The sequence below is a fragment of the Marmota flaviventris genome, chromosome 7 (genome assembly GCF_047511675.1).
Source record: "Marmota flaviventris isolate mMarFla1 chromosome 7, mMarFla1.hap1, whole genome shotgun sequence".
NCBI lineage: Eukaryota > Metazoa > Chordata > Mammalia > Rodentia > Sciuridae > Marmota > Marmota flaviventris.
The window spans coordinates 55,580,832-55,652,920 of record NC_092504.1 but is presented as its reverse complement, the minus strand read 5'-3'; the positions used below and the strand labels follow the sequence as shown (position 1 = coordinate 55,652,920).

The following is a 72,089-nucleotide window of genomic DNA, read 5'->3' as shown; positions in this document are numbered from 1 at the left end:
GATATTCTTAACTCTTTAAATATCTGTTAATTGATCCAAATCCAGAAAATAAGAAATTTTCTTTGTTTATTCTGTAACATCAGACTTCTCTGTCTGATATTTAGCTTATATAATATATTTTGATACTCAAGAGTTAAGGACCTTTTTAATGGTCATTTGTGTATTAATTCATTAATTCATTTTTTCCTGTAGACTGCCATATTACACAGCATGGCTAGTACCTCATAATATTTTCTAAGTTATTTTTTCAAATGTATAGAATATTCATATTATAGAATATTTTCTTTAATATCATAATATCAGAATATTTTCTATCCTTGAAAATAATTTATACAAGAAATACTAATATAGCCCTTATGTATTTGATTTGACTTAATCATTGTTTCATGATAATCTGATTATTATTGTAAACAGAATATATTAGTTTAGGAAAATTATGGTGGAGAATATTTAAAAGTTTTAGGAAATAAGGTTATCTTAGGAGAAAACATGCCTGTTCTTACCTGTAATGCAATTTAAGCAAAAAACAACCAAATAAAAAAAAGAAAACTTTTTTTTTTTTTTTAAATAATGAAGACTGAGTTTTTATTTTTTTAAATGTTCTTCTGAGGCTCAAATCTTGTGCTTCACACATGCTGGGCATTGGTTCTACCACTGAGTTACAACCCCAGCCCCCAAACTATTTTTTTTTGAGTTGAGGAAGGAAGGGTAAGGATATGTTTATTTTTTTAGGATGTGATATTTTAAATAAGGTTCAAAAGGCAAATGCTATTTTTGTTTACATTGAATGAATTACTTTGGGGAAAAATCTAGATTTTTGTTTGTTTGTTTGTTTGTTTTTTTTGTAACTATTAGCCCTGATTTTTATAAGGCTGTGTCATTCAAAGACCTGTGCTTCTATTAGAAGCATTACATGAAAACTGGAATTCTTTCAGTTCAGGTTCTCATAGATTGGTCTAAGGATAAAAGAGAAAATTCCCTTTAGAGTACATTTGGATTTCTTTCACTGTGATGTGAGATTCCACTTAACTATTTTATTGTTTTGGTACTGCGGATTGACCCCATGGGTGCTTGACCACAAAGCCACATCCCCGGACCTTTTTATTTTGACACAGGGTCTCTCTAAGTTGCTTATGGTCTCACTAAGTTGCTGAGGCTGGCTTTGAACTTGCAATCCTCCTGCCTCACTGAGATCCACTGAGTCACTGGGATTATAGGATTACCACACCTAGCTTCAATTTAGCTGTTTAAGATTAGGAAAGACAGCAAGTAGAAAATGCTGGGATTGATTAACAATAAAGTTAATTTTTTTGCAGGCAAGAAATATAAATGAACTCAATAGAAGCTATATATACAGACTTTTGTTTTCCATTTTTCTGACAATGTATTTACCTTTCAAGCCCAAGATGAAGAAGAGAGGACTGTTCTTGCTGACAACAAATGTAAATGTGCCCGTGTTACTACCAGGATCATCCGTTCTGCTGAAGATCCTAATGAGGACATTGTGGAGAGAAATATTCGAATTATGTACGTGACACTCCATATTTGCTTTTTTCTCTGTTGTACACAGAGATACTTTATGTTACTAAGCATTATTTAGATGAATATCTATATCTTTACTTCTTCTTTGACTTGTAATACCTTACATGAGGTCGAATCATGTTAGTGAGCTTAAGGCAGTTTTGTAGAAGCTGAGGGCAGGAACAAAGTGTTCCAGACAATCAAAAAAACAGTTAGATCAAATTCTAGCCAAAGGTTCTGATCTAGTCATTAACATACTCTGTATTTCAGTTTAAATCAGAACTTTGAATTGTCTTTGATCAGTTCAAACTGAAACTTAAGATTAAAAGCCCTATTTATACCATATATAGGCAGCTGGATATTTTACATTTATTCAGATGTCTGTATTAAGATGAACAGAGTGGTCAAATTATCTAATTTGATTCAGTCTTCAATTGTAGAGTGGACTTTAGGTATTCATTTCACCTTACACATACTGCAGAGTTATATGTTATGTAGCTTGTATTCAATATCAAGAATACTAAAAATGTTTGAGAAATGAGATTCCTATTAGATCCAATCAGTAGTAAGTTTTCCTTATTAAACACTCCTTAACAGTCTCCCCACCTCCACATCAAATACCTATGATAGAAAAAGAACACAGTGTTCAATCCCATTCAATTCATGGGAAAAGTATACAGTGTTAAATTTTTTTTTCCAAGTGCTGGCTGGGTCATGTAATAACTGCATGCTTTTATAAACAAGCTGCTTGTCCACTCTAAGCTTTAGTGTTCTCATTTTTAAATAGGGGGAAATAGTGCTTACTTCATAGTGTTATCGTAAAATAAATTGAGAAGTTTTTTCCTTTTAGAGCTTATATAGTTCCTGGCATACACTAAAAAATATTTGCTATTATTCATTTATCTAACCCATGTGTCAGTTATCATTGCCACTATCCTGCTCAAAACCCTTTTGATGGTTTCTCCATTATTATTATTAGGGCACATTTCAAATTCCTATGCTTAATCTCATAACTTAGCATAACTCTCAAGATCATTCATTGCCATTTTTACTTTATGTTAAAAAATCTAGCAGTTCTTCAGTGTCTCTATTTCCTCACATTCATAGAGCTTTTTTACTCTTGTTTTTTTTATACTTTACTGGTTCCTCTGTTTGAAAAACTCTTTCTACCCTCCCTTTCAGTCTGGTTAACTCTTCTTTACACTGTTTATCTTAGTTTAGCTATCACTTCTCTCTCTCTTTTTTCGGTACCAGAGATTAAACCCAGGGATGCTTAATCACTGAGCCACATCCTCGGTTCTTTTTGTATTTTATTTAGAAACAGGGTCTTGCTGAGTTGCTTAGGACCTCACTAAATTGCTAAGGCTGGTTTTGAACTCCTGATCTTTCTGCCTCAGCCTCCCAAGTTGCTGGGATTACAGACACCTACCACCATGTCTGGCCTAGCCATTACCTCTTATACCAGGTTTTCTTTGATCACTTAGATCCCTCTCATTATTCTGTTAGGGATGGAACAATTGCAGAGGCTTGTAACTGAAAGGAATGGCATCCATGACATTGACATTTAAACCATGTTAAAGAAGAGTATTAATCTTATGTGTAAGGAAAAGAAGATTTATCTATCTATCTATCTATCTATTTATTTATTTATTTTGCCATACTAGGGCTCTATCACTGAACTATGTCAGCCCTTTTTATTTTTTATTTTGAGAGAGATTCTTGCTAAGTTGTGCAGGCTGACCTCAAAATTGTGATCCTGCTTCTTTAGCCTTCCAAGTAGTTGGGATTGGAGGGTGCCACCACACCCATCAGAGACATTTTTCAAATAACTCTCCATGATTCTCTAATTCATCATTTTTTATAACATTATTCTTTTTATCATATTTTTCACTGAAATCAGGTAATTCAGTTACTTCATGCATCTTTGCCTGAGGTATATTGATTTTCCCTAATCTTATTTCTGAAAGTATATTACCATTGATGTATAAATATGGCATTATTCCTAACTCCATCACTTACTACAATAATGTGACTTTGGGGGAAGTAACTTAACTAATTTGAGCCTATTTCTTAAATTGTAAAATAATTATGTATGTATATTTATACACATACATGTATGTGTATATATTATTTATATATACATTTATCCTGTTTTGCAGTTTAGGAACAGGCTCAAATTAGTTATACATATATATAGAATTCTGAGGATTAAATATAATAATTTGTAAAAGGACAGTGTTCAACTCAGAGTAGACCCTCATAATATTTATACCATGCTTTTCTCATTATTAAAATCATAAGAGTCTCTATAATCTAATAAAGAACAGATACATTCATTCATTCAACAAATAATTATTTCATGAATGCCAAATAATATGGGTTGGTGCTGGGGTTACAACAATCTATATAAAACTAATCCATTCTATCAAATAATTTGCAGTCTAATGGGAAACCTTAAATAAATGATTTAAACAGGCAATTACAGCCAGGCGTGGTGGCCCATGCCAGTAATCCCAGCATCTCTGGAGACTGAGACAGGAGGATTGTGAGTGCAAAGCCAGCCTCAGCAACTGTGAGGCTCTAAGCAACTCAGTGAGATAGTGTCTCTAGATAAAATACAATAGGAATAGGGATGTGGCTTAGTGGTTTAGTGCCTCTGAGTTCAGTCCCTTGGTTACTTGCCCCGCCCCCCCCCCCCAAAGGCAATTACAACACACTATTGTAAATGCTATGAAAGGAATAGGCATATGATGTTATAGGAGCCCTGTAGAAAGGCGTTCAGTCCACTTTGGCAGGAGGAAGCTACAGTGGGAGGCAGAAGAATGTGTTGGTAGTAAGTGGTGGGATGGTTGATGGTTATTAGCTGAATGGTAGTTGACTGATTAAATACATATGAGGAATGAGAGGGTTGATAGTTGGGGCAAAACATTCCAGGAAAAGGAAACAGATTGCTTTGAGAATTATATGAGATTATCATGTAATATGTTTAGTATAGTACCAGGTACACTGTAAGTACTTAGTGTTTGTTTCTTGCTTAACTGGTTAAGATTTGGAGATGAGAAAGCCATATTAAGTTTGTGGAATTGCAAGCAGTTGTTTATAGATGATGGCATGTAGAGGGACATGGTGGCATTGAGAGAGATAAAGCTGGAGAGTTAGGGGCATATTTTGAAATGCCTTCTATGCTATGTTAATGATACCCTGTTATCCGTGGAGATGATATTATTGGTTAGGCGGAGAAGAAAATTGGGCTTCTATTTTAGAAAGACCATTTGGGCAATAATGTGACTAGTGTATTGGGAGGGTCAAGACAAAAGGGTGTCACTACAATGTAGGACAATGGTGGTATCCTGAACAAAGGCAGTAATAATGAGAAAAGAGACAAGTGGATGGATTTCACGTAAGCAAAAAAATTAGATTCAACTGGACTGTGAGATTGATTAGATATAGTCTGTGATAGGAAGGAGGATTTGGGGACGGTATCTAGGTTTTTGACTTGGATATCTATGTGGATGGTATTGCTAAATATTGAGTTAGGAAACACATTTTTTGTTTCTTTTGGTACCCCTCATATGGGATACATATGAGGAGGAATGATGTAGGTGAAACATTTTAAAGTTAATGAAATGGTTCCGCCCGCATCTTGCTTCCTGAGCGGTGGCGCGAGGCAGTGACAGTCCCTGAGCTCGCGGCAGGATGGAGGTGCCCGGGTCGGCGCGGGCCAGGGACCCGCAGGCCTGGACCAATGGGCTGCGGAAGCACTCGTACTGGCTGGACCTCTGGCTCTTCGTGCTCCTGGACGTGATGCTCTTCCGCTTCATGTACCTCTTGCCCTGATGGGTTTGCTGACATCCCAAGATCACTGGATTCTGGAGTGAATTCTGAAAATGAACTACAGTCTTCTTGAACAAAGAAGATGGGATTGTGCTACTGCAGAATTTCAAGTCTCCAAGGGACCTTCCTTTCTTTTTACACATTCTTCTAACTCATTTGGGGAACTACTAAATGAATAGTGATCTCATTCATAGCCAAGTTCCTAAAACTAAATGCAGTGTTTCACATTTAAACTCTTTTCAAACACCGAATGTCTTTATAGGGGCTGGTGTAGAAGTAAAATTTGTACTTCAAAGCTTAGCATATTCACCGTGAAGACAGTAATGTCTTTGCTGTTGTAAGGGTTGGTCTGGGTTTAATTCAGTCACATAATGGGGTGTGTAACTAGGTGAGGTGAGGTAGTTGTAAATTCCAAAGTTATTCAGAAGAGAGAAAAGGACTGGTGTTCTGAGATTGTGTAGAGGCTGTCACTAACACAATAGAGTCCACAATCTATTGGCTCTACACATGCTTAGATTTTACATGGTCTTTTCATGACCTTTGAAATGCAGGTCGAGGGTCACAAAGGAGGTGGCATTAGATAGTGGAAAGCCCGCCTGCATGCCCTCTTGAGCACCCTCAAATAGGAATGTTTCAAGTCTGTTTTTTTTTTTTTTTAATTATTGTATTAGGTATGCTTGTGTCGAAAACATTTGCTTTCATAATGCTTGTAACTTATTTGAATACCTCCGCTGGCAGTGTGATATTTACTCATCCTACAGAGCCCTCATCTTTGGCCTGCAGCATTTTAAACATAGCTGTAGGCCAGACAGAAATTCTTTCCTTTGTAGAGATTGTTCTATCTTTGCTGTTCTTTTTAAAAATCTAATTGGTATTAAACTCAAATCTAATTGTTATTTTAAAAAAATAAAGTTAATGAAATAATGTGAACTAGTTGATAATCTAAGTTTTTTTTTGGCACAGCATCATGGAAAAGTTTCAGTTTTGCTACGTTATTTGGTTAGGTTACTAACCCCTCTCATTTACAATTTTCACATCTTTAAAAAGTGGATAATAATATCTGCCTATTCATTTAACAAGTATTGAACATATTCCACACGTCAGATATCAAGTTAGGCACTAGGATTACAAAAGTGTTTTTGCCTTAAGAACTTAAACAGCCTAGGAAAGCAACTATAGACAAGTGACTATATGTCATTTGTTATAATAAATGTATAGGCGCTTTAATGAGACTACAAGGAATGAAGTGTATTGAGGGGAAATAGATCAAAATAAAATTTGAGCTTAGTTTTAAAGGAAAAGCAGGATTTTGCCAAGTAAGCAAAGAGAGTTGACAGAAGAATTGCTTTGAGGCTTATTTTAAGTGGGAAATATTTAAAATACAGCAAATTATTGTCAAAACCTGAGTGATAGTATTACCATACAGTGGTTAAAAGTCATGATAAGTATTGTTCTAGCATTATACCTATTACCATAAATAGCAATATTGGTGTTCCATTATTTTGATTTGTTTTCTTTCCTTTATTTTTTTAGTGTTCCTTTCAACAACAGGGAGAATATCTCTGATCCTACCTCACCGTTGAGAACCAAATTTGTGTACCATTTGTCTGATCTGTAAGAGATTTTCCTTCATAATTAATAACTTTTAATTTACCTTGTTAATATGTTTCTGAAAATCTGAACTTTTGAATACATTAATTCATGTGTTAATTATTAGATATTATAACTTCATAAAATTTTGTCACATATAAAAAGTAACTACAAATTTATTCTAAAGAAGAAATTATTTCCATTTATATAGGAATGTCCAGTGTAACCTAATAGTTCAAGAAGTGAATTTCAGCTTATTAACATGCAGATGTTTCTTTGGAAATGATAGAATCCAATATCAAACAGTTTTTAAAAAATATTCTTGTCACTCTTAATAATTCATCTAAATAAATATATAATTGGGAATAAGTTTAACATAGTAAAAATTGCTGTATGGTGTATATATAACTAAATGTATTGTTTATTTTCAACTAATTTTTGTATACCAAGGTTGAAAAATCTCATACTATTCTGTATTGTAGAGCTGATTAGATCTGAAAAAAAGTCATCCTTTATTAGAAGTCAGAGCTGCAACAACTAATTGATTTGAGATAAATCTGCATAGTCATACATATTTTGAGATAGCATTTAATGGGGACTTCTATTTGTTTTTCAGCTGTAAAAAATGTGATCCCACAGAAGTGGAGCTGGATAATCAGGTGGTTACTGCCTCTCAGAGCAATATCTGTGAAGAAGACAGTGCTACAGAGACCTGCTACACTTATGATAGAAACAAGTGCTATACAGCTATGGTCCCACTTACATATGGTGGTAAGACCAAAATGGTACAAACAGCTTTGACTCCAGATTCCTGTTATCCTGACTAATTTAAGTCATTGTTGACTGCACAACTTTTCTTGAGAGGCTCTCCATTTTGATCCAGAAATTTAGTATATTTACTGGCAATAAATTTGATTTTTTTTGGTGATGTAAACCAATTTTCCCTCAAAATAACTGAAATAATAACATTGTTATTTTATTAGGTAATTACTTCTCAACTCTAAGTATTAAAAGCAGTCAATTATCATGATTTTTCTGAAAGGATAAAAAATAGATGAAGGGAGAAAATAAAACTCGAAGACTAAAAATAAAAAATCAAGAGGCATAAATTAAATGCCTTTCATTGTTTTTGTTTTATTTTGTTTTGTTTTTGCTTTGCCTTGGAGAGTCAGAGCTTTTGCACATCCTATTCTCTTTTTTAAAAGTTTCACTGTGTAGAGAAAATACATGTGTAAACAGAGGTCATTTATATTGCCTTCAGTAGAAAAATAATTGGAAAACCAATTATTTAGAACCAGTTATAAAATAATATAAAATGCTATCTCTAAGATTGCTAAAAGTGATATAATTAAATGCATCGTTGAAAAATATATTTTGAGGGCTGGGGATGAGACTCAGTGGCAGACTGCTTGCCTGTCATGCATGAGGTCCTCAGTACCACCTCAGTCCCACCAAAAAAGAAAAGAAAAATGTGTTCTGATATGACACATAGACTTTGCAAGAGGTAAAACAATTTTTCTTTTGTTGATAAGAAAATTTTTTTGACAATCCGACTAGTGTAAGAAATTCCCATTAGAAATCATCTGTGTTGCAACTGAATTTAATGAAATATGTATTCCAAAATATGTATTCTCTAGTACAGTTTGAACAATTAAATAGATTCGTAAGCATGTACCTGTGTGAAATAATTTATTTGGAAAACATTTAGGGGCTGGGATTGTGGCTCAGCGGTAGAGCGCTCGCCTAGCACGGGTGGGACCCAGGTTCGATCCTCAGCACCACATAAAAATAAAGGCATTGTGTTGTGTCCATCTACACCTAAAAAATAAATATTTAAAAAAATTTATTTGTGTTAACTTTCTTATGTGAATTAAATACAACTTGATGAACAATTAGTGTGTAAGTACAATGTAATGATGCATTAATCATTGAATTCATATTTGTACATATTTGAGGTGGCTTTGTGATTTTACACCTACAATTAATAAAAAGGCAAGGTCTTCATGGCACATAAAACTTTATGGCAAGAACTAGGGCCAAATGTTATACCTATCTAAGGGTTCGGTGGAAAGTAAATGTTGAGTCTTTATTTAAAGTAGTGGATGGGTGATTAGTAAAAGTCAATTTCTCTAAGAGGCAGTCTTCTGTTTCCTTTTTTTAGTTGTCCATGGATCTTAATTAATTAATTTATTTATATGTGGTGCTGAGAATTGAACCCAGTGCCTCCATGCTAGGCAAGCACTCTACCACTGAGCCACAACCCAAGCCCTATTTCCTTTTAAAAAATAATGATAGTTGTTTTGGTAACCTCTATTGTGATTATATTGATATTTAGCTTTTCTTTAGGGATAAGGATGGGACGGACTATGGTTTGTCAGTAGGAATAATAGTTTTCATATACTAAAGATACATTCATTATTTATTGATCTAAAATGTGGTTGCAACTAAGTTTTTGGATTTCATTTAATTAGTAAACATTTTTGACTATTAACCTATTGCACAAAAATGTTCTATGGTGATTAAGCTTAAGAGAGTCACCATTATTGCTCACTCCCTAGATTTCTGCTCAGTTCACTGTGAGAGCCACCCTATTTAAAAAATTAAAATTTTAATTAGGAAAAACCTCTCATTCTTTTATTTTGATTTATTATTCCCATATATTTATAACCTTCAAGCAGACTTATATAGTTTACCTATTTATCATGTTTCTGGTCTGTTTCCCCCTATTAGAGTGTAATCTCCACAAGGGCAGGCAGTTTAATGTTGCCCATTTTTATGTTCCTAGCATCTAGAACTTTGTCTGGTACATAGGGGCTCTAAATATGTATTTGTTGAATGAATGAAGAACATGTGTTGAGACAGTATATGTACATAAAGAATTATAATTATTTGGTAGAAGGTGATAAAGTCAAAGAAATAGACTCCAAAATGTTATGAGAATTTATGGAATACTGCTTTTAAGAAGTTCTTCTACTCTCTCTTCATCTTTGCTGTAGTTACTCTGTGTACACAATAGGATATTATTTTGCTATTACATTGTCAATTCTTGTATAAATGATCCTATTCTAGCATTTTTACCTTATTAAATGCTAGATGGAAATGGATGGCAAATTTATAATCCTGCAAGTCTTCTTTCTTTCAGAAGTTCAGATAAATTAAAAAAAAATTTTTTAGTTGTTGATAGACCTTTATTTTATTTATTTATATGCAGTGCTGAGAGTACTTCACACATGCCCGGAAAGTGCACTACCGCTGAGCCCCAGCCCCAGCCCCAGGAGTTCAGTTAAATTCTAAGATCACCAAGTTAATAACAATTTAGCATTAAGTGTCAGTCTAAGTTCCTTATAAATATTTACTCATTCAATAAAAATCCAGAGTAGCTGATGACTCCTAAATGAGGGTTAATGCTGCCTCCCCATTTTCCCTGACAGATATTTTCCTAAAAGATCTCTTATACCTTTAAATTTATCTCACAATTGATATCTGCAGGGTTTGAATTAACATAATACCTAATTATGATCTATCTGATTTAATGATGATATTGAACATTGCATTCTTCACATGCCAAATAATTTATATATGTCATCTCATTTAATCCTTATAATAAGTTTTGGGGTATTACTTTCATATTGTAAAGGAGAAAGCTAACTCAGTGGGTAAGTAGCAGTTTGACTTGTTCACTTGTCTAGTAAATGATAATGATAATTCTCAATCACTCTCCTATACTTTATTTTTTTACTCACCTATATTTTAACAAACATCAGCTGAGGTTCTTAGTCATGTTTTCTGTAACATTTTCATGCAACTCATGTGGCATTTTGAGGTTCATGCACCCAATTCACTTACTTGTCCTTAAGTCTATCATCATTTGTGTACTTTTTGTGATTGATTGATTTTGCATTTACTGGGGATTGCACCCAGGGGCACTCTACCACCGAGCTACATTCTCTGCACCCCACCTTTCAAAAAAAATATTTAAAATTTTGAGAAAGGGTCTTTCTGAGTTGCCAGGCTGGCCTCGAATTTGTGATGCTCCTGCCTCAGCCTCCTGAGTAGCTGGGATTACATGCATGCACCCCATGCCCAGCTTCTATATGCTCTTTTAAAATTTGAATTAAATGGATGATATTTTTAAAAGACAGGCAAAAGTAGGTACCTTTGGTAAGAATTTTTTTTTTTTCCCATCTGCATAGGTCTTTATAAGTAAGCCGTTTGTCCAATGAGCATTCTCAACACCAGCCAGATTAAAAAAAAAAATGAATTAGCAATTAGAGTAATGCTTCTTTGTGCCAAGTCAAACACCCAGTTTTCAGTTTAAGACTGTTGTTATTTTTTAAAAAAATTAGTTATCGATAGAACTTTATTTCTTTATATGTAGTGCTGAGAATTGAATCCAGGGCCTCACAAGTGCTAGGCAAATGCTTTATCACTGAGCCACAAACCCAGCCCTACTATTGTCATTTTTAATGGTGTTATGTGACTTGATATTAAAAATGAACATTAGTTTCAATTGTACAATCACAAATATACAGATGTATGCACCTCATAAGTAGACGTGCACATACTTCTTGACCTGAGAACAGTGAGATAGAATAATTTCTCTTTAATGGATTAGAATAATTTCTCTTTAATGGACCTTCCAGGTCTTTGTTTTGGAGTAGCAGTGTATTATACAGTCTAGTGGGTAAATCCATGGCCTAAATTGGAATACAGACTAAATGACATTGGGCATATTAATTCAATTGAAGGTTGTTTCCTCATTTAAACAATGGAAATAAAAATAATATCTTGCGGATTTTTACAAATATTAGGATATACCCCATATGTATGTATGTATGTTTGTATGTGTGTATGTTTGTATGTGATAGTACAGCTGTTAATAGCAGTCAACAATACTCTGTAAATTGCAGTTGTTACTATATTTCAGTTGTTTTTTGTCTCTGCCAAAGCAACAAACCAATGAAAAATGTAGATATGTGTTAGATCAGTGGTCCTCAAGCTTTAAAGTGCATGAGAATAACTTGGAGGACTCATTAAAGCCGATTATTGAATCCTACCCCCAGACATGGTGATTAAATTGTTCTGTGGTGCAGCTGGAGAAATTGCTTCTGCTGCAGTAGGGAGTTGCTTGGCTTTGGAATTATAATCTTCCACTTCCACCTAGTGGCTAATTTATGAAGTACAGTGTATACGCACTTTTAACTAATGTTTACTGCCCTATGAAAAATTCACTATCTTCATTTTACAAATGATAAAACTGAAATGTGAAGAGAACTAACTTGCTTAAAGTTTTTCAAGTAGTATAGGGGGAACTGATGATTGGATTCAAGACTATAAAAGTTGGTGCTCTCAATTATCCTTTCTGAACACATTTTTAGACCATTTCCCCTAGTAATTATGGGGAAATAACCAGAATTACTGACAAAGAGGTAAAGAGATATTTATCATGACATTATTTATGACAGCAAAAGTTTATAAGTAGCTTTAATGTTATCATAAGGGAATGATAATATAGATATACTTGAGAATATTTTACAGACAATAAAAATGAAATTAAAAAAATTTTAATCTTATAGAAATTGCTTATACAATGCAAAGAGAAAAATTAGGATATTACATAAAAGAATGACTTTAGGAGCAACCCCTTACACATACATAAGAAATGACTTGAGGGAAATAGGCCAAAATGTTATTTTGTTTCCCTTTACTTCTTAGTATTTTCTAGATGTTCTACAGACAGTGTATATTTTAAATTGTAAAAATGTTAGTGATTATTAATTTTAGTATTTAAATTATTAATTTGGGGGAAATTATAAAATTTTATTTATTTACCTATGTATTTAAAGAGAAGGTGAAGTTTACTTAACCTCTACTCTGTGCCCAGCACAGTGCCGGTAGCTATGAGTGATACATAAGATAAATAAGAACTGACCTCCCTTTTTAGAAATTATCCTACTACTTCTATAGGCAAAACTAACAGGAATAAATGAGCACATGATATAGTACAAATGTAATTAAATATAAACATGATGTACTGTGAACTTTCAGGGAAACCTAGGATATTAGGGTTGGGATAATCTTGGAAAATATTTTAACTGAATAGGATTTTCACAGATGAGAGTAGAAAATTCTAGAACTATATGATCTAGGCAAAGAGCCAGGAGGAAGTATAACATAGATGTAGGAATATAGAGAGGGTCACCCTGTTCTTTCTTTTTGTTATCTATTAGATTTCTCACTTATATGCTTCATTTATACACTTCCTCTCAAACTGATGCTATTTAGTTTTTTTAGTGATCAAGACCTTTCTGTCTCTTCCCTGGTAAATGGGCTGTTATTACGTACTTAAGGGAAACTGCCTAGCACTTTGCGACGCCGAGTTTTATCTACTAATAGGTTAAGCCATCATCACCAGGGAGCATGTTAATACTACAGAACAGTGGACCCTGTTCCAGATTTCCTGAATTAAAATCTGCATTTTACCAAGATTCATGTGCACATTAAAACATGAGAAATGCTGGTATGGCAAGCATCACTGTCAGAAAACAGCCTAAATCCTAGTTAAAGGAGGCAGTTGCCACTTTGTTTTAATAACTAAGGTACTGACAAGGTCCTCTACCAACAAAAATTTCTGTAATTATCATTCACTAAATACATTATGATTAGACACACTCTTTAAGGGAATAGTGGATGATATGGGAATACTACATACTAGTCAACACTTGAGAAAAATCTTTTTACCAGATTTAGCTACAGCAAATACATGTGTCATACAGTGCAGAAAGAAAGGAGATATGGTTATTTGGATAAGTTTGGAGGTAATTAATATATAGGCTCTGATGAAATGCAGAAATGGGAGGGTGCTAGTTGCTCAGGCAGATGAAAGGGGACATTTTAAGAGCAGGGAACCTTGGTTGGGGTGGTGACCAGTCACCTTGATCTATTTACAGTTTTTGTCTGTATCAAATTATAGTTTGGCTTCCTCCTTGCTTCTTCATTTGAAGAGTTCCCTGCTGCTAGAATTGGAATTTTCATTGTTACCTGCTGAATTGTGTTTCTAAATTGCATTAACTATAAATTCAAAGAGAAAAAAAGGTCCAGTGACTGTTATTGGAATGGAGTGATTTGAAGAGGCAAAGAAGAACAGGTGGGTATAACCAAATACTATATTCTTTAGTGAAATGGTGATATTCTATTTTCCATCAGGTGCAGTTTTCTTTTGAGTTTTAATTAGCTGTTGGCTTGAGTCACCCTGAACCTTTATAGTTTTGTGGAGGAGGGACAGGCCTGTTGATTTTAAGTATATTATTTCTGGTTCTTAGAAATGAAGTTTGGTTTCTAAAGGGCAAGATGGGTCTTTTTTAGGTTTGTTATGGTCATGACTGAAGGAGACAGGAGTAAGTGAGGAAAGAAGAAACAGATGGGTAGAGATTTGCAAGTAAGTAATAAATAATTCAAAGTTCTTAAAGTTGTGGAAAGTTAAGACCGCTGTGAATGAACAAAGTAAAACCTGTTATCTGCATCCCTAGGTGCTTCAAAAAGCCAAAGAAAGAATCTCCATGAAAGTGATTTCTAGGCTAAATTTCAGAGGTTTTGTGGAACTCTACATTTCATCATCCTACCTCTCACATAGAGTGACAGAGAGAAAGATTTCTTCATCATCAGGACCAATGCCTCTAGAAAAGTCCATCACAGACTGTGTGACAGAAACATTATGAGGCAAGGTGTATATTAGTCTTGCTGTATTATCTTCTGTGTTTGTAATCCTCTGATGTTATCTTCTTCTTTTTATTTACTTTATCGACTAAAGGTTATAACCAGTCATTTTAAAATCAGCAGGTGATGACTGCTAGACGTAGGAACTCACTATTATAGTGGGGCTGTAGTGGCGGGATGGGGATGCTTGAGCAAGGGGATTGTTTTCAGAGCCTTCCATCTTTACTGTGTGCACCCTAACTTAGGGCACACAGTGATTAATTTTTTTAAAAATGTAAATAACTCAGTTCTGGTATTGAGGCTTGCAGAAACATAACTACTCATGAGATAAAGTCATTTTCTACAGGAACACTTCCCCTTCTTTTTACAGTATATTCTCAAATTCAGTAGATATTTTTAGTCACACAGTGCTTTTCCATTTTTGCCTTACAGACATCTCAGATGATAACTTAAGCAGTAGTACTTTACAGATGTAGATGTGTCAACTTATTTGCCAAAATAACTATGTGACTCAGGTTTTGATGAAATATATTTCACAGTGAAAGTATTCACATTGAGATAAAAATTGTTTTAAAAAAAGTGGTGAAATGTTTTGAGAGTGTAATTCTCAAAAGACAGTTTTATACAGATTAAGTTAATGACTTTTTAATATCTGATAGTGTAAAACTAGTGACATGGGGAGGAATTAGCAACTAGTGGATGGCATACATAATCTGTAATTCTATAAAGCAAATATTGCTGAATGTATAAAGCTACAGAATGTGGTATCCTTATTCAGCATCCCGTACATTTCACCTGCAGGAAAAGTAGACTATAGTGTTTTCATGCAAGTGTTGAAAAACCAATAAAAAAATCAGTCAATGGAAAAATCTTTACTGGGTACCTTCTACAGTCAAGACACTGTGCTAGGTACTTCAAGGGCAAAGTTTCTTTTCTTAGGAAATTTTAACATTGTTTTTCCCTAATTTTCTGAGATCTTATGAAATATATTCTGGGAATTTTTTCCCCCAAGAAACTCCTTAGGGTTAGAAGTTAATTTTCTAGGTAATTTTGAGAATTTTATTCCTCCACACAAGCACCATCCAGATAATAGGCCAAAATGCCTTTAGTAAAATTAAAATATATGTATAATAATAATTTAAAAACTCAGATGTATTCTAAGCAAGGCAATATAGAAATAACTACTTTACAAAATAATTTACACTATTTAATCAAAACACCAAGAAACTGTGCCTGTGAATAATTCTACAAGGACATGGAGAATAAGCATGTTAGTGGTAGTATATGCTGGTGTAACCACTTATACTGCACTAGTAAAGAAAACTAAACATTTAGTGTCTTATCTGCATAAGATAGTGTTTCTGAAATATCCTATATAGATCCTGCAGATTCCAAATTGGTGATAGGTGTGTGGCAAATCCTACTCTATTTTTCTGGATGCATAGTCCCAGAGTGACAATTTTTTCATTCTTCATTCTCTACTTTTCTAACCCTTTCCCCTAGGCTGCTAGTTCTGGTAACTAACCTGTCTTCCCTTCTCCTGGAATATGTTTCTCTAACTGAGCTGTCTACCTTATAGAGATCATAAAAAGTTAAAAACATAAGTAGGTATCAGTGTCTGCGATTTCCTAAATATACCCTACACTGACAGTTTGGCTGAGCCAAGAAAAAATTAGAGTAGAATTTAGATACAAAAAGTGGGGAAGTGACATTCAGTCTTAAGATACAAAAATGGCATAGCAGGAAAAAGAGAAATTGAGGGGAAGAAAGGAGTCAGAGAACAGTGATTAATTGGCAAGTGATACATTGGGAGACAGGATAGGAAAGTGAAGAGAAAGGAACATATAATGGAGGAGGTGAACATAAAGAAGAAGCTAATGATGGTTAAAGATAGCCTTCTTAGAATGTTAGAAGTGATAGAGAAAAAGATGGAGAAGAAAAATTAGAAAGGTAAATATAGAATGGTTGAGGGAGAAAGAAAAGAATAAAGGTAAGAAAGTAAATGATAAAGGTAAAGAGAGAGGCATTGGAATTTAAAAAATGCCAAGAATATTAACTAGGAAAAACCCCGACAAAAACCAACACACACAAAAGAAATATAGAGTGCATCACAACTAAACTGATATTTAGATCTCCATATATAAAATGAAAAGTTCATCTGCCTTTCAGACATGCAAAACGAGACAATTTTGTAAGGAGGGAGAAAAAAGAATCATCAAAAAAAAAAAAAAAAAGGAACAAATCTAGAGAAGTGGTTTCCAAGTTTCAGGGCAGGGGTGGTCATGACCTTCATGCTCTTTCTTATGTCTGCACTTAATATGTGAAAGTGCTGGATCCAACTATCCCCAGAGGCCCAATCTCATTAACTTCACCTGAGCCACTATTCCTACTGATGGGGGAAACTTAAGGATCACCAAGAGGGTCATATAATTAAGTCTTGGGTGGGGAGGAAGTTTGTGAACCATTGGTATAGAATATTAGTTATTTTCCTTCCCCAAGAACATTTGATTAAAATAATTCCTAGACCTGAAGTAATAAGCAGTCTTGTATATGGTCCTGTGGATTGGTCCCTCTTTGAAAGGATTCAAATGGAATGTGTTCATCTGCATTAAGTTGGTCTACATTTATATTCTTAAATGGTTCCTCAGTAGCTAACCCAACCAATGTATTAGGATTTTCAGTAGGTATAATTAGATCCCCATCAAATTGGCCTTGCCTTCCATTGCTAGATGGAGTTCCAGTGCTGGAAGAGTGAAGCTTTGCTAATTTGGAGCCAAAGCATGGTAAGTGCAGGATGCTAGGTGGTCTTTGTTGCTGTCTTTCACCCTCATTTTCTTGGACTTCATTTTGAATGCCTTCAGGCTTGGAGCCTTCATCAATGGTACCAATAACAAGTTGCTCAGGAGTAAGGGCAACAGATCTTTCATTAAGCTGGTTTCCTTCAAAAATTTGTTCTAGAATATTGTTCCCATCTCCTCCAAGATCATTCTTGAGACACGGTATATTTTTTGATTGAGGAGAGCTGGTCTCAGAAGAGGACATCATTCCTGTTTGGTCCAGTTGATTCTTTACAGAACATGGTGTATTCCTTCTCAGAGTAGACACATCATCTCTAAAAGGACTTGTGTTTTGGCTTTCCCCAGGCAGTTTCTTCTCTGAGCTGTTTCTTTGACCAGGGAGAATGCTTGTTGGGGAGACAATAGGTCTTGTATGCTTGGTAAGCCTACTTTCTGTGTACATAGGGTTGGTGGCTTGGTTCTCCCCTGGTGCAAGATCATAGGATGAAGTGTAATCTTGAAGAGCCAGTGGATTGTCCTTGTGTCCCGTGGAGCCACTAACACAGCAAGAACCTCTTGGGCTGTGGTGAAATAAATGTGCTTCTTTTTGTCCTGATGGGTAGCTTTGAGGAATGAAGTCTGGGAAAGCCAAATGTTGTCTCTCTGGTGAATTTAAACTAGTAATTTGCATGTCATAGTTCAAATTCTGACCTTCCTGCCATGTTGGATTTTTCTGAAGCCCGGCTGGGGTATTACCGGAATAGGGATTGTTCTCTTTCTGGTCTGGTAGACTAGCTTTCTGTGAATTTGTTGCCTGATCCCAGAAATTTCTGTTGAAATATGACTCTCTTTCTTTCTGTCCTTGGGGTTGAATCCTGTGGTCCCAGGAATTCCATGAAGGAAAGAAAGTGCTTTCTTCTTCTCCAATAGCGTTATTACCATAATAGCCCCTGTTCTCCACAGGTGGTGATATAGTGGGACCTGGATTATATGATGGAAAAGTCTCTTCTGGGCTCCAGGGATAAAATTCACTATAAGGAAAGTCTTCCCTGGGTTTTGATGGATTATCTAAGGAATAGGGAGGATACTGCTTTGGTTGATTTGAAGCATATTGCTCGCCTTCATAGAGCCTCACTGTTGGACTTCCTTTAAAGCTCAACTCTTCCTCACCCCATTTACTTCGTGCTGGAAAAGATTCATCTCCAGTTGGATCTGTTGGGTCCTCTTCATTGTAATGGACTGTCTCTTTCTGGACTAGAGTATTCATAGAGTACCGTGGATTTTCTGGTTGCCTTATAGTATTGGGAGAATCAATTCTCTCATCCCAGATATTGCTTCTAATGTATGGTAAATTTTCCCTGGGATAATAGGGGTTATATTCATGGTAGAAAACACTTCCTCTAGAGCCTTGGGATGGCTGTGGCAAATGTTCTTCCTGCCTCCCAGGATCTTCCTTAAAGTATGGAGGAATTTCTTTGTTGCTCCAAGTATTTCTTCCAGTAGGAAAATGTTCTCTTGTAGTAGAGGGAATTTCCTCAGGGTATACAGGCTGTTGTGTACTGTGCTTTAATTCAGGCTGATTAGTTTCTGATTCATATGGGATTCTTCTTGGTTCTAAAGCAATACCTTTGGGCAAATTCTGACTTTGGGTTTGTACATCAGAACTTGGTGCTTTTCTGGAATCTCCTCTTGGAAAATAAGAATTTTCATGTTGATTAATAGAATTAAAATTTGGACCTAGCATATTGTCCTCGGGGCGAGGTGATTTATAATTTGGTTTATTAACTCCATGATGTTGAGAGGTTTTCCAAACACCAGCTGTATCCTTTGTAGGACTGATTATTCTATCTTGTTGGCCTAATGATTTTTCTTGTGGATTTTGAATTTTTTCATTGCGGCCAACAGTAGCCTGTTTGGGGCCCAAGGGTACGACATTGGTTCCCATAAGGTGTTTATTTGGCGCCTGAGGCTTTCTTCTGAAATTTGCTGGATTTCCTGCATAATTGGGGTAATTGACTCTTGAAGTGGGAGGATAAGCTTTACGATAAGTTGGATTTCCTGGCCGAGTTGCTTGTTTGCCTTCCCAAGCTAAGGAATTCCACCGAGGACCCCTTTGAACTTGTTGATTTCGGTATAAAGGCCCATACTGTCTGTGTCCCATGGCAGTACCAGTGGGATGCCATTGTCTTCCAGTAGGAGGATTTCGGATGTTAGGATTTGGGTAAATTTCATGAATATTTGGCTGACTTGGTCTCCATGGGATTTGACTTCTGGGCCCTCCCTGGCCTGAAACATTAACTGAAGGGGGTGGGAAGACACCATTTTGAGCTGTAGGGTTGCTCCCAGTGTTGGGTACTGGGGCATTATTTCCTATTGAGTAGGTGTCATTTCCACCTTGACTTCTTCCAGGATTTGGCTGGGTAGAATTAGTCTCAGTAACTGTTGAATTAGCTGAGGGTTCTGCGGGTGGGCTCTCAGTTTTAGGAGGATCTTTTTCTTTGGGTTTTTCAATATCATCAAACATCTCTTCTGAATAATAAGGGGGGTGACCTCCAAAGCCATGATATCCAAAATATCCAAAATAAGGATTCTGTAGGAAAGGAAATGGAAATCAATAATTATTCTTTGTTTCCTACCATGGTGTTGCTTGGAAATTTATAGTGTAATAGGGAAATCTTATCAGCCACATTCTTAATTTAATTGGCTGTGTTTTATTTCTTGAAATTTGATTCTTCTTTTTCCATGACCCTGTCTGTACATTTTTGGTTTTCTCTCCTGGTATTCTTTCTGACCATTAGGCCTAGATTTTAAATCTGAGGGTTAAAAAAAATTTTTTTTTTGTTCTATACTTTATCCTCCTTACTCTGCTGTTCTTGTTTTACACACATACCTGGAGCAGAGTGCATGCTAATACTTCCAGTAGGAATCCATACTGATAACCCCCAGAGGCCTACAATACTTTCTCTTGAGGGTAAGACAGCGAGGCTGCTTCACTAAAGATCTTGTGAGTACTTTTAATTGAATATACCTAGAACTGGAATCATTTCCTCTAAAACCTCCTTCAACATTCTATATTTAAGAAGTACAGTCAACCCAGTTCCCAGATTTCTGCTCTAACCCTTATTTCCCCAATTAACTACCAAGTCCTAGAAAATATAAACTTTCATATTGTCTCATCTTTATCCCTAGTACTACTGAACTGTTTTAATGATTTTCTTAATGCCTGCTCTGTATGTAATCTTACTTTCCTCTAATCTTGCCTCTTAATTGCTATCAGAGTAGTGAAGGCTAGGGATGGGCATGTGGAAATCCTTCCACTTTCCTCTTTTAATATAAATGTATTTAAAGTTCCTTACAGGATAAAACATAAACCCTTTAGCATAAAATAGAAAGCAGTACAGCTTAGTGCTAAAAAATGGGGCTCTAGACAAATGTGGGTTAACACCTGTATTCTACAAGTGTTAGTACTGTGACTCTTGACTTACCTCAGTTTATTCATTTGTATTGTGGAGATAGTAATAAAATAATATCAACTTTATAGCTTGTTATGAGGGTCAAACGAGACAACATGTATAAAGTTCTGTGCCTGGAACTTGGGAATTGATAATAAGTGTTATACATAAGATGATGATGGTGATAATAATAATAATAATAATAATAATAATAATAATAATTTTTAATGATTGTCTGAGCTATAAGTATTACATTCAGCTTCATTTCTTCCTCCTTGTACTTAATGCAATTGTAAATCACTATTACTATTAGTTTTCTGGGAACTCAATTCTCGTTATGAACATAAATATTTCATGCCTTTGCACATGGTTTCTTCATATCCAACCTTCTCCCACCTACACGTTTATCCTTTCTGGCAAACTTGACTCATCCTTCAGGACTCAACTTGACTGTCTGTCCTGACTTCCATGGGCAGAATTAGGCTCTACTGCCAGGTGTCCACAGCAATACCAATTTTTGTCTTATAATCATCCCACTGAATTTCAGTTGCTTATATTCCTAGGTTCTCCCACTTGATTTTTCCATGTGAAATTTTTGAATGAAAACATGTTTCTCATCTTAGTTTTCCAGTATCTAGCACAGTAGGAAGTGTGTAATAAATGGTCATTTAATGATTTAATCATCATAAACTCTGTAAATTTCTAGACATTTGTGAAGCATTTAGGTAACTTAGTTTTTGTTTTAAAACAAATTCAATTCCAAGAAAAAGTATTTTTATCCCCATTTGTGTATAGAGATGATGAGAAAGATGAAAAATAAGAAATCCCCATCATTCTGGCGATGGTGGCAGTGGCCCCAACTGGTAGAATATGGACTTAATGTCTATACTAATTGCCTGGATTATTATGTTTCATTTTCTCATGTTATATTTGTGAAAATCTGAAGTACCAATTTTTAGGTTAGATTGCATGTAATTATATGAATCATTTTTATTTTGGGTTTTTACAATATTTAAAGTACTTTATTTTTTTAAAAAATTTTTAGTTGGGGATGTAGCTTTATTTATTTATAAGAGGTGCTGAGAATCGAACCTAGTGTCTCACACATGCTAGACAAGCACTCTTCCATTGAGCTACAACCATAGCCCTAATATTGAAAGTACTTTATATCATCATTGATGTAGTAATCTTCACTATCAACTGGTTTAAGGACACTTTTTCTCTCTCCTCACCAAACTGTTCTGCATTTCACTAAGCACATATCATATATTTAGAGTAGGGAAAAAGAGGAAGTAAGCTCTAGGGGTGGGGTCTTATGCCATAACTGCTAAAATGACATTTTTGATGACATGGTGCTAGAATATTTTAAGAGTATATTGCCCTGTGACAGAGTGTGAGGTAGTAAAAAAAAGATTGGACTGGATATCAAAAGACTTAGATTCTGGGTCCAGTTCATCCACTAAGTAAGTAGACAAAACTAAATCGTGATTTATCTTGTCTGGACTTCAGTTTATTTATACAATGAGGGATCTAAATGATCATTAAATTCCATTCTGAAAATAACATTGTATGATGCTCTTAACTTCCTTCTCTGTATATCACTGTCTGAGCTTATTAGCTTTCTTAACAAGTGTGTGAGGGAGATCTTTCAATGCATGTAGAAGAGAAATGATGTGTCACTTTTTACTTAGGCTACTGACTTGATTTGTTTCACTTTTTTTTTTTTAAGTTTTGGGAACGTGAGCTATAGAAAGTTCATATGTTGGATCTGAGTTTTCTTACTAGATGTAGATTAAAAAATAGTACCTTAGGGCTGTGGTTATGGCTGGGGCTGTGGTTGTGGCTCAGTGGTGGAGCATTTGCCTCACATGCATGAGGCACTGGGTTCAATCCTCAGTACCACATAAAAATAAAATAAAGGTATTGTGTCCATCTACAACTAAAAAATATTAAAAAAAATAGTACCTAATAGACTGTAATTTCTAATAGAGAATGTAACTTACTCCTTCTTCATTGCTGAGTGGTAGACGTCCATAACGTGGTGGCGGTACCCTCTGAAAGGTGAAAAACACAGGGAATACAAGAGAAAACCCCCTTATGCTGCCATTTGTTTATAGGACTGAAGGTACGTTAAATTAGCTCAAGTCAGTATTGGATGTTCGTACTATGAACTTTTAGCTTGTGAGTCATTAGATCTCACTAACTATAAAGAGTTATCCTACTCAAAATACCTTGTATAGCCACATATGTTAGCCATCACTCCACCCTACTACTTCCAGCATTCCTAACCTCCACCCCCTCATCACACCTTGCCACACACCACTCCACACATGGGGGAGGGAGACTGTGGAGGGGAGGGAGGGAGAGAGATAGAGAGAGAGGGAGGGAGAAAAAAATAAAGGTATTGAAATTTTGAGATTTGAGTGATATTAAACATTCATATTTAAACATCTAGTAATAGAGATTGAATAATGTTATTTTTAGAATGTGTGCATCATATTTAGGGTCAATTTTCCTAATCAAATTTGGAGGATGAATTTCTGCTCAGTGATTTGCAAAGTGGGAGGGTTTAGAAAAGTAGTTTGGTTCCTATAGACTTTCTTTCTTTTTTTTTTTTCCAGACAGGGTCTTATTAAATTACTCAGGCTGGCCTTGAAGTTGTAATTCTCTTGCCTTAACCTCCCAAGTAGCTGGGACTACAGGCACATGCCATGTAGGGGGATAGATTTTCAAGAAGTTCTATGTAAAGGAGATTAATAGTTACTTTGGCATGAGAATGATGCTATTTTAAAAATCTTTACCTTGAATTGCTTTAATTTTTTTAGTTTATTATGGCCAGTAAAAGGAAGTTGCTTTTTTAAGGGGGAGGGAAAGGAACTCAGTTGGGTGTGGTGGCATGTCTGTAATCCTAGCAACTCAGGAGGTTGAGGCAGGAGGATCCCAAATTGAAGACCAGCCTGGACAATTTAGGGAGTTCCTGTCTCAAAATAAAAAAATAAAAAAGGATTGGGGATGTAGCTTAGTGATAGAGAACCTTTGGGTTCAATCTTAGTACTGCAAAAATCAAAAACAAAACAAAAAGTAGAACAAAACAACAAAAGAAAGGAACTCATACTCCTTGAAATGAATTGTTCTTGTTGATAAGCTCTTTCCATTAGAGTTGTGAACAACAACAACAAAAAATCCATGGTATAGCTGAATGTACAGTCACCAAGTATTTCTTGATGTTGTTTTAGGTTTTTTTTTTTTAAGATAACTAGTCTTTACTATTAACTTAATTCAAATAGTTTATTTTGCCATCCATATTTTTAATGCCTATGACATAATTTCAATATTTAAAAATTTTAAACTTTAATAATTCTTTGAGTGTTCTTATAAATATCATTTTGGAAGGTTCTGTATTATGATGTATCTGTGACTAGAAACACTAAGGTATGATGAAAAGATCTTGTAGTTTTAGTTGTAGATGGACACAATACCTTTATTTTATTTATTTATTTTTATGTGGTGCTGAGGATTGAGCACAGTGCCTCACACACACTAGGCAAATGCTCTACCACTGAGCAACAACCCACCCCCAAGATCTTAGCTTAATCATAGCTTACCCTATGTTTTTCAAACTCTGTTTACAGTCAATTTCCCCATTACATTAAATGAAGACAGTCATTGTGTTTTGTAATCTCATAGGGAAGTGGGGTCATAGCTGTTTGGTGATTTAGGCAGTGTTCATGCCATTAATTAGTCTGAACAAAAAAATTCATTCAAAAATTATCGCTTTCCTGCATGGTTACAGATGTGATAATTTTTGTTTCATATTCTATTGATTAGAATGTGGCATTCTATTACAGCATCTGAACTTGTATTAATTTAAGGTATAACTTGCTAATACTATTTTTGTTTCTAGTGTAAAGATAAAACATTTTTACCTGTGGAATTGGCCAGGGTGGTTGGCCATAGGGAAATAGTCCATTGCCAAATGGTGGGAATGCCTTGAGAGAAAGAAAGAATCAGAGTTATGTGGAAGTGAGAAAAATAAATTAAAAATGAATATTATTATTTGAATCTTGGGGGACATTTGAATCTTGGGGGACATTTGAATCTTGGGGGACTTTTATTTCCTTTTGCATTAAACTGTGTTTATTTTAGGGAAGAGATAATAATAATAATTACTATATTGAACCTTTATGTTTCAAGTACTGTGCTGAACATTATATATTGTTAAACTCATATAATGCTCAGATAACCATGGAAGATAGGTACTTCATTATTCCCATTTTATTTAAGAATCTGAGACTCATAGAAGGTAAGTCACTTGCCCAGATTCTCATGGCAGGGGAATGATTGAAACCAGGATTAAAATCCAGTGGTGTCTTTTTATTCAATTTTGCATTTCCTGTATTATAATTGTAAGTGATAATAAATGACCAAAAACCATTGATTGAGATTTTGAGAAACCATTTGCACATCTTCTTGTCTTATTTCAGGACTGCACTTATGTCATCTGAAATACTAGAAGAAGTATTTATTTTAGAGCAGTATTTTAGGTCATCTAAGTGTGGATCTAGAAAGGACTTAGAGACCATATAGTTTATTCATGGAGAAACAGTTGTCTAGAAAGGTGGAGTGACTTTCTCATGATCATAAACCAATAAAACTTGGGGGTAGAACTTAAACCTTTGTTTCTTGACTCTTACTCTCGCGGCCATTTTTGTTATACCATATTGACTCTGTATTTTAAAAGGATCTTCTTTAAGTCAATGTATTTGAATAATTTTGAACCAAACAAGGTTGGAGTTGACTCTTCAGACAGTTTTGGATAAATGTCACAACTCAATATCATATTACATATAACAGAACCTGTATTAAGTTTCAGAGGAAGTGTGTATTCAGGGATGATATGGACCTCCAAATACATTTTATGGCTTTTACTGACTTTGATTTGGGATTTTTTTTATGGGTGAGCCTTACCTGAGGAGGTTGGGTTTCTTCTTTGCCCTGAGTTGTGGCTTGTGGTGGCTGCTTTAAAGGCTGTTTTTGTGGTGGAGTTTTTGGCTGGGTTTGGTTGGGTTTCTGTGTCTCTTGGGTTTGATCAGTCTTGGTCTGGTGTTGGGGTTCTGGGGGATTCTGCCATGCATTGGGTGGTGGCTGAGGCCACATGGGCATCTGGTACTGTGGAAATGGCTGAGGGATTTGAAAACCATTTCCATAAAGGCCCATATGTGCCATCTGAAAGAGTAACAAAAAACAGTGAAACCACATTAGGGTTGATATTTAGACTCTCCCTACCCTCTAATATTAGTCTCCAAAACCCATCCTAGGAGCTTAAAAATTCTATGGAACTTGGCTCCACAATGGAAGCTTCAGACTCTTTAGCAGGAAGTTTTTTTACATAAATGAACTTCTCTATAAGATCAAACTAACCAAAGCTCAGAATTCAATGAGAAGTTTATTTCAGAATTTGATAATTTTCTAACTCTGAAATCCTGACTCAGGTAAGCAGTGTAAAGTTAGAGACACTTCTCAGAAGAAAATATACAATGGATCAACAAATATATGAAAAAATGTTCAACTTCTCTAGTAATTAGAGAAATGCAAATCAAAACTACTCTAAGATTTCATCTCACTCCAGTCAGAATGGCAGTTATCAAGAATACAAGCAATAATAAGTGTTGGCGAGGATGTGAAGAAAAAGGTACACACATATATTGTTGGTGGCACTGCAAATTCTTCCAACCACTATGGAAAGCAATATGGATATTCCTTAGGAAACTTGGAATGGAACTACCATTTGACCCAACTATTCCATTCCTTGGTCTATACTCAAAGGACTTAAAATCAGCATACTTTATAGTGACACAGCCATATCAATGTTCATAGCAGCTCAATTCACAGTAGCTAAACTGTGGAACCAACCTAGGTGCCCTTAAACAGATGAACAGATAAAGAAATTGTGGTACATATACACAATGGAATATTAGTTAGCATTAAAAGAGAATAAAATTGTGGTAAATAGATGGAGTTGAAGATTATCATGCTAAGCAAAGTAAGCCAATCCCCAAAACTAAAGGCCGAATGTTCTCTCTGATAAGTGGATGCTGATCCATAGTGGGGGTTGAGGGGTGGGCATGGGGGAGAATGGAGGAACTTTGGGCAAAGGGGAGGGAGGGAAGGATAGCAGGCATGGGGGCAGGAAAGTTGGTGGAATGAGATGAATGTTATAACCCTAGGTACATATATGACTGCACATGTAGAGTGTACATCTACATCGTGTACAACCAGAGAAATGAAAAGTTGTGCTCCATTTGTGTACAATGAATTGAAATGCATTCTGCTGTCATGTATAATTAATTAGAACAACAACAACAACAAAAAAGAAGTGTACAAGTTAGGTTCCAGGGAGTTTGATGTCAAACTCAAACCGAGTGTGACTTGTAATAAGGCAGAATAAAAAGAACAAAAAGGAAAAAGAAAATAAAGTAAGTGTGACTATAATGCAAAGTAGAAAAACAAGCAAAAAGGACAAAACAACAACAAGAACAAAAACTCCCAAACAGAAATAATTAAAATTCTGTGTAAACACCCTTATATGTTGCATATATTTCTTGATTACAGATGGAACCTCTTTAATGCTGCTTTTTTTCAGAATTTCCCCAGTTACAGGGTTGAACAGGAAAGCAAAAGTCATTATAATCTGAAAATGATTATTTATGAATTGATGTTAGTCTTGCAATATCAATCCCCATGATTTCCTCCCTGATTTAATGCCAGTCTCTATCTCCAGTCTTCATTAATTAGTCTCTTACTATCTGCTGGATGATTACATATGACAATGCATATGATACAATCAAACAAAGGTTATTGATGGAAGGCACTAAAACCAAGAATGAGGATGTGAAAATGTTGGACCAAAGAGAAATTGAGGGAGAGAATATTGAAAATGATTATGATTTTAGGCGAAGGTCTTCAAGAGAGAATGACTGGATAAGTTCATGCCCCCGCCTGCCATCAATGGCCATCATCATCATGCCACAAAAGTCAAAAGTGACACGTTGGGTTGTTTTGCAAGTTTGTTAGAAAATTACACCAAAATATACAACTGACACTTGATTCATGTACTAGTTTTTTCTAAGAATTAGCACAGTGATAAGAATAATCCACGTTTATTTCAATAAAATAAAAAAAACTCTTTCACAATTTTAGTGTTATCTGTCAAGACAATACAAATAAAATTTACTACCCCCCAAATATTTATTGTTATTTTTTATTATGCTATTTTTATTGTTGTTGTGAATATGTTATCTGTGATATTTTCCTAGAACAAATTTTTTATATGAAGAACCCTTGTAATTACTGGATGATTTTGATTTATGGGAGAATAATAGTAATGAAAAGGAGGAAAATTTACCAAGGAGGGACAAATGAAATGACTTTCCCCTTTGAAACTTTTATAGCAATTATATGGTAATTAAAATGTATGTAGCTATTAATGTCTCTATTAGCTGAGTAAAACCTTATAATGTAGTTATCTGGATTTAAACAAGAAATCCTCAGAAATGCTATAAAGAAGAACTTACATGTGGGGCGTTCATAAAGTTGAACTGACCAAAACGCATCATCTGCAATGAAAGGGATCCATTAATGTGGAAAAGGTTTTAGTTGGTTAATTCACAATTGATAAGCAAGTTGAATTTCTGATTTTTAAGGAACAGTAATTATAATGTCTTTTACTAGTTACACACAGATTTAAAATAAGTATATATAAAAACTTAGGGCATTTTATGTTAGAATTTTCAGAAGAATCAATATAGAATGATAGATAAAAACATCTGGTCTACTTTGTTGTTTTAAAATGTTCTGTTCTCTTCATTTGAAGTTCAGAATTTGAGAACAAGATAATTCTATGATAAGATGATGCTTCTTTCTGATGTGCATTGAATTTGGTTAGTGATCCCTGTATGAGTATATAAAAGATATTTATATGCTTAAGCATCTACTGTCTAACAACCTTTGGTACAAGTGACTACTTTTTCTAGCTAACAAAATTATCCAAAAAGCTGATATGAACTAAATTTTAACATAAATCCACCTTTAACTTAAAAAGAAATATTGAAGCAACCAGATAGGATCATGCTGGAGGGAATTAGCCATGATTTGAGAGTTTAATACTTGCAATGCTTCCTCCCTTTACCTTTTTCATTAGAAATTTTAATAAGAATTTCATAATTCATGAGAAATTTTGCTAGTATTCTAATTTTTTTGAACTTAAGAGGATAAGGCCCTGGGAAACTTTTCCCCTCATACTGAGCATACATACCTCTTCACTTTTACTGCTAAATCCAGGCATTCGGGGCATATGCATCTGGAACTGAGAGAATATCAGTGACAAATGCAGAACCTTAGTTGAAATAAGCCCAACAGCTATTCCCAAGCTATGTAACAATAGAACACAAAGAAAAGGCCTAATATTTAAAAAAATACTCACTGGCATAGCAGCAGAATTACCAAGAAGACCTAGAAAGACCAGGAGAATCTTCATTTTTCCACTTGGTACCTAGAATACAAAACTGAATATTATTTTTGTACTGTGAAATATTGTGCTTAGGGCACTCTGCAGTTATTTAACTGCCAATCAACTTATCTGTCAAGGAAAGTACAGAAATACAAGGGGTCTCTGTTCTTTCTTATGTTAAGAAATCAGTATTACCTAGTACTGTTCCAAGTTGTCCAAAGTATCAGATTAGAAAGGAAAGATAGGAGAGAGCAAGAGTGAGAAAGAGAAAAAGAATAATGATGCTTGGGAAGATGGTTCATAACATTAAAATATGGAAATTAGAAATTAAGAAGTAACCTAAAAATAGGAATATTTATAGTTTTGAATTTCTAGTTCTAAATTGGATTAAAAAGGCATAATAATATCCAACTACATTCACTTTAAGAAATAATTTCAATTTCAATGAGTATCCATTAGGACTTTGTATTATTAAGATGTTATAAACAACATTCCATTATATAGAAGTTAATTAATATTCAAATGAAACTGGAATATTCCAAAATCCTATTTTTCTTCTTTCCTATATTTTTCATTTTATTATTTTTAAAATAATAAGTAATTTATTATTTATTATAATAAATCATTTCTGCTCAAGGGCTGGTCAGGAAAATAGGAAGAAATAGGCAGACATGCAAGCTTATCTCTTCGTTAGATAAGTAACAGTTGTGACTTGTGTTTAGTATAGGTTACAACAAGTGGATGCTTTCTAAATGTTTCTAAGATAATAAATCAAGATATGGGGAACCTTTGTTTAGTTTCTCTCTATCATACATTTCATCTGTGTAGTAGCTGTCACAACTATTTTTGCTAGTTCTGCACGCTCATGAAGGAAGATGTGGAATTTTATTTTACTAATATAAAATGCCACTTACTTTCTCTTTTGTAAAGTTGATGTATTATGTTAGATGATTCTTAATATCCGCATTACATCTAAAAGTGCAATAATTGGATGTAAGTCTATGATATTTTTTGAATTGAAAATGATAGTGGTTTATTTCTGTGAAGTACAATGACTGTGTAAGTTCTTCCATTTCGTTTGTGAACACAGATATGCTTTGGTTTTTCTGATGTACTTAAATAGTGTTTTGTGCTCTCAAATATACTTCTGGTAATGTCTAGTTTCATAAGATAGATATTAGGAAAAATAAGTGAAAATACTCACCAAGTTATATAACTTAGGAAAAGAGGCTCCATTCCTGCACTGAAGCAGCAACATTTTTCACCAAAATTTTCATAAGCTTTTGGAAAAATTAAAGATAAAGTATGAAAAGAAACTCAAATATAGAAGCGGAACAAAGAAACAAACAAATAGCAAAGCTTCACCTCTATGGAAGCACATGTCATGTTAACCCTTTTATCCAATCACAGCCTTATTAGAGGATCCTCAAAATCAAGCTTAATTGTCTGTTGTTTTAAGATTAAGATGAGAGCTCAATGAGAGAGAAAATGACATAGGTATTGTATTTTTGAGATTACTTGTAGTACATTGTTGACAAAGCTTGACTTCCTTATGGGGAAATGTATAAAGATACAATATTAAAGGAGTTCAAGTTAGGAAGAAAATGCATAGATAAACATACCAAATAAACCAAAGAGTTAAATTTTTTATCAGAAGATTAGTCTACAAATATGATGGTACAACCAACATAAATGCAATAAGGAAATCAGTTGACATCTATGAATTCAGTTCATTATTTGGTACTATAAATTTATGTTGACAATATCTAATACTCACCCAATGCCGGTTGGAAACTGCAATATATAAAAAAATAAGCGTTTACTTGAACTTTGTTTGCCTGTCTTTGAAATATATTCCTAATGATCTATAGTGGAAATTAAAATAAATTGCTGAAGCCAGGGAGATCCAAGGAGCAAGACAAATTTATTTTTAAATAATAAAACAAAAATTCTTCATGAATATGTCATGTTCAGTACCAAAAGGCTTAAAATAAAAAAGATTCCTCCTTCACAGAAAGCTTGGCATAGCAACATCACATTTAAGCACTGTTGTAGACATGTATAACCAATCAGCTTTGAGGAAAAAGGTTTTGCCATCACAAGAGTTTAAGTTAATACACACACACACACACACACACACACATACACACACACATCACACATGTTATTACAGGAGTTGTCAAATCAAGTCTCTTATTATATATAATTACAGTTCAGGGAAATGAGCTTACAGCAGTAAGATTTAGAAGATGCTTTCCTTGTGAATTTGGTTTTGAAGTATAGAAACATCATTTATACAAATATTTGGGGAACAAAGGTGAATATTAACTATTTACTATTGTCATCAATCACTGGCAATCACTAGAAGGCAGAACAATATATATATATATTATATATATATACACACACATATATATATTCAATTTAATATGTTTAATATATAATCAGGATGAACTGCAATGTTATATCCATTTATAACTCAATGACTTGACTTCATTTGTATTATGTTAAGACCATGAGGACCTAGTTTCTTTTTTAAAAAAACATTTTAAAATATGTTTTTTTAATTGTAGATGGACACAATACCTTTATTTTATTTATTATTTATTTTTATGTGGTGCTAGGCATTGAACTCAGTGCCTCATACGTGCTTGGCAAGCCCTCTAGCACTGAGTTACAACCCCAGGACCCTAGTTTCTTATTAAAGTCAAATATAGTTCAGTCAATGATTTAGAATTTTTAAAAAGCTGGTTAAAATGGCAAGTGAACTCTCAGCTATTCGTGACAGTACAACCCTATGAAAAGAGGAACAAAGAAATTCACTGAAGTGGTTATGTTATGGATTTTTTTCTGCATTCTGATTTTTCATGAGAAAGATTTCACTTCTAAATAAATCAAATTATACTTTCCATTGACAAAAGCAAACTTTGCTATCTTTATTGAACTTTGTTGTTTCCTTATAGTTCCATGAGATAAAATGTTTGTCATGTTGATGCTTGCTTAGTTTAATGCTGGTATTTTACAAATTGAGAATAATTGAATTTGATGCCAAAAGCTGGTTTCTACTTGGTATGGTTGTGTATGTGAGTTCATCCAGTTTTTGTATATGGTGCTATTCTTCCAAGACATGAGAAGTGCCATGTCTATTATTTTGGGCCAAATAACATTGCATTTCTTAGCAGTCCTGCTCCCAAAGTTTAGTACCACAAAGAATAAAATTGTGCTAGAATAATCACTTTTAAGCCAGAAATATTTAAGTTTGTATGTATTCAAGATATTCAAAGTGTTTCTGCTTCAAATATGTGGCTGCCTTTGTCTGGTTTTTTAGAAATGAGTAGCAATTATAATACTTTACATTGAGATGAATTTGCAAGTGGTAGGACACCTAGGAGACAGTATATTCTTAGAGATGAATGGGACTTTTGGTGCTAGATGACCCTACTATATGCCTGTACCATTCATGTAAATTGGATTTTTAATTTTGACTTTAGCATACATTAGGTTATTGGGAGTTGCTATTAAACCTCACTGTTACCTGCTTTTTCTATTTACTCTTGTTTCCATTGCCACAAGAGTTATTGGTTGTCATGAAATAATTCATATTTCTAAAATCCATGCTAATTAGTGAGTGAACTTTTCACTGTTGGATTGGATTCAGATAATAACCAAAGCTCTTTTTTCTTAAAAATGAAAACCCAAAACTAAAGAACTGTTTTGAAACAGTTCTTTGTGACTTCCCCCCTTTATTCCAACCATCACTTTTTATTTTATAAATTATTTTTGTCTCCAAACAATTTAAAACCATTGGTGAACATGTTTTTTAACTTAGCTTTAAAATTTTTAAAAATATACTCTTTGTTGTTTTTCATCTGTATTTCTTTTTTATGTAAATTTTTTATTTATATATGACAGCAGAATGCATTACAATTCTTATTACACATATAGAGCACAATTTTTCATATCTCTAATTGTATACATAATGTATTCACACGAATTCGTGTCTTCATACCTGTACTTTGGGTAGTAATGATTATCACATTCCACCACGATTAATTACCCTATGCCCTCTCTCTTCCCCTCCAATCTCTCTGCCCCATCTAGGTTCATCTGTTCCTCCCATGCTCCCTCTCCCTATCCCACTATGATCAACCTCCTTATATCAAAGAAAATATTCGACATTTGTTTTTTGGGGATTGGCTAACTTCACTTATCTTTATCTTCTCTAACTCCATCCATTTACCTGCAAATGCCATGATTTTGTTCTCTTTTATTGCTGAGTAATATTCCATTGTGTATATATGCCACTTTAAAAAAAAAATCCATTCATTTATTAAAGGGCATCTAGGTTGGTTCCACAGTTTAGCTATTGTGAATGGTGCTGCTATAAACATTGATGTGGCTGTGTCCCTGTAGTATGCTGTTTTTAAGTCCTTTGGGTATAGACCAAGAGGAGGGATAGCTGGGTTAAATGGTGGTTCTATTCCCAATTTTCCAAGAAATCTCCATACTGCTTTCCATATTGGCTGCACCAATTTGCAGTCCCACCAGCAGTGTATGAATGTACCTTTTTCCCCACATTTCGCCAACAAGAGTATCTTCTTCTCCATCTTGTTGTTTGTATGCATAATAGCTGCCAATTTGACTGGAGGGAGATAAAATCTTAGAGTGGTTTGATTTGCATTTCTCTAATTGCTAGTGATAATGAACATTTTTTTCATGTATTTGTTGATTGATTGTACATCATCTTCTGAGAAGTGTCTCTTCAGGTCCTTGGCCCATTTATTGATTGGGTTATTTGTTTTTTTTGGTGTTTAGCTTTTTGAGTTCTTTATATACCCTAGAGATTAGTGCTCTATCTGATGTGTGAGGGGTAAAGATTTGCTCCCAAGATGTAGGCTCTCTATTCAGCTCACAGATTATTTCTTTTGCTGAGAAGAAGCTTTTTAGTTTGAATCCATCCCATTTATTGATTCTTGATTTTAATTCTTGTGCCACAGGAGTCTTATTAAGGAAGTTGGGGTCTAATCCCACATTATGGAGATTAGGGCCTATTTAGGGCCTCTATTAGACGTAGGGTCTCTGGTTGTATTCTTAAGTCTTTGATTCATTTTGTGTTTTATCCATAAAACATGGCTTCTCAACCTGGGATCTGTCAACCCAAGAAATTTTGTATAAGAATTTGTCTGTTTATGTGTAAATGTACTGCATACCCGCTATGAAACAGAAAACATATCCCCAAGTGTCTATGATCTCTCCCCCTTTTTTTTTGTTCCTCTAATTGTTAGTATTACCTTGTTGATTTAGATTGTAAGCTACTAAGAACAGGAAAGTTTTTGGACTTTTTGGCTTTAGTTATGGTGGAAAGTGGTTTTTGAGTTACCAGACTTGAGTTTAAACTTTTCACAAATTATTCCAACTACCCACTTTCCTGTTCAGTAAAATGGGGTAACATTACCAAGACTCATACTAAATAAATGAAATAATATTGTAAAATGCCTTGAATCTAGTAGTAGATAAGTATCAGCATCTGACTGACCAATCTATGAAGGTACTTGTGGTTTTACATTATACCTTGTAATGATTACTAATGATTTATTAATGATTTAAAAGTAATAAATAAAGTCATGCTTCTCAGAGAAAATAGATCCTCTTCTAAGCACAAGTATTGATCAAAGTTCTGTGGCTTATTAGCAGAGCATTCTGCCACAGCAGGGTCACTCAGTGAAGGGCCTGAGACTAAGTAGTACTTAAGGCTTCCATTACTGGTGCCAAATAATGTCAAAGGGTCCACAACCTTGACTTCTCTCTGAAACCATTCAGTATATTTTCAGGACCTAAGTATGAGAAACTCTTCTAATAAACAGAAGAGGAAGAATAGTTTAATCTCTCATGGACTAAATGGCTAGTTATCATATTTTATACCATAGTTGCTGAGCAGCTACTTCACACAAACCCCTGGCTTAGGTGTCTGCCCACCCTGCACAGGATATTAGGGTAGGAAATTTTCTAAGTAGGGGCTTCAAATTCTGGTTTCTTCAACTTACTTATTTTAAAATCAGTTTCATCATCTGAAAATGGGGGATAATAACAAAATTCCTTTTATAGGTTTGTTGATAATTTAATGAGATACTTCACTTAAATGTCTTAGCACATAAAATGGGAGTAGTGGCACATGCCTGTAATCCCAGAAACTCAGGAGACTCAGGCAGAAGGATTGCCAGTTCAAGGCCAACCTCAGCAATTTAGAGAGGCCCTCAGCAACTTAGCAAGACTCTGTCTCATAATAAAAAGTAAAAAGAGGATATAAGTCAGTAGTAAAGCACCCCTGGGTTCAATCCCCAGTACCCTAACAAAAAGCAAACAATATCCCTCCAAAGTTCTTAGCACATAGTTCAAACGAATGTTATAGGTAAATAAATAGATAAGTAAATGTTACTTATTATTGTTCTTATTAGTGCTTCTCAATATTTGCTTTATTATTCATCACTGACAAGTTTTCTCATGATTTCTGAGGAGTGTTCTCCTCACTGTACTTATTTATTTATGAAAAAAGAATAAACAAAAAACCTTTAAAAGAACAACTAAATACCTACACAAACAGAACACAGGAAAAAGAAACTAGATCATAAAGTTTATCAGATTTTATTCAATTTGAATTCAGCATTTTGTCTACAAGTAGCAAAGTGACTCAGTGAAGTCAGTGAGTAACTGTTGGTGGGTGGTTATTTATTTGGACCACCCTCAGAGGTAGTATTTACTTCTTGGAGCTCTGAGCAATTAAAAAATCTCTTATATATGTTCAAGATCAGCCTTAAAATAATTCAGAATCAAACAAGAGTATCTTCTTCTCCATCTTCTCTTTTCACCTTGAGAAGAAAATGTTGGTAAGAACACAGGCCTTGAAGTAGGAAATACTGAGTGCTTACAATAGCACTTGACTCATAGGAAGTGTTTCATGGTTATGACACCTCATCATGGAAATAATATATTTTATCACTTTTTCATAACTTTGTTTCTTCCTTTGCTATAAAACAACCATGTGACATTCTGTGTTTCCCTATTACCCTTATTATTAGGAAACTCAGAGCTAAATTTGATGCTTAATTAACAGTGGATATAGGTTATATGAGGCCTAAACTAATAAAATTTTAGATGATCTCTTTAAGAAAAAGAATACAGTATTAAATAAGAAAGTAAATATTTGTTCTGATAAGGAATTGCAACAATTTTCAGATTTTCAAAAGGTGAAAAATAGTATAAATACCATGAAATCCAGAAAAACAATATTTTTGTAATTGCTTGATGCACCTTTATTCTGATTCTATGCCTCATTTCCCTCTAACCTTCCACATGTTTATAAGTGCCAGTTGTCAAGGACACATTCATATTGCAATATAACATCTGGTCCTACATCTTTGGGTCACATGCCAAGTGAATAGTTACTGAGAATAAAGAAGGAGAGAGGAAAATTCCTGAAAAGCATTCCTACATGAGATGTCTAGCAATATTTTAACCATATATAGAATTTGACTGAGAATAACATATATATATATATTCCACTATATCCAAACTATATATCTCCTCAGCTTCCTCAAAATGTCATGATTGTTCTAAGACCATTTGATTTTAGAAGTGTGATAAAAGGAACATTAGATAGAGGGAATCTTTTTTTTTTAATATTTTTTAGTGTTGATGGACCTTTATTTTATTCATTTATTTATATTGATGCTGAGAATTGAACCCAGTAACTTACACATGTGAGGCAAGCACTCTACCACTGAGCCACAACCCTAGCCCTAGAGGGAATCTTAATGAAGTTGAATAGCTTGCCCAAGGCTAAGTGATAAAATAGGAATTTGAGCTTAAATCTGCCTGCGAAGAGTCATTTCACTGCATAGAGATAGTAGAGCTATAGATGTTTTACTAGTCATGTCAGGATACCAGTATTCTACAAAGGTCTTCTCTGCAAAAATGAAGTGAGCTGTCCATAGGGGAAGCATTCCAACATATTGGCATAGGAGCTGCTTTCTCAATAAGATTTCTATTGCTCAGGAAATAATAGCAAGAATCAATAAATGAGATGGCCTCAAACTAAAAGCTTTTGGAGAGCAAAGGAAACAAGAGCATGAAGGAAAAATAACCCTACAGAATAGGAGAAATTCGTTGGTATTTTAACAACAAAAGATTAATATCTAGACTTTATAAAGAGCTTAAAAAACTTAACACCAAAACTAAAAAGAGTAACCCATTCAAAAACAGGCAAAAGTGAACTAAAAAGACACTTCTCAAAAAATAAAATATAAAAAATAGAAGTACAAATGGCCAACAATTACATGAAAAACATGTCAACATTTCTAACAGTCAGGGAAATAAAAATTAAAAACTGTGAGATTCTGTCTCACTCTGGTTAGAATGGCTGTCTGCAAGAATACAAATGATAATAAACTCTGGTGAGGATGCAAGGAAAAGGTTATCCTTATACAATATTGGTGGAAATGTAAATTAGTACAGCTACTATGGAAGTTACTATGAAGTTCCCTCAAAAAAACTAAAAATGGAAATAACATAAATTATACCAGTTATACCATTCCTTGGTATCTTTTCAAAAGAATTAAAGTCAGAATACTTTGGAGATACATGCAGTCCCATGTTTACAGCAATACAATTCCCAATAGCCAAATTGTGGAATCAGCCTAGGTGTCTGTCAACAGAAGAATGAATAAAGAAAATGTGGTATATATACACAATGGAGTTTCAGACATAAAACAGAAAGAAATAGTGTCATTTGCATAAATGGATGGAAATGGAGAACTTTATGTTGAGCAAAACAAACCAAACTCAGACAAGTGTCATATGTTTTCTCTCATACATGGAAACTAGAGAGAAAAAAGAACAAAACAAAACAAAAGTGGGGGATCTCATGAAAATAAAAGAGAAATAAGCCAAATTCATAAAGTCAAGGATCATATGTCTTCCCTCACATGTAGAAGCTAGAGAGGAAAAAGGAAATGAAAGGTAGAGGAAGTCTCATGAAAACCAAGAGGGAGATCAATTGAAGAGAGGAAAGGGACGAGGGGAAGGGAAGAGGTGAGTGACAGGGAAAATACTAGGGAATGATATTGGTCAAATTATATTGTTTTATTGTGTGCATATATGAACATGTAATAATGATTCCCACAATTATGTTTGATTATAATGCACAAACAAAATATTGATAAAAAAGAAAATAGAAGAGAGACCTTTAGGGTAGAGGAAGGGGATCAGGACTTGAAGAGGGGAGAGGTGCGTAAGGGGAAGTACTGGTGTGTGAAATCCATTAAATTATGTTATATGCATATATGAATATGCCACAATGAAATCTATTCTTTATCATTAATATAAACCAATAAGATTTTTTATAAAAAATGAAGTGGGATGTGAACTTAAATGAAATTGGTTTATAAAATTTCAGTTTCAAATACTGACATGAATTAAGATATTTTAAAAGTCCAATTGCATGGAAAGTGAAAAAATGAAAAGCTTTGCTTTCCTTGAAAAACAAACAAATAATCTCTTGGTATTGGAAATGGAGTACATTCTGGCAGAATAAACCAACTTTACATAAACAATTATGGCAGACTGGATAATTGAGTAAGTTGATGCTTATTGAGTCTATGACATCATTTCTGGCCAGACACTGTCTAATCACTTTTTCCAGAAGTGTTAGCACATACACTGACACATCTCCATTCAAATGATGCATGCAGTTCAGCCTGTTTTCCTAAACAGGCCCATATTCATGGGAAACAACCCTCTGTTTATGGCTTTTGTATTATGTGGGTTCTCCTTTCCACCATTTACCACCCAAATTCATAGGGAATGTCTCTCATAAGCCCACCCTTAGGATGTTAGTCTCCTGTGCCCTTGGACACCAACATTTCATACTACAGATGTGTTATCTTTTTTTTCCCAACTCTGAACAACAGGTATTTAACACATGTGGAAACTGGTTCTTCTGTCTTCCTCTCAGGACAAGATTGTTCTGAACCTACCAGCCTCATCTAAAGGAAATATGGAAACACAGCACAATTCAGCATTCAAAACATAAGTAACTGTAAAAGATTGAATTTTTTTTTAAATGGACATTTTTATTTCAGTATTTTATAAAAAGAATTTTACTATATTTTAAAGCTATCTGAAGAGAGAAAAGAATTTAAAAGAGGTAGTATATAATAACTTATTTCTAAATAAGTAAAACATTCCAAAATGAAGAAAGTGAAAAAGCTTCTACAAATCAGAAACTCAGAGTCAGAAAAGACCTTATGTGTCTCTGTTGTTCCAGTTCTGATCACCTAAAACCCTGGGGTCATCCTTAATTCCTCTCTTCTCTCATTCTCAGGCAAATTCTGTCAAGATAGATCCAGAATGAGGCCAACTTACAAATGGCCATCCACTGTGGTTCAATATTAACCGTCTTACTAGTACCACTGCCTCTTTTCCCTCTGTAGTTTATCCTCAAATCAGCAGTCAATAATACTTTAAAAACATAGTCAGACCATACCCTCCCCCACTGGCGCTCCTTATTGCCATCTATGTTAAAGCTTTGGGATCAGATCCAATCTTTCTGAGGCTCAGCCCTTACAATTCTCAATCTCTTCTCTACTCCAGCCACATAGGCCTCATTATTCTATCTGGATCATACCAAGCATGCTTCTTAGGATCTTTGGACTTGTCTCAATTTGTCTTCCAAAGTCTGTATGCCTCTTGTCTCCTTCAGGTCTTTCACCCAAATGCTACCTTCTCAGCAAGGCTGTACCTAATGAAAATGTAACCTTATCATTCTTCTTAATCCCCTTTCCTGCTTTATTTTTCTCTATCGTATTCATCCCCCATTCACAAATATTTTCTAATTTAAATTTTGTTGTCTATCTTTTCTACTACAATGTAAGTTCTATAAAGGCAGGAAAGTTCTGTTTGTTACTATATTCCTTGCACCTAGAATATAGGTGGTCAGAAAATATTTGTGGAATTAAATAAAATCTAGTTCAATTCTTTTATTGTAAAAAGAAGAGGAACTGAGCTCTAGAGAGATTGATTGATTTTCCATCATATCCACTGCTGGCTAGGGTCATAGTAGGGATGCTGACTTTTAATTTAATGTGCATTTCACCACATGATATCTTCTTTTGAGCAATTCCTTTCTTCTGGGTACTAGGGATTGAACTCAGGGACAATTGACCATTGAACCACATCCCCAGCCCTGTTTTGTATTTTATTTAGAGATAGGCTCTCACTGAGTTACTTAGTTGCTGAGGCTTGCTTTGAATTTGCGATCCTCCTGCCTCAGCATGTGCCTCCATGCCCAGCTTGAGCAATTCTAAACAATTGATGTTATATTAAATGTTGAAGACTCAGTATACCAAATACTGAGATAAGCAGAGACAACAAGAGAGGAAGAGTGATAATGAAAGTATCATATATACACAGAGTCAGGAAGATAGGCAGAGACTTAAAAAAAAAAAAAGAAGACAACAACAGAGATTGCTCTAACTATATTTATGCCTAACTACTTCTGATCCAGGTACAATCTTTAATCTTCCATGTTATTTCTGGGTTAATTTTCCCCAATTTATTCATGATTATATCACACCCTTGGAGTTTCCCTAGGAGCTATAGAACAAAAATGTATGATTCTTAGCTTGGCATACAAGTCACTTCTTCCTCCTGTTTTTCTCAACACAGCACCACATAATTTTCCCTGATATCTGACACTCATGTCATAGTGCTCCATTTCCCTTTCCAGATTCTTCAGATCTTTCTACATATTTGTCTGTCTACACATGTGTGGTTTACTGAACCTAAAATTTCTCTTCATTTCTTCTACATGAACACTTCTCCACATCATTTAAGAGCCAACTCAAAAATCCCCTTTATGAAACTTTCCCCTTCTCTCTCAGCAGTCAAGCTTTTCTGTCTTGGTGGTAACATTTACCACATAGTTTATGTTTCCAATTTTTGTGGCACCATTAGTGGCTAGCACAGTGCTAGGGCCTAGAAGTTTCCAAAATATGTTAGTTGAATGAATTAAGACCAATCACATAAACTTACTTGAATTGAATTCTTAGAATAAGTGGTTATGGGCAGGAAGTATGGGATCATGCACACTTTGCTGGTTATATAAAATAAAGTTAGGTTACTGCTTACCCAAACTTCTCCCCCCCCTTTTTTTTTGGTACCAGAAATTGAACCCAGGGTCACTTAACCAATGAGCAATATCCCAACCCTTTATTTATATATAAGGGTTGAGGATATTTTATAAAAAAACAAATATATATTATTTTGAGGCATCATCTTACTGAGTTGCTTAGGGCCTTGCTAAGTTGCTGAGGTTGGCTTTGAACTTGCGCCCAAGCCATTTTGATTACAGGTGTGCACTACTGCACCTGGCTCAAACTTCTGCCTTGTGACAACAAATATCAAGTTCTAGATTACAGCTTTAAGTCAGTGTCCAATGGTTGTTTTTAATAGTATACATTTTTTACCAGCTTTGTTTTCCTTTCCAATGATTTCAGAAATTATGCATTTTAAGTCATTAATAACTTAAAAAATATTGAGCATGCATTTTTGTCAGTACTGTAGGGCTTGGGGACACTAAGGTAAACAAGATAAATAATAGGGTAGCAAATCTTCAAAATATTACCGAACTTTTTTTTCTTTTTCTTTTTTTTTTTTACAATTGGGATAATAGGCAATAGTGTAAATGTAAGTAACTCTGAAAAAGCGCAGTAATACCTTCTATTTATTGAGGTATTTTTTTTGTGTGTGTATGTGTGTGTGTGTGTGTGTGTGCTGGGTATTGAACCCAAGGCCATATCCCAGCCTTTAATATTTTATTTAGAGATAGGGTCTTGCTGAGTTGCTTAGGGCCTCACTAAGATGCTGTGGCTGGCTTTGAACTCACAATCCTCCTGCCTCAGCCTCAGCCTCATAAACCACTGGGATTATAGACATGTGCCACAGTGCCTGACCTTATTGAGGTCTTCATATGTGTAAATCACTGGTATAAGTTCTTTGCATGTTTAGTTTATTACTTCTGTTTGCCCTGAGTATTGAGTTCTATTATTATTGTTTTGTTTTGGCATAGAAAAATTAAGTAACAGGGCCACGGGTTGGCGAGGGCAGAATTTGAATTTAAACTACTGTGCTTTATTTCTGTTTAGTGCTTATATAAGAGAGAATATTTTCAAGTTCTAATGAAATCAAGTATGGAGTCCAGGTCAATTAAAAAAGTTTTTTCCCCACCAGAAAACACTAAAACCAAGAAGGTACTTCAGTATGTGGCAAATGTTAGCCCAGAAACCAGACTGAAAATGCTTTAGTCAGGAAGGCATCAGGCTGACTTCTAATTATGAGCCGTGTTATCCTCTCTGGACCACCGTAAGAAAGTTATTTAGCAATTGGGTTTTGAAAAAATGTATGTGTTTGACTAACTGTTCTTTAAGGATATTTCAGTTTTGAAATCATTGCATTCAAATGTCACTTCCTCAGGGAGATCTCCCTGACCAGTCCACATCTCTTTGTCTTCTCTCTTCTCTCACTGTGCTTTTTAGTTTTCGCCACAGAATTTATCATAACCTCACATTGTATTATAGATTTGATTTTTTTTTTTAAAAAACTACTGTTTATATAATGCCTAGAATAGTGCTTAGTATGTAGCATTTACTTGGATTTTTCCTGAGCAAATATGTCTTCCAGGAGAGTGAGATAGGTAACAACCCTCAGAACCCACATGGGATCTTTCACAAAAATATATGCTTGGAACTAATAATCCCCAAACTGTAGAAAAGTATGCAAAACATTTTTTTTTAGAATCTTCCATCAAAGGGAAAACTACATTTTGTGAACTTGGCTTGACAGAAGTTGACTTGGTATATTTGGCCATTGGACAGATCTAAATGAAAGCCTTAGAGAACAAAACAGAAAGTCAGTCTCTGTCAGTGTTTCTTTCTTTCTTTCTTCCTTCAATTTTTCCCTATGAGTGGAGGAATAACAGTAGCCTGTCACAATAGAGGTGCTAAATTTCTGTCTTTTGGGGATCTGTCCTCCTTGTTTCGTGGAGGTTGCAAAGTCTTAGACAGTCATATAGGAATGATATCCAAAGTGTGCTAGACACATAACTCCAGGGTTGACCTTGTTTTAAATGCCAGTTTTCCCAAAACACATACTCAACACCCATACATTTCTAGTTTGTGAATAAATTAGAATGTAAATCCCCATCCACTCTAAAAAACTCACCTTCATTTCCTTTGTTGTGCCCACTGCAGCTTATCGTTAAGTCATTATCAAACTGGTTATTAGCTGGGTCTCTGGGTAGAAAGCTGCTGAACCTTAGGGGAAAGATGAAAGTACTGGGAGAGAACTGAAGCATCAGCAAAAGTTGTTTCGACAGACAGCTTGATAATGGTCATTTCTCAAAGCTAGAAGTTTTTGTTTCTAATGTCTGGCTTCTATGAAGTGTGGTTGCTGCTGTTTCTACTTTTTCTCCAAGTCTGTAATGTTTATGGAAAAAAGAAGTTGTCTAAACTTCTGGTTTGGGCTCCCCATTGTAAAATGCATCACTGCTGTCTGTTGATGTCATTTGACAGATAGCCACATGCTGTTTACCACAGTCAACTTTTTAGTGCTGAGCAGTTTTGGATAGAAGAGGAACACACTTAGAAACTCAAAGCTTTAATGTGTTTGAGACTTATTTTTCTGAATATAATATTTCAAGTTCTAATAAAATGTAGACAGTAAGTCTAGGTTAGTTTTAGTATTTGCTTCCTCTCATTTAATATCATATTAACACTAAATGGAGTTTGAAAACCATAGGGCAAGCTACAGTTAAGCTAAGATCTTTCCATTATATCTTACTGTTTTTAGTCACAGATGTATCATAATACAGAATCTTCCAAAATAATATTTATAAGAATGCTTAAAGAATTATTAAAGTCTTGGCATTGGTCTCCTCAATCATAAGTGAGAAGATTAAATTAAATTAGTGTTTTTCCCCAAGATTATTTATGTGTACAATCATAGTCATCTTTATGGTTATTGCCATATCCAGTTACAACCTAGATTATTTAATATTTTTCTTTCATAAAAACATTAAAAAACTTATTTCAAAAGGAACCTCTTCTTTAAATCTGTAAGTGGAAAACCAGTGTCATTTGTAAGTTAAAGAGGAGGTTGTGTATATGTTTCATAAAGATTATTTTCCTACTGGCTTAGTGATATACTCCTATAATCCCAGCTGCTTGGGAGCTTGAGGAAGGAGGACCACAAGATTGAGGCCAGCCTAGAAAACTTAGTAAGATCTTCTTTCAAAATAAAAAAAAATATTGAAAAAGGGCAGGGGAAGTAGCTCAGTGGTAGACCACCCCTGTATTCAATCCCTAGTACCTACTACCCACCCCCACAAAGATTATTCACACAGCTGATGGGTGTGCTACACTTGATATTCTGGTATCATGGAGATGTTGTGTTAATCAGTCCATATTTGCTCTTCACCCTTTCCTTTCCAGAAGAGCCCAGAAAATATTCCTTTGTCAAAACATTAAGAAACAAAAATCTTTGTGGTCAGGTATAGAAGGATTTTCTTTGGATTTTCAAAGTGGGGAATAGGTAAGGAAAAATAGAGGTCAGATAGTTGGGCTTATCTCTTAAGGACAAGGAGGATGTTAAGTACCATAAGAAGCCATAGGATGGAGTTTGTTTAACTGATGCAAAATATTTATTCCAGGTTAGTCATTTTATGCAGCAGTTTTCCCCCTCAATAGACTTATGCTAACCACATATTTTAAATTTATAGATAATGTTGTCAGAATAATATTTGAAATCTCACAGAAGTTTATATTTTACAATGCACCCTGATTATCAAGGCTGCAAGAATAACACAACATCTCCTATACCAAATATTTCACAGCTATACCCAAAAAAGGAAAAGGAAAAAAAAAACCAAACCACTATGCTTTGTAAGGACTAAAGTTACCCAAGCAGCCCAAAATAAAACAAAATATCCAAATTATTAGCATTAATTTAATACAGTTATAACTTCAATAGTCACTTTGTCTTTGACAATGATTGCTTGAGCACAGGGTTGAGTACTCTAAGGACTGGTTGTAGAAGCTGTTGCTGCAGTGTCTCCTCCTCTATATACACTGTGTGGGTGCATTGAAAAAATCTTTCCCATCACATAAACTCTAATGAAGAACAAAAACAAAAGCTAAACAAACCTACTGCTCTTTCTTTGGGACATGATTATTTTCCTTGTACATGAAGTATTAAACAACAAAAGAAAAAGTAAAGGAAAAGAACAATTTCTTTGTATATTCCCTAAACATACAAGACAAGTTTGCTGGGTCAGATTTACTGTGGCATTTACTCTGATACCCTCTAGACCAGGTGTCATATTTATCATTTTCATGGTTGTCATTTATGTTCATTTTTATTATGTCTACTTCCGGGCATTGTCATCTGATGTTTCATTTGTTTCTATGTCTGAGACATCAAACTCTGCTTTATAGGTACTTCTCCAGGGGGAGAGCAGGCTGAAACTGCAGCTTTGCAAGAAGCCATTCTTTGCAAACACATTCTCTGGGAGAGGAAAGCAATTCTCATCATTTTCAGGATATTCCTGCCATCCCATTGCTTTCAATAACATGTGCTCTGCTTTTAGAGAGTATGACAGAATACCCCTTCCATGATGGAGAGAAAGACAGTTCTGAAGACAGCCTTCTTGTCCATTTTCTTTTGGTTCAGATATGCTGTTGTCCTTTAAATCCTCCAGCTTGCCTCAGCCTCTTTTCTTTGAGAAGTCTCCATTCTGGTCATCCTTGAGTCTTCAGGCACTCACTCTTCCTATTGGTGGTCTTGTGGGTCAACGTGATCAGATGAGAGAGGCTGATCTTAATTGGAGGGGTGATATTGGAGGGAATCTCCTTGGAAAAGCTTAGAACTATGCCATCAGCTAGTACCACTGCTTTGGTAGCAGACTGGATTGGTAAATGCAGACTTTGGGCTAGAGGAAAGGGATTCTTATTTGGGTTCCAGTCTGTTAGATTTCCGTGCATCAGGCTTAGAAGGAGGTGGTACAGGCATAGACCCTTGGAATCATGGTTGATGATTTGTTCCCATTTGCATGGTGAGATCTTGGTGAGGTGAATGTAGCAGAGAAGGCAGCATCAGGATTCTCTTTAGAAACTTTTTTGAAAACTAATGTCTTGGAGGGTTGCTTTGCACTATGTGATTGTTTCCATACTCCAGAAGGGGTCCCAATAGGTCTGTATGATTGACTCTGTTTGCCAGCTTCTGTCTTCAAAGAAGGAAATTTTTCCTCTTTTAACTGCAACTTTTCCTCCTTGTCTTCTTTCTTTTCTTCCCTAATCTCTGTAGGTGGGGTTTTCCTGAAAGGCACAGCCTTTTCAGGAAAGGAATCTACCGTTCTAGTGTCAATGGTTCCCTGTGCCACCTCCACTATTCTGGCTCATTCCATCATGACTTTGGGAGGAACTGTGCCAACTAGAAAGGTTTCCTATGATTTCAGGATATGCTCCCTTAGAGATACCAGAGTCTACAGAATTATGGTGGAACAGGGAGGGCTGGTGCCAGGAATCTCCTGTAGGTCATAGTGACTCATTGTTAAAAAAAGCTATTAAAAAAAATTGTGTGGATAGCTCACTCCAAATACACCTTCTTTTAAAAAAATTTGTTCTAATTAGTTATACATGACAATAGAAAGCATTTTATCACTCATACATAAATGGAGTATAACTTCTCATTCTTCTGGTTGTACATGATATAGGATTATACAGGTTGTGTAATCATATATGCACATAGGGTCATAATGACCAATTCATTCTATTATCCTTCCTATTCCCATACCCTTTCCCCTCTCTTCACTCCTGTCTGTCTACCCAAAGTACCTCTATTGTTTCCTAGCCCCCTGCTCCCCGCGGCCCACTGCACCCCCACCTTATTGTGAATTAGCATCCACATATCAGAGAAAAACATTTGGCCTCTGGTTCTTTGGGATTGACTTTATTTTGCTTAGCATGATGTTCTTAAGTTCCATATATGTACCAGCAAATGCCATGATTTCATTCTTCTTTAAGCTGAGTAATATTCCACTGTGTATACTACAGTTTCTTTATCCATTCATCTGTTGAAGGGCACCTAGGATGGTTCCATAGTTCAGCTATTGTGAATTGAGTTTCTGTGAACATTGATGTGGCTGCATCATTGCCGAATGCTGATTTTAAGTCCTTTGGGTATAGACCAAGGAGTAGGATAGCTGGGTCAAATGGTGGTTCCATTCCAAGTTTTCTGAGGACTCTCCGTATGCTTATCATACTAGCAATGTATGAGTGTATCTTTTCCCCCACATCATCACCAACATTTATTGTTGCTTGTATTCTTGATAATTGCCATTCTGACTGGAGTGACATGAAATCTTAGAGTAGTTTTGATTAGTGTTTCTCTAATTGCTGAAGATGTTGAACATTTTTTCATATATTTGTTGATTGATTGTATTTCTTCTTTGAAGTGTCTGTTCAGTTCCTTAGCCTATTTATTTATTGGGTTATATTTTTTTTTGGTGTTAATTTTTTGAGTTCTTTATATATCCTGGAGATTAATCCTCTATCTGAGGTGCATATGGTACAGCAAATCTACCTTCTTTTTGGGGTGGGTGCTCTCCACATTTTTCAAAGGGGGCTGGAGGTGACTTAACTGGCTGGAGTATTGCAAAATTTAGCCAAACAGAAACAAAGTCATGCTATGACATTTAGGCCCATTGTCTGTTTTCAGCAAGGTGAGGCATCCAACCTCATGGACCAGATCCTAGAGTATAACCTCTGTTTTCTGAACTCCTTGAATCTACTACTTGGATATCCCATGACATTTTCATGTTTAAAAAGGTGCTGAAATAGTTTGGATGATAATATGCCTTGTGATGAAACACAAAGAAGCCCTGCTTTATGTGGTTCTCACTCTTAGTCCCCTCAATAGCTTACCCTAAACCACACACTTCCAAAAGGGGTGGGAAACATAAAAGTATTTGTCACATTTGAAAAGCGGATTCAGGGAAAAGAACTATGTCTATGTTCACCTCATTCAACTTCCTTGAATAATGGCACCATGATGCTGCCTAAATAGGTAATGCATGGACATTTGCACAGTGAGTGCAAACTATAACAAGGTAATAGCAAGAAAGACAGGTGGCCTCATGTATGGACAAGTAGTGCCATTCAAGTAATAGTTCAAAAATATAATATTAAAACTCTAGAAAAGATCTTCTGAATAGTAAACTCCAGTGGCAAAACAACCACTCAACAAAGCTCTTAAAACACCAATGCTGTTACTCTTACACAACATGTGCAGATATGTTCATATTTGTCTTAATCTTTAAAATATGAAGATATAAGAAATCTTGTTTTAGAAAAGAATCAGACAGAAACTTGATACTTTCACCCCCACAGAATAGCAGGTTTCAAGGCAATTTTTCAGTATAAAGCTCCTAAATGTGTGTTCTATTTCTTTGGTCTTCACTATTTATAAATTCAGAACAAAATTTGAACAAGTAGAAAGATAGGGGGTGAGGAGTAGTCAAGGAGAAAGATAGTTTCAAAGTGAGATTTTCTTATCTTCAGTTTTCTGTTTCACTTGTTTTACTTCTGTCCCAAACTGAATTCAGCTACTGGATGGTGGTATGAAAAATTTTCTATTGCTTGATAGAGAAGTCACTTTTAATTTTGGATCATTTTTTGACATTATTCAATTATTAAAAGATCACATGAATCTACCAATTGGGTGGTAGTGAGGCTATTGCCAAGGAAGAGATGTGGCATCTGAGGACATGTCCCCAACTTCTTGGCCCAGCAGAGGTGACTAGTCCCCATAAAGTAGTTCTTTCTGAACTAGGATGGAGTGATAATCAGGATATTTGACCAGTAGTGTTCTGTTTGGATCATTAGTTGGTCACAGGACTCTAGAAAAAAATGGATGAACAATCCGTTACAGTGCTGTTTGAGTTTAAAAAAATTCTAGGTTCACTGAACTTAATTCAAATTATCATAGTGGAATTCATAGTCTCTTATTCAATTTTCAGATCTGGAGTCCCTCAACTGGGGGATACCAGATCCCTATAAGGGAGGACCTTGTAATGTGGCCATATATGTGCATCACCAAATTTCCTGAAACTTTCTCTAGAGGGTCCTGAAAAAATTTACTAGGGATACAGTGTAGGGTGGGATGGGGAAGGAAAATACCCAGGCTTTCTGTGGGTTACTAGATAGTGGTTATGAATTTAAAAGCCTTTATAGTTTATTAATTAATGCTTATAGAAGTCATATTAGAGATGGAAATTTGGTTCTTATTCATCTAACAGTGGATCTTGTGGATCTATCATGTGGTAATTTCCCTAGTCCCAGAATGTATGGTAAGAATAGTTGTACCTACTAATTGGCAGGATTCCACAGTGATTCCTTCATCAGTTGAATGAAAGCTGTAGTGGGAAGGGACAAGTGGAAGGAGGCCCCTGGAACTATACTCCTTCTTCTTTGTTCCTAACAATGTAGTAAGTACTATGGGTGAAATGGGGAGATTAGTGTTAACATGGAAGACTTGAGAGATACAGTGAAATGTGTCCTAACACTTCCCCATTTAACTCATTATTTGGCTGGTAAAAAGCTAAATGGATTATGGGGTGTTAAATTGGAATATTTCAAACTCAATCAGGTAGTGTTGCCAGTTGCAGATGTATTTGCAGATGTAACCTTCTTGGAGCAAATAATGTAGCCCATGGCATTTGTATATATCTATTGATCTGGCAGATGCTTTTTTTTCCTAATTCCAATCCACAATAAAAATCAGAAGCAGTTTGATTGTAAAGTATACAAACAATACCAGTTTTTAATGTTTTGCTTTAGGATTATATCAACTATCCTGCCGTTTGTCCTAATATGGTCCTGAGGGTACTTGATCATTTTTATATTCCAGAGGACATTCATGACTGTCCAGGCATTGAAGACTTAATGCAACAGGATTTGATTAACATGGAGTAAAAAGTCATAGGGTGGAACATAAATACTGTAAAAGTCTGTGGACTGTGATGGCATTTCTAGGGGTAGTTTGAGGCATACTGGGAGAGTAGAAGTTGTTGGCAAGTTGTTGTTTCTTATGTTGTCCTATACAAAAAATGATGTGCAATGCTTCTTGGATTTCTCTGTGTTTTGAAAACAACATATATCACATACTATATAACTTGAAAGGCTGACAATTTTGAGTAGGACGTAAAGCATGAAAAAGATCCAGCCCAAGCTTTCCTATCACTTGAGCATTATGGCCCATAAGGCTCCAATTTGTTAGAAGTATCTGTAGCAGTATAGGATCTATGACAAACCATGAAAGGAGAATAACAACATAGAACTTTAAGGTTTTCTTTGTGAAAAGTAATTCTTGCTTTTTTTTTTTCTTATTAGACTCTAATAGAATAGAGACAATGGGAGGTCAAGTGATTTTTCCATCTGACATACCCATCTTGGACTAGTTGGTATATGATTCACTGAATCATAGTAAAAATGAACATAAATGACAACAGTGGAAATGATAAATATGACACCTGGTCTGTAGGGCATCATTAAATTGCAGAAGCAACTGTTCAGACTTCCACATTTTTTATTATTTATAATTTTGATGACTTTTCTTCAATCTACTCAGGTGTCACAGGAGTTTCATGAGACTAGAATAACCAGATAATAGGTTTGTCTTAGGTAGTACTAGTTTATACTTGTTGTCCAGCATAATCATTGATGACACTTCTTTTCATTGTCAAAAATGTCCCAGTAGAGAATAACTTATATGGCCACCCTTCCTGCAGCCAGTTTATGGAGAGGAAAGAGTGTGTTCCTGTCTCATGGATTTCTGCCTGGGTAGTGTGGAATCAGCTGTAAGTGCAAAGTCAATGTACTCAAGGGGCAGAACTTTAAATGGTGTATCTTGTTTTTTAATTTTGTGTGGAAAGAGAGATGATCTGAGGTACAGAATTATACTCAAGCAGGGTACTCCATATCAGTCACCAGGGATTTGGAAAGAATAAAATTGGAAGATTGGTGGTAAGGAGGGTCCAGAAAAAAGTCTATTTGTATAGGCCTCTCAGGATGGGACATTGTATGAGGATATTTTTTTTTCTCATGAAAATGTCTGCTAGAGGGAATGCTCAATAATTAAGATGTCTCTGATAGTGATATTTAGCCTCTTTCTCTGGCTACCTTGTTGTCTGTTCAATGTGCTAGTGTTTGAAATGACTGTGGTGTTGGGGAGAGAGATCATTCAAGGGCTCTATATGATACTACTCCTCACCAAAATTGATTTAGCTTTTACCATTGTTAGGCTCCCAGCCTACTAATAGCAGAAGCAAACTTTGGCCCTTGATATTACAACATTTGCCAGCATATGTGGTCTCACAAATGCATGATATGAATTATAAAGAAGGAACAAAAGGGCAATGTGTATAGTGTTCATGGAAAAACACAAATTCATTAGATTATGGGAATAATCCATTTTTGCTATGAAATGGATCAGCTGGAAAAGAAGGGCACTGTTATGATTCAGTAATTTCATCTGTGTACTTTATTTCATATTATTCTTACATTAACCCTGTGAGCCAGATAGTAGCCCCACTGTAGAAATCACTCTCTCTCTCTCTCTCTCTCTCTCTCTCTCTCTCTCTCACACACACACACACACACACACACAGATTAAGTTTCACATCTAAAGGCTCATCGATTTTCAGGTGTGATGTCTAGGTTTGAACACAGATCTGTCAGTATATCTTTTACCATGTTTTTTTTTGGACACTGTTTGGAAGTCTAAAATGGGTCTAAGTGAGTATCTGTTGGCTACTATGGAAGTCATTCTCCTGCTTTTTCACCTTTGCTGGAGTCACCAAGATAGGTAAATTGAGTTTTTGTCTTCTGCATCTCTCTTCTAGCTCTAGTCGTGGGGAGAGCAGAGCCCTGCCTAAAAAGAGGAAGGCAGTAAGTTGTGGCAACATGCTCCTGCTAGGGTTCCTGAAGTATGCCAGGTTGGGAAGCATCTCAGGGATCTTTTTCCTTGGTTGTATTCCTAAAGTCTTCATCAGGGAATGGAGGAGAGTCTGAGTTCCATGGAATCTAAGAATGGGTTGGGCAACTTAGTAGAAAGTGGAGAGAGTAGAATAGGAGGCTAATTTTCAGGGATAACCAAATCTGGATTTATAGTCTCTTAATTTAGGCATATTTTCCATACATACACATATCATACCTTTGTCACAAGCAAGGGTCACTTTCTATACCTCCTTTCCTATATTATATTTCATAGGATTGAACTCATTCCATGTCTTTTCTTGTTTTTCTTTCTCTTGGAGACTTTGTTCTGCAGTTTTTGATACTGTTCTGAGAATACTTGTCTGATTCCTCCTAGTCTTCCATGCCACTTATGCTGGATTAGGTGTCTCTTCTCTGTGATTCCAAAGAGCACTTTGTGCTTGGTCTTTTCATAGCAATTTTCATGTGTACTATAGGGTTGAGGGTATCTATTTTGCAATATTGATGTGAGAAAATATATGTAAAGTAGCTGATCTTGGCTTAGAGTGGTTGTTTTTTTAAATTAACATTGTGATTCTCTATCTACATTTCGATCATGCCCCTTGTTATCTTTGAAGGAAGGGACTGTATGCCTGATGCCTTGCACACTGTGTAGGTAGATATTCAGTAAACTTTGAAAAAAAATAAATGAATTGAATAAAATGAATTAATGACTAGCAAAGGTAAGGGATGAGTATGCTTTTCTTAACTACTCAAATATGTAAATAATAAGCATACAATTCCTCATATTTTCAATGAGAAAAAAATCTTTATTTAAAATAGGCTAATTGTTTTAGATTAAATAAAATACTCTAAAAATAAGAATTTAAAATCCAATGTATGAAACCCAGTAATACCAGGGAGAGGTTCTTTACGCATTCCAATTTAATCAAGTTTAAATGAAACAGCTTTGAATTCTGAGACTATGTGCTTCTTGCTTAGAAAAAAGAAAGCAGTGCTGCATTTCCTGGATATAATAGTGTCATGCTAGTAGGACAAATCCCATAATGCTGAAGAGAGTTAAGAAACAAGATTATCAAATGCTGAGACTCTTAGACTTGCTGTTAATAGTATTTCTAAATCACAGAGACAGTCAACACATTTTATTTCAATAAGAGAATGAAAGCAAGAAGGGAACCTACACTATTTCTAGCCACTTGTATTTATTAATACATGCTTAGCGTGTTTAATGCCTTTGCTGTAGAAGGTATTAAGTGTTTTAGCAAAAAGGTAAACTGTGGGGACAAAACTGGGAAGCTTGTGCATACAGAAAGTAGTTGATATCTCAAGGTTTTCAGGGCTCGTGGAAACGCCATGCATCATGTACCATCTGGGGTTGGTGGACTTTGTTTCCTGGCATTGATGTTTGCTGAGTGTCTGGGGTCATTGTGGTATCCATGGTTGCTTCTCCTGTATCCAGGGGTGTGGTAACATCAGCACCATAGGTTTCATAAACCTCAGCTAATTCAGGGGTCATCAGTGGGTCAGCAGCTGATGGAGTGACCCCAAGGGGTCCCTTTCTCTGCCCTGCAGGTCCCCTTGCCAGGTTGGGAATGTTGTCGTTAGGGAAAGCAAGGAGTCCTGCATGAGCACCAGGTGCTATCTGTGAAAGGAGCGCTGGGTTTTTTGGATTGGCTGGGTTGGCCTCCTGCACGGGGGAGGCTTGTGCCTCTCCTTCTCCCTTCTCAGGACCTTTTGTTCCCGCTGGGGAGTCAAATTCCAGAGTAAAATCTCCACCCATGGCTGGATTGGGAGACATTCTCCTAAGGCTGTGCCTCAGGCCTCCAAATCCTGGGAACATGGCTCCATAGCCCATGGGGCCTCCTCTTCCTCCCTGGAAAAACCAACATTTATCAAGGAAACCGTTAGTACATTCTATTAGCAATGTCACGCAATTATACCTGATCATATTCTCTGAGAATTTAGGAAAAAATTGATAGAGAACAGGGAACTGGCTGACAGCTTTGTGTAAACGTATTTCTCATTGAACTAGCTTTAAAATATAATAGAAAGGATTCTGCACACATCTAAGTGGGGGAAGGCAACTTCGGTGAAAGGTAGATAGAGTCTCCTTACCATGCTTGGCTGGAGGGTGAGGAGAGCAGCAGGCACAGGGCAGAAGAAAGAAAAAGTTAGTTTGAATTTAATTTTAAGAAAACAACAAACAGCTGAAATGGCTACAACCATCAGAAAACAAACAAAAACTGAAATCCATAACTGTTTGTTGAAGAATGTTTTGGAAGATCTTGTCAATGGCATTTCAAAGTATTCCCCAAATGAATGAAGCCCCATGTAAGAATTTTTCTTTCTTTTTCTCCTTTTCTTTCCTTCTCTCCTTTCCTCTAACCAGGTATAATTTTTAAAAAAGCTTGATTTGTCTGAAGAAACTAAAATAGAATTCCATAACTTATCATGTTTCTTTTCTACCTTTACTACAAGGTAATCTGGGATGTTTGTGGTGATCAGCAATGTGTGACTCATGTTTGTATTCTCATTTCCTTACAGTTTTGACTCACTTTAAATCCTACCTTCAATTTTCTTTGGCTATTTTTATTGTGTGTTTTTCATAAGCCACTACAAAATCTCTTGGGAATGAGTCAGAATATAAATAACTTGATTGATAGTATAAGATGGTAATTAGCACTTAATTTGAATTTTTAATTTGCAGCCAGTTGTGTTCATGTTATATAGATTCAACACTCTTTACTTCTGCCTTCTCTGACTCTGTTCTGAGTCTCAGCTCTTGGTGGGAATCCTTGGTCTGGGTTAGTTGTATTTCCTTTCTTCTTCTTTCTTTCCTTAATAAGACAGTGCTAGTTCCTTATCCTAGGAATTTCACATTATCTGCACTGTGCTTATTTTTTCTATTCATTCTGTAAAAGCAGGAATCTTATTTATCTTATTTATGGTATCTTTCTATGCATATAGCAAACAAAAGGCACTCAAAAATGTTGAGCTATGAGTTTTCTTTTAGTGATAGCATTTGTGTATATTTATTAATTTGATAGTATATATAGTTGACAATACCTTGTTAATTTAATAGAACTTTTGCTTTGTTATCTTTGTAAACATATGTAACAGGAATTTCTGAGAAAAAAAAGTTAAGATGTCTGGGTTTATTGATTTCAAATATTAAACTGTACTCTTCATATGTGGATGTGAATATAAGAATATACTATCCTTGACTTAGGCACTTTAAAGTTTATAATAATCAAATTTTAAACTTGGCTAATTTTCTTTTCCTTTTTGATCTTTTAATTTTGTGATCTGAATTATTTTTTGCTGCTATTGAATTGAGTGTTTAGGAGATTAAATGGTCCTAGAAAGAAAGGGATTGTGTATGAACTGCACATATCTTTTTTTTTTTTTTTTAAAGTGTTTGCAGTTCATTGCTGATGCCCTTTCAGGAGAGGTGTCTTTTCTGATCATACACAAAGAATGAGGCAGAACCCTATACTCAAGAATGGTTATCATTAAAAAATATAGGAATTCCTGGGTGAGGGCTGTAGCTCAGTGGCAGAGCACTTGCTTTGCATGTGTGAGGCACTGGGTTCGATCCTTAGCACTGCATAAAAAACTAAAGAAATAAAGGCATGCTGTCCTTCTACAACTATAAGAAAAAATTAAAAAATATAGGAATTCCTCCATAGGAAACGCTATGAAATCTTTTGATACTATTTCAGAGTCAAGCTTCTGGTTTGAGAGTAGAAAAATCTAAGTCCTGTGATCTTTTGACTACTTTCATGGTTAGTGTCTTTTGTAGCTAGTCATCTATGACTGTTATTTCTTGGTCACTATTTCAAGAAGAGTTAGAAGACATTACTCACGTCCATTTCTTCTGAACTCATGATACCAAGTCTGGTAGGAGCATTCTGTTCAAAGAGAAACAGTGCATCATATTATGAACCAGCTGCCTTTTATTACCTTCTTATCTACTAAAACAAAGTTAAAAGTCATTTAGCATTTCCTTAAGGCTTAATATTAATGCAGTATCCAGGGACAGAGCAGAAAGTCCAGTCATTCTTGAAAAAATGTAGCCAATTTGTCAGATCTAAAATTCACTTTTCCTTAATGCTAATTGTTGTGTCTGGCCAGAATTATCCAAATAGGGAACTGTGCCTCCTTACCATTTCAGTTGATAATGTAGGCACTTAGAGAATATTTATTTGCAATATCTTGTGTGAGGTCTGGATTTTTATAATTTTAGCCCTCAAGATGATATTTAATTAAATATACTTTTAATAGAATATGAACTTACCAGTTGATTTGCTCCATAAGACGTGTAAAACATTCCTGGATAAAGCTACACAAAATAAAATGGTTATCACAAAATGCTTTTTCCAAGGAAAGAACTTTCAAATCAAATTGCAAACACTTAGAGAAGCTGTATTTTAAAAACAAACAAACTTACTGCAGATGGTTTGTTTTGTGGCAGTGGTCCCCGAGATATCAAACGGGCTATATGGAACAACTTTAAGTGGTAAAAAATAAAACAAATAATTTACATAGGCAAGTCCCACTATAGTAATATATAAGAGTTATATGAAATACATTTTCAGATGGATTACTATGAAGAATTGGTACTTAACGTTTCAGGAAACAAAAGGACCCATAATACTTCATATTTATGGACAAATGGAACAATTAAAAATTTCGTTAAATTTTTTTTGAAATACAGATATATTTTTCCTAGGAAAGTATCTCAGTGAAATCTATACTTACTGATGGAACCTGTGGACCAGCAAAATCCATTACCAGGAGCTATATCATAGATAAGGATTAAAGTTACCAGTCAAAATAAACAAACTGAACAGACACTTATTTACGATTACAATAAAACAATTTAAAATATGTTTCTCTCTTTTATTTTTTTTAGTCTTTTGAGGGGATGACCCAAGAATTTACAATTGTCTTTTACTAATGTGACTCAAGTGTCCTGGCAGGACAATTTGCTAGATCTAAAATTCACTTTTCCTTTAAATTTTATTGTGTGTGTCTGGCCAGAATTTGCTATATCTTGCAGAATAAAAAGTAATGAATTTTGGAACTGGAACATACTTGGTTTGAATTCTGGCTCTGCCACTTTGATTTTATATAATCCTGGCCAAATTCTGTAATTTCTTAAAGTCTATCTTGTCCTTAAAAGGGATAATCATATCTATCTTTATAGATATTAAAAGGAATGATCATATATATATTTTATAATATGACCTTTATGTTGTAAATCTATCTTTCTAGATTGTAGGCAGGGTGACATGGGAGAATGTTAAATATCTCCAGCATAATAGTTATATGGTATATCTTCTTTTTTCTGTCCATTGTTTTTTTCTCTATTAAAGATACTTTATCAGAGATAAGATAAATTATGTTATAATGGCATATTAAGAATTGTAATGCAAAAATAAATAAATCAATTAAAAAAGATACTTTACTAAAGGTACTTTTGTACTTTTGGTTTTCATCTCTGCAGAGAGGTGATAATATAAGATCCTACTTGTTATGCTGAAGGATTAATCCTCTCCTCTGTCTAACAAATGAAAAAATGATGGTAGATTGCCTGGACTTCTCTGGGCTGCCCTGTATCCTATGAAAACTTTCACCTTTTGCAACTAAGAAGCCAAGTTTTAAAAGCACAGAATATTTTTTGAATGTGTCTTATCTCTGGTGGTAAAGGGTACAAATGAATATTTATGTTTTACTTAAAAAATAGTCCTCAAAATGAAAGGCTGATCAATAACATTTATATTTTCGTGTATTAGTTCTGAAGGCTACGATTTTTAGAATTGGCTAGCTAATTAGTTTTCTTTCATTAGGTTAGTAGGTGATCCTGATCTGAATATAGAGAAAAGAATTACCTTAGATGTTGGTGGTTTCTCTGTTGGTGCCACCTGTTGCTCAGTTGCTGGCGGTTCTCCATCCTGCAAGGGCAGCTGCCTTGGATGTATTGGAGGTTGAGGACCACCCTTCTGGGCTGTTGCCTGGATAGCGGTTGCAGCAGTGGGCTGGAGGAAAGGTTTCAGTCCTGACTGTTGAGGCTGCAGGGATGGCTGTGATGGGAGAGGTGGGGGATGCACAGGCAAAGAATATTCATACTGTAGAAAAATTTGAAAAGAGTGTCAGGAAGGGATGTGGTGCCTAGAATTTCTACAGCAAAAGACTTGGGTAGTTTTTGTTTGGAAGGAATGTTAGGGGACTTAAAGCAGTATTTACATAGGAAGCAGAACTGATTTTATTTGAAGAAATTTTGGGTATGTTTGTTTCTTCTACCTCCTTTGGGATAAACATTGCTCTGGGAGATGGAAAGCTACTTGAACTTCCTAATGGAATGAATCATTCATTTCCTCCTCTGGGTGCTATGACTACCTGCATGTATTTTTATTTTACTACTTTCACTGCATTATAATTATTTGTCATAAATATTTGGTCTCCTGGTAACTGAGAAAAAAATAATGTATTTTATCTTTATAGCTCTTGTATTTAACATATTAACCTAGTTCCTAACAAGTGTCTGGCACATGGTAGGTACTTAATAAATTGTGAGTTAATGAAAAGATAAGACCTAATTAAATAAAATATACATCAAATCCCTTCATCATGAAGTTCATTTTGGAAAAATTAGTCAAGTGAAGAAACAATCACCATTAACATAATTTATTGACTACTAAATGTGGACTGTCGTATAATGCTCCTGATGAGGAAGACCATCTGCAATTAAAAGATACTCTCAAAACCACCATGTTTGTTTGATTCTTTTAGAAATTACTTGTGCCGAGTGGCTCCATATTGCTTGTAGATCAGTTACAAATTCCTCAAACTGGCATGGAAGTCTAATAATAATTGGCTCTGTTTTGCCTCTTCAACCATTGCACATGTGTAAACTCTCATGCTATTTATTATTTCTACAATGCAATTTAGCACCTTGTAATATGTTGTCTTATCTCCCATAACATTTGAAATGTTATAAGCTTGGAGTCATTCTAAAATGCATTTATTTTTATCCCAAAGCACAGTTTGATTAACTTTATATATGTTAGGCACCCAACAAATAATGATTAACAGATTGATATATTTATTGACTTCTATAGGGTTTGTTGTGTTTTAACAAGGATGTTTGTCATCATTTGAAATTAGCCTTTGGGAATTATATTTAGATAATTTTTTAAAATGAAAATAGTCCAAACTATAATCTGTTTTTAATTCCAAGGATTGTCTATCTATTATCCTTGCTAATAATTTTAGCATCACTCTTTTGTATTTTTTTCAGTTGTAGATGGACACAATGCCTTTATTTATTTTTATGTGGTGCTGAGGATCGAACCCAGTACCTTACACGTGCTAGTCAAGCACTCTGCCACTGAGCCACAACCCAAGTCCCAGATCTTTGTATTTTGGAGGCCATTATCTTTCTATGTGAAATACATATGCAAATGGGTTGAAAATTTAAATTGCCTAATTAATAACAGTTGTTATAGGATTTATTTTATTTGGTATTAGAATAATTAATGGTAAATTGCTAGTTCTTATTTCTAATATAACATAACTTAAAGAAGACAAGTGGGGAAAGATTTTAAAGCTTGAAATTTCAAACAAACTCATGCTTACCTGTTGAGTTTCATGTTCTGTTGGTCTTAGCCACGGGAGAGAGGAATGTGGTGGAAGGAGACCATGCAACCACAAAGAGTTAAGTGATTTCCCAAAGCCAAATCTAGAAAACTATAAACATGGAGAAAAAGCAAAACAAATATACTTACATTTCAATCTTATGGAATACAAATAAAAAGTAAAAATAACATTGGTTAATGTAAATTCTCTCTTCCAACAGACAAAAATTTCATTCTGGGTAAGATTGCAGTATTGCTATAAATTTGTTTAAGATTCAGCTTTTTAAGCACATGTGTTTTGGGCTACATAATAAAACTGATAATGTAAGAAAGGATTTAATTTTTTTTAACTTGTAGATAGGACACAATACCTTTATTTATTTATTTATTTTTATGTGGTAGGCAAATGCTCTACCACTAAGCTATACCCCCAGCCCAGGATTTTTTTTTTACTAAAGAAAATTCAATATTGTGTTTGTTTTCCCCTGCCACCCACCTTATTTTGTTTTTGGCAATCTCAATTACTTATTTGTTCTGTCAGTATTTAAGATATTATCTATTCATAAGCAAATTTTTTGAATTATGGTGCTGTTGCTACCACCATCATCACCACCACTAATTTCTGAATTATAAATATTTGAAAATATGATTACCTGAGAAAGTGCATTCAATCCCTGGAGACTTCCCAACTGCCTCATTGTCTATTAAGTAAAAAATAAAATAAAATTAGTGTTTGTCGCATTAGTACATGTACTTTGGATAATGATGTCTATAATTTTCTGCCTTTTGACCCAGTTGATTTCTCATGATATTTAACATTATCAAGATAAAGTGTGGGATGGGTTAATTTGAATAAAAAAATGAGTAGACCCAAATCATACTGAGAGATGTACATGTGAAAGTGTGGATTTGCCATTATTGTTATTCTAATAAAAAATGAGCTTGCTTTTATCATTAATTAAAGAAGGAAGAGTGTCAGTTAAGTGTGTGTGTGGGTCACATTAAACAGAAAAATGGCTCATTCAACTGAAATATAAGTGTAATTGTGAGGATATTGCTTCATTAAATCTTTCCCCCTACTTAAATTACTTTATCTTAAACACATTCAATTTGAAAAACAATTTGGAAAAATAGACACACCAAACAAAGCAAACCAATCTTCAACTTTTTCCCGAGAAAAAAAGACTTCAAAAACACAAGTATAAAATACATTGGAAGAAACATCTGGATAGATTATCAAGAATGTGACTATATTAACAAAAAGTCAATTTTACTTTTTTAATGGGAAAAGATTTAGAGTACTTTATAATGAGTTTAACTTGAAAGTGAGAAGAAAATTTCAAAGAAATGAGCTTGTATGTGAGATAAACGTCTAGCCCATATACCTACTGGCTGACCTCAGATTGTTATGAAAGAAGGAAATTTTTCAATGCCTTGTGGAAACTGTGGTAGTTATGAACTCCTAAATTTCTGTTTATAGCTGTAAATGTTTTATTGTATGGTCAGAAGTTTCTATGTTTCGGGGGTTGTCTAATCAGACCATATATTATTTATGAGAACTGCACTAAGGGAAATACAGGCTATACAGGTGGTATTATAGTACAATGCTAATGCTATTTATTTATTTATAAAAAATAAATGACAGCAAATGCATTACAATTCTTACTACTCATATACAGTACAATTTTTCATATCTCTGGTTGTATGTAAAGTATGTTGACACCAATTCGTGTCTTCATACATGTACTTTGGATAATGATGTCTATCACTTTCCACCATCCTTGCTAACCCCTTGCCCCTCCGTTTCCCTCCCACCCCTCTGCCCTATCTAGAGTTCGTCTATTCCTCCCATGTTCCCCCTCCCTTCCCCACTATGAATCAGCCTCCTTATAACAGAGAAAACATTCGACATTTTTTTTGGGGGGGATTGGCTAACTTCACTTAGCATTATCTTCTCTAATGCCATCAATTTACCTGCAAATGCCATGATTTCATTCTCTTTTATTGCTGAGTAAAATTCCATTGTGTATATATGCCACATTATTTTTAAACATTCATCCACTGAAGGGCATCTAGGCTGGCTCCACAATTTAGCTATTGTGAATTTGCTGCTATTAAATATTGATGTGGCTGTTTTCCTGTAGTATGCTGATTTTAGCATTTTTTTGAACAAATAAATTTTGTCATGAAAACTTTATTATGTAAGATATTATAAGTGGCATGACTAAATATAAACGATTTGTGACTATAGAGCAATGTGTTTTAATTAATGTCATAATTACATTAATGTGTACATAATATAAGGTATTAATTATAATTATTGCTTTGATTCACATATAGATTATGTTTGAAAGCTTAAAGCACCTGCAAATTTAAAATTGCAGAATTATAGAATAAAGCTCTAATAAATCTCACTAATGTACCTAGAACTGCTCGGGATGACAGTCACAGACTTCTGACTAGGAAAACTAAAAACAGTTTATTATGTTTCTCCATGATCAGGGATCATATTATATATACAAACTCTAGTAATACATACCTCAAGGCTTAAGCTAGCCATGCCAGGTGCCATGCCTGGTGCCCCAGGTTGCTGAGGAAACATCTAAATTGAAATAAGAATAATTCTGAGTTCTCTTAGAAACTTTCTTAAATGCATGTTGGGAATAGAAAATCACCCCAGTACATAAGGGCTAGCTGAGAGGCCACCATATTAGTTTGTTATTCTAATGAATTGATATTTTGAACAGAATGAAGAAGAATTTAAGTTATTTAGGAGAATTACCATAATATTTAATAATTTTGCTACCTATGCATCATTTATTTTTGTGCATAGCTTACTCCTATGTTACTTTAAAAGCAAAATTTGATTTAAAGCTAAACACAATGAGAAGTAAAGCAACAAAAGAGTAGTAAAATAGATAGAAGTAATAGTAGTAAATAGATAAAGCAAAATTTCTTAAAAATTATTACATAAAAAAGCAAAGGGGTTACACATGAGCTGAATTTTCATGTGATTTCAACAAATCTCCATGTTTTTGGTTTATGGCATTGAGAAAAATCATGTGCAAGACCTAACTTGCTTCCCATTCAAAGGGCTTTAACAAGTCTTCCATCATCATCTTTAGTGGATGATTACTCTATCAACCTGTTGATCTGTGTTTTGTATTCTTAAATCACATCCAGGCTGGTTTTCCTTAAAGAAAAAGCATTCTAGCACTAGGTACTGTGCTATTATACTCAATATGTTGTTAAAATTATAGTTGTATTTACAGAAATTAGTTTAAAAATATAATTATTTCCTTTTTAAGCCTTCCTTACATTTTTACATATTAATATGTGCAAATACCAGGGCACAAAATGGAGAATAGAAGAGTAGGAATTAGGGTAAATGTATTTTTAAAGTTTTTAGTTCTTTGGATATTTACATTTCTAGTGTCAAGGAATGCCTTCTTTCTTTCATTTGTACTACATATATTTATGGAATGTCTACTAAATATATTGGGATTATTTTTTCCTTTAGAAGTAAGAAGTTCAGGAATTGTACCCTATATCATTTTACTCCCTACTTTTTCATGTAAGTAAAATCCCACTTTCTGAGTCGTGGTGAAAATTTTTCTAAATAATTCAGTTTTGGACATGAATAGAAAGGAAGACATATAAATGTGTAGCAAACATATCTGGGTGGAGAAGGAGGTTAGTTGTTTAGATAGGAAGAATGATTGTGAGTACCTGTGTATATATGGGTATGAGTATGTATGATACAGCAGACTGTTCAGAATTTGAGAGGACTGTAAGAGCGCAGTTTTCTTCCTTCCCATTGGTCAGAATACAAATAACACATCTTAGATAGGTTTAACTACAGGACAAAATATAAGTATATTCTGGAACATATATTTCTATATGTTCCAAGGCATGAATTAAGGAACAATATTTACATAAATGTAAGTAAAATATATTTTCAATGAGGAATTAAAAGGAGACGAATATCTGATTTGATGGACAATTGTAAGGAATTGCCATGTTCCTCAGAATGGGCCTGATTGATATAGATCAGATAAGGTTCATAGTATCAATGTAATAGATAGTTGAAGTAGACCCTAATGTTGGTACCATATAAAGTTAAGTTAGGGTGGCAACCTCAATTTTTCTTTCATTTAAAATTCATCTTGCATGATAGGACAGAAATTCTACTTTTATTGTGGAAATTAAAATTTTTATTCTTATAATTAGTTTTCATCCTCTTTAAAACATTTAAAAAACCCAAATAGTTATAACCTTTTCTCTCAAGGAATTAAAATATTCTGAAGCTCATTTGAGGCCAACTATGAGCTCCTCAAGATAAGAGATCATGGCTTAATGTATTTTCATGTTTCCAGTGCCTACCTCATAGCTGGATGCATGGTATGTGCATGTAATTACATGTAGTCTGTGTGTAATTGCTAATGAATATAGCAACTGAATAAAGTCTTTGACATATCAGAAGTGCATGCTTATCTGAAGTAGTTTAGTGCTCCAAGAGATCATGTTTGTATGAAATCCTTACCCTATATGATAGTGTGGATCGGATGACATGTAATTAGCCCCATTGCCACGACCTGTTTTGAGAAATTGCAGCTCTCTGTCACACAATTTCACCCCTAAAAGGTAAATTTGTTATTTAATTACTAACTTTAACTAGAATTACCTAGCTTAGTTTTGTAACCAAAGTAATTTGGCCAATATTGTCCTTTTTAAAATGAAGAAGTATACTTTACTTTTTTCAGAGAAATTTTCTCTTTCCATTAAATTTCATAATGATATAGCAAGGAGTTAATAACAAAATTGTGCCATGGTATTGTGGATGCCCCCTAAGTCTTTTAACTTCAAATGAATGAAATAAAACTTAGAAATTGTCTTTGGGATATTTTAAATATTGTTTGGAATAGAAAAAATATGTGACAGACTTATTGCATTTTGATAATAAGGCTGAAATGTGAGCTGCATGACTTTGATTCAGTAGAATCTATACCAATAAATTAAATCAAATGAGTTCATGAGTGGACTCTTAGCCAATGTCATTTCAGTGATATCAAACTATCAGGAACCCATGTAGGGTATACTCTAGAAGATAAACTTACCGGCACTGCAAAACTCATTTCCAGGAGGCACAGGATCAGTATCAAGTCTTTCATTTTGAAAAATGAAATCTAAAACACAATTGGTGGAGAATTAAATCAGGTAAATTTTTACATCATGGCTAAAAGACATTTAAAAAAGTGAATCTGAATCTATGCTCTTCCAAAATAATAAAGTTTTAAAAAAATATCCAAAAAGATTTGTAATTTAGTTGTTCCTGGAATGAATTGGCAAGCAATTAAAAATATCTAAACACTTTATTATGTAGTTACAATCTAAATGACAATTTAGGAATGACCTCTAAGGATATTCTTTAAATTCTGTGCTGCGTTTCATAAAACAAATTATAAATAAATCCCTTCTAGTATGTGAAATCTTGGTCTATCAAGTACTATTAACAGAAAACTATAGTTTTCTTAAACTTTGGGACAAATTTTGAAATACATTTACAATGCAATTTCAATAAACCTTTATTTGCAGATGTATGGGATATATCATTTGATGTTTAGATTATCTACATAAGTATGCCAAAACTTATCTTTGTCAAATTAGAGTAAATGGAATATTTTAATTTCTTTTGGCTTTAGTAGAATATATGTCTCCCAATTCAGTTTTTCCTCCTAAAATGAACTATCTTTCTAAATTTATTCTGTAAGCTCAAAAGGCTCTTTGCTCTTACATAAGTGGAGATCTGAATAATAAATAAATTTGCTTATCTCCTAATACTTTTCTAAATTAGGTACTGTCACTAATAATCACAGATAGTAAAAAGAAAAGGTCTATAATTAAGTCTTTTTTTTGCTTAGCTGGATGGTTATTAGTTATGTCTTCTCTGAAACATGCTAATGGATTATAATAAGCTATTATTCAGCATCTAGTGACAAATGAAGATAAATCTTCTTTATAAAGGTTGCCTGAAGATAGGAAAAAAGAACTTACAGGAAATATATGGAAACCATAAAATCACATTTTACCTTAGATGCTGACATTCACTGTGTTCTCAGGGTCTGTTGATGCTAAGCAAGATAGTTCTAAGGAAAGAAGATTAAATTTTTTTTCTGGACTGTGCCTAGGACTTGCTCTGTACCTCTCATTCAGGGAAGATCAGAAACCTTTATTTAAAGTGGTGGTCCACCAATCAAAGTGAAGCAAAATGCAGGAAAAAAAAATCTCTGCTCCTGCAATTAGCCCACACCCTTTTATTGCATGCAAGGACATTGACCCTGTAGGGTTTCATTATTTTTAATTGTAACTCAACCCTTGTGTTTATTCAGAGAACTGAATTACAGGGAAAACAGCAAGGGAAAAACGGACATAGGTTCTAAAGACAATCATTTTGGTGAGTTGAGGGAAATATACGTAAAATAGTTGCAAAACAAGCCATTATATGTTTTGTGCAAGTATTTATCTGTAGATAAAGCTAGTGACCCAGTGCCAGCAATCTCAGGAGTTTCAAACTCAGGTTTATTGTGGTAAAAGTAACTCCTTTCCTTCCCTCCAACAGACATTCACTCTAGAGGTAAACACTAAAGTATCTTTCTGGGTTTGAAAGAGAAGGTGAAAATATTAGATGGATAATGAAAGTGTTGTGTTTTTTCCCCACAGAATTTTCTAGGTATTTTCATATCCAAAGATAACTGATTAGAGAAAATCAAGCTTTTGTAAGACATTTTAATTCGACCTTCGGCAATAATCACTTTGGGTAAGGCTTTGAGTGCATATTCTTTGTGGGGAGGGGAGCAAGATTCAGAAGATTCTTCATGAACCAATCAGATGAATGGGCACAACTCTCACTTCACTCTTTAGATAAATCCATTTCTAGGCATTGGTATCAAGCCAGATTAATAAGGCAAATTTGGGTCACTTGAAAGGTTAACATCAACATGGATGGGTTTTTCTCCATGAATAGATAAAAATATTGTAGCTATAGATAGAAAATCATCTGCTTTTGTTACATCTCTGCCCCTCTTAGTCTTTCCAAAGGTGTGATTTAACACATGGTAGGGTTAAGCACAGAAGGAATAGTTTCTGAAGAAGGGATGACTCAGTACACTCTAGGGAAGTAGAGATCTTGCCAATTATAGGGAATATGGAGGAAACTGGTATTTTGGGAGAAAGGCATCTCCATAACCAAGTACAGGTCTAATAGCTTCAAATAATGTTTATCTAATAAGCTGTCCTTGGAAAACCCTTTCTCTCACTTATAAGAAAATTACCTTTAGGATGCAAAGAAATAATATCAGTGTGTTTTGTAAACAGTCAGATATTATTGAAATAAAAGTGTTATTCTCCCCACTCGCCCCAAACTCTGTTGCTTGATCAAGTCCCTTAGTCTCTGTGAGCCATGGTTTCTTTTTTCATAATATAATGCTAATAACTTATAGCCACAGGCTTGTCTTGAAAATTCACTGAGATGATGAATATGTAACAGTTGCCAAACAGTGGATGCTTAATAAATGTGTTGACTGTCCTTTTTGTGGGAGAAACTGCTTGAAACATGGAGCCACAAGGACACTGAAGTGTGTGTGTGTGTGTGTATGTGTTTTGGAGGAGGTGGTATGCTATAGTTAGTTTCATGAACTCCAAGAATTGCTAAAGGAAAGACCCAATGGTAGGCATTTCCTCTGTATGGAAAATGATGCTGAATCTATGAGACTGGAATGATGGTATGTGTATCTTTTGCAAGTTATGAGCATGATTATGGAATAGTGATAAAGTTGTTTTGGTAGGATTCATATGTTCTACTTTGCTCTTAAGCAAAATATCCAATTCATAGTTGATATTGCTTCTTCTTATCTTCAAAAGTCCTTCATGCTTACTCCTGTATTCTTCATTTTCAGATGTTTACCTGGTATTTATTTTTCTCTTCCGATATCTTGCATACCAACAGCAAAGTTTTCTTAAATACTGGTTTCAGCATGTTGCTGCCCTACTCACAAACTTTTTAAGGATCCTAAGGCTATCATGTAAAATTCATTCTCTGTAATTAGACAGTTAAATTAACATTTCAACTTACCTTTCCAATTTTTTCTCTCACTTTATGTGAGCTACTGTGCATTGATACAGTAATAATGACTGTTGCAATCAGTTGGAGTTGGTTTCATTTTGCTGTATGTTTTTGGGAAAGTTGATAAGTATCCTAATAAATTCTATGAATCATATTTTAATTACAAGAAAATTGGAAATTAGTATAAAATTAATTTCTTCTAGTCATTACAGTTGTTGAGGCAATAACTGAAGCTGACAAATAATGTTGGTCATGACTGTACCTATATGAAGAACAACCAGAGTGCCGATAAAAAGCTATAACATGCTTGCATCCAGAGTACAGCAAAAATGAACAACAAACAAAAACCCTCATGTAACATGCTACAGAAAAACTCATACGAAAAATTCTAGGGCAAGGAGATCCTGCAGAAGATGTTAGTATAGTGACTAAGAATACATCTGTTTAAATTCCCTCTGTTACTTACATTTAATATTTTCATTTGTAAAATGTGATTTATGATGTCAACATTAGTTTAATAAAATTTAAATGTAATAATAAATATTAAGTACATATTTTGTATGCAGAAGATGTCTATTGATCATGAATTATTATTATTGTTGAAATAAAGAAACATGTATGCTAAGTGTACTTCATATTGGACTTTTTAAAGGATTATTGAGGTAGAAAATAAGTACAAAAAGTATATCAGTACAAAAAGTAACACATATTTAGTGTATACATACTCATGATACCATCATTACAAACAAGGCAGTAAACATATCCATCACCTCCCAAAATTTCCTTGTGTTATTCTGTGGGATTTTTTTTATTTTTGTAATTAACTTAGCATGAGGTCTATCTTAATATATTTAAACATATTTTGTGGTACTGGGAATTGAATCCAGGGGTGCTTAACTACTGAGTCACTCTCCAGCCCTTTTTAAAATTTTACTTTTGAGACAAGGTCTTGCTAAGTTGCTGAGGCTGACCTTCAACTTTCCATCTTCTTTCCTCAACCTCCTGAGTCACTAGGATTTCAGGTGTGCTCCATGGTACCTGGTTCTTGACATATTTTAGAGTGCACAATATAGTTTTCTTAACTATAGGCCCTACTGTATGTTGTACAGTACGTCTCTAAAACTTATTCATCTTGTAGATGAATAACATAACTTTTATCCATTTTCCCCTCCTTCTAGTTCCTGCTTCTGTGTGTTTAGTTTAGATACCTCATATAAGTAGAATTATGCAGTATTTGTTCTTCAGTGACTAGCTTATTTCACTTGGCATGTCTTCTAGGTTCATCTACATTGTTGTCCATGCAGGACTTCCCTCTTTTTGAGGATGAATAATATCCCATTATATGTATATACCATGTTTTCTTTGCCCATTCATCTGTTGATAGACATTTAGATTGTTCTCTATCTTATTGTTCTCTATCTTATTCTTAGATATTGTGAATAAAGCTGCTATGAACATGGTGGGTCTTTCCAACTTTTCTACCCTCTTAAAACTTATTGCTTAAAGTTCTACTTAGATTTTACCTCTTTTATAACTCCTTCTCTAACCATTCTATTCCACTGTGATTTTTCCCTTCTCTGAATTCCAAATATTTGTTTTTTCCATATTTTTATTGGTGCATTGTTAATATATACAATAGTGGGATTTGTTGTTACATAATCATCCAGGCACCCAATATAACAGTCTAATTTGATTGTTCCATAGTATTTACCTATTACCTGACACCACTTTCTCTTCTGATCTCCCTTTGATTTTCATGAGATCCACCCTTTCCACATTTCTCTTATTTTCCTCTCTATCTTCCACATATGAATGAAAAGATATGACTCTTAGCTTTTGAGTTTGGCTTACTTAGCTTAACCATAATGTTCTCAAGTTCCATCCATTTCCCTGCAAATGACATAATTTCATTCTTCTTTTTTTTTTGGGGGGGGGTACCAGGGATTGAACTCAGGGGCACTTGGCCACTGAGCCACATCCCCAGATCTATTTTGTATTTTATTTAGAGACAGGGTCTCACTGAGTTGCTTAGCACCTCACTTTTGCTGAGGCTTGCTTTGCACTCATGATCCTCTTGCCTCAGCCTCTTGAGCTGCTGAGATTACAGACATGTGCCCCTGTGCTTGGCTCATTCTTCTATATGACTGAATAAAACTCAATTTTGTATATATACCATGTTTTCTTTAGCCATTCATCTCTTGGTGAACACCTAAACTGGTTCCATAATTTGGCTATTATGAATTGTTCTGGTATAAACATGGGTATACATGTATCAATATAGTATGACTTTAATTCTTTATGTTAAATACCAAGGAGTGGTATAGCTGGATCATAAGGTAGTTTTACTCTTAGTGTTTTGAGGAACCTTTATATACTGATTTCTGTACTGGTTGTACTAATTTGCAGTCCTCTCAACAGTATAAAAGTGCTCTTTTTCCCTATATCCCTTCAAGAATTTATTATTGTTTGTATTCTTGATGACTGCTATTCTGATTGGCATGACATGAAATCTCAGTATAGTTTTGATTTGTGTTTCCATAATTGCTAAATATGTTGAATATTTTTTCATATATTTGTTGGCCATTTGTATTTCTCCTTTTGAGAAATGTCTGTTTACTTCATTTGCCCATTTATTAATTGGATTATTTGGTTTCTTTTTGTGTTCAGTTTTTTTGAGTTCTTTATGTATTCTGGATATTAATCCTTGTCAGAAGAGTAGCTAGCAAATATTTCCTCCTGTTCCATAGGTTTTCTCTTCAGAATTCTCTCTTAAGAATATTAACTATTCTTAATAGTTTCCTTTGCTGTGCAGAGCTTTTTAATTTATGGGATTCCATTTGTTAATTATTTTTTCCTATATTTTATTTGTTCTAATTAGTTATGCATGACAATAGAATGCATTTTGACACATCATACATAAATGGAGTATAGCTTCTCATTCTTCTGGTTCTACATGATGTAGAGTTACATTGGCCGTGTAATAATATATGAACATAGGGAAATAATGTCTGATTCATTCTACTATCACACCTGCTTCCATATTTCCTTCCCTCCTTTTACTCTCTGCTCATCCAAAATACTTCTATTCTTCCCTAGCCACTTATTAATTTTTGATATGGTTTCCTGAGCTTTAGAAGTTCTGTTGAGGAAGTTGTTGCCAGTGCCTGTGTTGGAGTATTGGCCGTATGCTTTCTTCTAGGAATTGAAAAGTTTCTGGTCTAATTCCTAGATCTTTGATACATTTTGAATTGACTTTAGGGAGGGGTGAGAGACAGGGATCTAGCTCATTCTTTGACACATGAATAATCAGTTTTCTGTGCACCACTTGTTAAAAAGGCTCTTTTTGCCAATGTATGTTTTTGGCATTTGTTGTTAAGGATCATGTTACCCTACCTATGTGGGTTTGTCTCTGTGTCTTATACTCTGTTTCATTGTTCTATGTATGTGTTTTTATGCCAGTACCATACAGTCTTTGTTATTATAGCTCTGAGTATATTTTCAAGTTGTTCATTGTGATTTTGCTTTTTTGGCTTAGTTGTTTTGTCTATTCTGGGTCTTTTATTTTTCCCAAATGAATCTTAGGACTGTTTTTCTAGTTCTGAGAAGAACGTCATTGGTATTTTGATGGGGATTTTATTGAATCTTTAGATTGCTTTGGTAGTATGGCCATTCTGACAGTATTAATTCTGCCTATCCAAGAACATGGGAGGTTTTCCCTTCTTTTGGGGTCGTCTTCAATTTCTTTCTTAAGTATTCTATAATTTTCATTGTATAGGTTTTTCATCTTCATAGATTTATTCCCAAGTATTTTATTTATTTATTTATT

At 34.7% G+C, this 72,089-nt stretch overlaps 3 protein-coding genes and 1 pseudogene across 3 annotated transcripts in view; 1 reads left to right on the top strand and 3 right to left on the bottom strand.

Moving 5' to 3' along the window:
- The window catches only part of Jchain (joining chain of multimeric IgA and IgM), a 10,987-nt gene extending 2,368 nt beyond the window's left edge, over nucleotides 1-8,619 (top strand). Inside the window, exons 2-4 of the mRNA XM_027950877.2 lie at nucleotides 1,401-1,527; nucleotides 6,889-6,969; nucleotides 7,562-8,619. Of these exons, the coding sequence (XP_027806678.1) occupies nucleotides 1,401-1,527; nucleotides 6,889-6,969; nucleotides 7,562-7,772 (419 nt within the window). The 3' untranslated portion in view covers nucleotides 7,773-8,619. The remainder of the gene's footprint in view (nucleotides 1-1,400; nucleotides 1,528-6,888; nucleotides 6,970-7,561) is intronic.
- An 8,562-nt stretch (nucleotides 8,620-17,181) lies between these two features.
- Nucleotides 17,182-30,657, bottom strand: Enam (enamelin). Its single transcript, XM_034637209.2, has 8 exons — nucleotides 30,604-30,657; nucleotides 29,373-29,441; nucleotides 29,205-29,249; nucleotides 28,465-28,506; nucleotides 25,859-26,116; nucleotides 24,817-24,879; nucleotides 22,894-22,944; nucleotides 17,182-20,028 (listed from the first exon to the last, which is right to left on the bottom strand). The coding sequence occupies exons 1-8, from the start codon at nucleotides 30,655-30,657 to the stop codon at nucleotides 17,182-17,184; spliced, it is 3,429 nt and encodes a 1,142-aa protein (XP_034493100.2).
- A 15,216-nt stretch (nucleotides 30,658-45,873) lies between these two features.
- LOC114104674 (vasculin-like protein 1) lies at nucleotides 45,874-48,201 on the bottom strand (annotated as a pseudogene).
- A 5,633-nt stretch (nucleotides 48,202-53,834) lies between these two features.
- Nucleotides 53,835-66,245, bottom strand: Ambn (ameloblastin). The gene is made up of 11 exons (XM_027950844.1): nucleotides 66,231-66,245; nucleotides 65,259-65,327; nucleotides 62,681-62,743; nucleotides 60,795-60,842; nucleotides 60,143-60,253; nucleotides 58,396-58,632; nucleotides 57,263-57,301; nucleotides 56,952-57,011; nucleotides 56,799-56,843; nucleotides 56,368-56,412; nucleotides 53,835-54,374 (listed from the first exon to the last, which is right to left on the bottom strand). Exons 1-11 carry the CDS (start codon nucleotides 66,243-66,245, stop codon nucleotides 53,835-53,837), a joined length of 1,272 nt encoding a protein of 423 aa, XP_027806645.1.
- Nucleotides 66,246-72,089: the final 5,844 nt, after the last annotated feature.

Excerpts from the sequence above, each read along its gene's own strand:
- Enam (XM_034637209.2), bottom strand. The coding sequence starts at position 30,657 with ATGTTGCTGCTTCAGTGCAGGAATGGAGCCTCTTTTCCTAAGTTATAT. Across the intron at positions 29,250-29,372 it reads GTAATTCTGCTGCTATGCCA|ATGCATATGCCCCGAATGCC; the intron begins GTGAGTATTTTT and ends TCTCAGTTCCAG. Across the intron at positions 26,117-28,464 it reads ACTTTATGAACGCCCCACAT|ATGGCACATATGGGCCTTTA; the intron begins GTAAGTTCTTCT and ends TTACTCTTTCAG.
- Ambn (XM_027950844.1), bottom strand. Across the intron at positions 60,254-60,794 it reads GATTGAATGCACTTTCTCAG|TTTTCTAGATTTGGCTTTGG; the intron begins GTAATCATATTT and ends CCATGTTTATAG. Across the intron at positions 57,012-57,262 it reads CTGGTCCACAGGTTCCATCA|TTGTTCCATATAGCCCGTTT; the intron begins GTAAGTATAGAT and ends TACCACTTAAAG.